General features: G+C 28.6%; 2 protein-coding genes, 1 non-coding gene and 1 pseudogene across 4 annotated transcripts; 1 reads left to right on the forward strand and 3 right to left on the reverse strand.

The window, feature by feature from the left end:
* Nucleotides 1-5,123: 5,123 nt before the first annotated feature.
* On the reverse strand, nucleotides 5,124-5,230 carry LOC149518495 (small nucleolar RNA R71). The gene has a single exon (XR_016343410.1). It is a non-coding gene; the product is annotated as a small nucleolar RNA R71 (small nucleolar RNA).
* Nucleotides 5,231-22,786: 17,556 nt separating this feature from the next.
* On the forward strand, nucleotides 22,787-29,435 carry LOC111284364 (uncharacterized; annotated as a pseudogene). Its single transcript, XR_016342899.1, has 4 exons — nucleotides 22,787-25,500; nucleotides 26,062-26,273; nucleotides 27,200-27,423; nucleotides 28,392-29,435. The product of XR_016342899.1 is annotated as an uncharacterized LOC111284364 (transcript).
* Nucleotides 29,436-29,854: 419 nt separating this feature from the next.
* On the reverse strand, nucleotides 29,855-34,403 carry LOC111285524 (mitochondrial outer membrane import complex protein METAXIN-like). Its single transcript, XM_022875008.2, has 6 exons — nucleotides 33,931-34,403; nucleotides 32,621-32,955; nucleotides 32,338-32,414; nucleotides 32,142-32,202; nucleotides 30,900-31,062; nucleotides 29,855-30,357 (listed from the first exon to the last, which is right to left on the reverse strand). Exons 1-6 carry the CDS (start codon nucleotides 34,088-34,090, stop codon nucleotides 30,161-30,163), a joined length of 993 nt encoding a protein of 330 aa, XP_022730743.2. The 5' UTR covers nucleotides 34,091-34,403; the 3' UTR covers nucleotides 29,855-30,160.
* Nucleotides 34,404-42,979: 8,576 nt separating this feature from the next.
* On the reverse strand, nucleotides 42,980-53,639 carry CYP59 (cyclophilin 59). The gene is made up of 14 exons (XM_022874403.2): nucleotides 53,352-53,639; nucleotides 53,153-53,257; nucleotides 52,839-52,956; nucleotides 52,646-52,696; nucleotides 51,620-51,711; nucleotides 51,380-51,479; nucleotides 49,698-49,820; nucleotides 49,530-49,607; nucleotides 49,285-49,331; nucleotides 49,149-49,204; nucleotides 47,232-47,272; nucleotides 45,568-45,673; nucleotides 43,973-44,105; nucleotides 42,980-43,868 (listed from the first exon to the last, which is right to left on the reverse strand). Exons 1-14 carry the CDS (start codon nucleotides 53,447-53,449, stop codon nucleotides 43,232-43,234), a joined length of 1,785 nt encoding a protein of 594 aa, XP_022730138.2. The 5' UTR covers nucleotides 53,450-53,639; the 3' UTR covers nucleotides 42,980-43,231.
* Between the last annotated feature and the right edge of the window lie 18,450 nt (nucleotides 53,640-72,089).

Here is a 72,089-nt window from a genome sequence, read left to right on the forward strand (position 1 = left end):
ACTAAGATCATTTTTAGGTGAAAATGAAACAACGAAAATTTAAACAAAACTTTTTCAGAAAAAAGGGTAAAAAAGAGTCTTTGCATTTGTATTGCTTACATCTGCATCACAAGAAAGACATTCGTATTTGCATCACTTACATTGGCATTTGTATAAGACATTTGCATTCACACCATAAGAAGAATTTGCATTTGCATCATGGCATCTACATCCTAAAAAATGGTATTTGTAGAAGCATCTACATGAAAAGGACATTGGCATTTGCATTGTGAAAAAGTCAAATGTATCAAGCATTTGCATTCTTACGTTGGCATTGACATTTCCATTAGCATCATTTGATGAGAATAGATATTTGTATCATGTTTACATTTATCAACTTCGAAAAAAAGAGGGCATGTTTTTAAAGTTTTAAAGTCTCTGTTTAAGAGGAACCAATTTCAATCAAGATTTCAAAACCTCTGTTTAGAGGGAACCTTCCTCAGAAAAGACCTTTAGAGTCTCAAAAGTCTCTGATCAGGCAAAAGTCATGTTTTAAAAGATTTTTAAATTTTTAAAGTTTTATTGCCTCGGATTATGAGGAGCATTCAAAGATTTTGAGATTCTGTAAGATCTCCGGACATGATTCTGTAAGACCTTTTCGGCATGATTTTTAAGACCTTCGAGCATAAATTTGATTCGTGGTGTTATCCCGATCAATTCTATAATTTTGACTTGTATTTCAGGATTTTTGGTGCTTTAAAATCATAAAATTGAAAAAATAGAGCATTAGTTTTCAAGAAAATAGCCTAAAAATTGAAAACTTTCTAATGAAGAGATAGATTATTCTTTTCACATGGTTCCTCCAACATTTGGTCATAGATGTTCTAAACCGTGGAATGATTTTGAGTGGCTCGTTCCAATGGTGAAAGGCGGCTGCTTATAAAACAACACAATAGAGAAAGACTAGCCTTTAGATGAAAATTTGATCCAAAGGCTTGCATGGCTTGTGTATGATTTTTTTTTTCTTCACGAAGGGGCTAGATGAGAAAATGAGACAACTAGGAATTCACATAAAAAATAATGGAGAAAAAATAGAAAAAAAAAATTCTTGGAGAGCTTTGTGGAGGTATATTTCTTACAAGTATTTTCCTTTGCATTTCATATTCTTTTCATATTGTTTATCTTTCCATTTTTCTATTTTTTGCGAAGAAAATCCATAGTTTCCATCTCTTTTAATCCAAGCTTAAATCAAGTTCTCATCCAACTAAATAGTAGTTTGGATTGAAACCACAAAGATCAAGCAACAACAACAAAAAAAATCCACCATTTATAAGCATTGGAGGTTCAACCAAGCATCATCCCACCATATCTGAATCTCCTCTAGGTCTTCCTTTGATGATTTATTTGCTTCAAATAATGTTTATGATGATTAGATTGTAATTTTACTTGTTATTTGCATGACTTTTATTAGTTTAATAGTGTATGTTTGGAGATTGGCAATATGTGTTTGCTTTCATAGTTTCTTCATTTATTAGTTTGTTACATGTCTGAAAAAATTTCTCTCATGATATAAAATCCTTTATATGATGATTTTATAAATTATTGATACAATGTTTTGATCGAATGAATGGTTCTAAAATTGTGAATATGCCAAGAGGTGATTCGGCCAATCCATTCCCATGCTTGGTCAAAACCTCCTAGGTTGTTGGCAGCTAAATGTTGGTTTATTCTTCTTTGCTTACTTGTGTTCTTGCATAATTCTTTAAGTTTTCAATGTGTTAGCTTAAATTTTCCATGAATAAAATGTTAATTTTGTATATTTTTGGTGATTTTTTTCTTATTTGTATGATTTCAAAACAAAAAAAATTGCCAGAACATGTGTTGAAAATTTTAAATATCTTAGTGTTTAATCTATTTTATCATGTTTTTTCATACACATTTAGTTTATAATATAATTTCAAGAATGCCAAGATTTGTAATAAGTTTGTTTCATAGTCATGCTTTTTTTATGCATCAATGTTGATAATTTTACCAATGATATTTTCGTTATTTATTTTTGTCGCATGCATTTTTCATGAAACCCTAAAAATACCCATCAAACCCTATACCACCCTTCAATATTGATAGTTTGGTGATTGGCAATATGTTTTTGTTTTCATAGTTTCTTCATTTATTAGTTTGTTACATGTCTGAAAAAATTTCTCTCATGATATAAAATCCTTTATATGATGATTTTATAAATGATTGATACAATGTTTTGATCCAATTATGGGTTCTAAAATTGTGAATATGCCATGAGGTGATTCGGCCAAGCCATTCCCATGCTTGGTCAAAACCTCCTAGGTTATTGGCAGCTAAATGTTGGTTTATTCTTCTTTGCTTACTTATGTTCTTGCATAATTCTTTAAGTTTTCAATGTGTTAGCTTAAATTTTCCATGAATAAAATGTTAATTTAGTATTTTTTTGGTGATTTTTTTCTTATTTGTATGATTTCAAAACAAAAACAAAATGCCAAAACATGTATTGAAAATTTAAATATCTTAGTGTTTGATCTATTTTTATCATGTTTTTTCATACATATTTAGTTTATAATATAATTTGAAGAATGCCAAGATTTGTAATAAGTTTGTTTCATAGTCATGCTTTTTTTATGCATCAATATTGATAATTTTACCAATGATATTTTCGTTATTTATTTTTGTCACATGCATTTTTCATGAAACCCTAAAAATACCCATCAAACCCTATACCACCCTTCAAATTCTAAAACCTAACCAAGTCCTAAACCCTAAACTTAACACTAAACCTTAACCAAACCTTAAAACCCAACTTAAATCCTAAACTAACCCTAACCCCTAAACCAAACCCTAAAGCTCAGCCTAGACCTCAAACTAACTCTAAAGCCTAAACAAATCTCCAAACCCTAAACCTAAACCCTAAACCAACCCAAGCCCTAAGTTAACTCCCAAACACCAATCAAGACCCTAAACCTACCCCAAACCTTAAAAACCCAAACTAACCTTCAAACTCTAAAATTAACCCTTGACCCATTAATGCATTTGCATTTCATTTTACTTTGTTATATGTATTCTTAAATTATCATGCTGATAACACCAAAATATATAGAGTTTTTACAAGTCAAAATGGTGTTAAATTTTAAAATTTTGGATGATTTTTAGTGCTTTTCATGTTGTTTTAATGGCTTTAGGTTTTTCAAGCTCAAGACTTCATTTTCATGCAAGCATGCAATGAGCATATTCAACCCAATTATGAAAGTTCAATGCCAACCATCTTGATCCATATTCATGCAATTTCAAGCACAGTTGGATTTTAACATATTCGACCATGCAAGGAAGAAGGAGAAGTTGCAAGACCATAGACTCTACAAGCTCAATCCATTTGGCCAAAAAAGATTTTATCCAAGAATGAATCTTCTGTTTAGCATTGAAGAATTTTAAGACACCAAGAGCTCTCTTCTATTCAGCCAAGATTGGTTATGCTCATGATGGACTCTTTAACTCATCCAATGAAGATTTTTTATAAAGCAAGAAATGTGTAAGATAATTATCAAGATAATTTATGAAAAATCAAATTATTCTTGAAATCCCAAGCCTTAACCAAATCCAAAAGTTGAGATTTGATCAAAATTGCTTTAAAATATTATGAAGGGCTAAGATTGCATCATCAAGACCCCATTTTGCTAAGCATGCTCCAGCTTGAAGAAGTTCTATTCGACTATGACTTTTAAGAGGATGTACATAAGCTTATCACTTAGAGTTTGAATTTGAAAATACAATTTGTGATTCTCACCCCTTTGGCCAAATCCCATTCTATAAATGAGGAAGCCATTCACCTTATTCCATCATCTCACTCCTCACTTCTCTTCTTTTTTTTAGTTTTTAGTTCTTAGTTCTTTTATTTCTTTAGTTGCGTTATTAGCATAAGTGACAGATTTGCCGATAACAAAGCTTTGTTCATTAAATTTTTTTTTAATCAAGAAGTATTTTCTTTAAGATCTTTCTTTTCTTGTTTTTAAGATTCAAATATTGTTCTTTTTTTCTTTAAATTCGACAAAAGCAATTTTTATTTTTCAAGAACCAAGTTCTTTTTTTCTTTTGCAAGATTTAGCCATTAAGCATTTCTTATTCTTTAAATTCTTTCATGTAATCTTTTTTCTCCTTAAACCAATTCGACATTCTAAAGATTTATTTATTTTACAATCTTTTAATTTTTGCTTTATTAGATCTAGTTTTGGCATTATTTTTTTACTTTCCTAGTAACAATAAGTGAAGTTAAAAACTTTGCCTACATATCGCCTTTAATCTTTACTTGATCTTTATAACCTTAAAACCTTAATTTTTCATCTGTTTAAATATAAGCTATTAGGTTTTCACCTTTGGTAATTGTGAGCAACCCAACATTCTATTCTATAATCTTTGAGGTGACGATATTAGAATACTCTACTTTATTACTTGATCTGTGCATTTGCAAGCTTTATAAGAAAAGCAATAATCAAGTTTTTGGCGTTGTTGCCAAGGATTATAGCAGTGTTTGCAATATCAATAAAGAATTCCCAAACTCTTATAATCTAAATTTTTTTTATTTATTTATTTTTATTTTGCTTTTCTTTAATATTTTCCTGTTTACATATACAAATCCAAAAGTGATGACTTAGCCCCTGTTGATCAAGAAACAGAGAAAACATTTAGAAGAAGAAGAAAAGAGAAATCAGCACCACCTACACTTACTTTAATGGCAAATGCAAATAACAAAAGGCAAAGAACTTTGAGGGACTATACAATTCGCAATGCAGATGGTTTTCAACTATCCATTAGAAGGCTAGCTATTCATGCCAACAACTTCGAGATATAGCCTTCAATTATACAAATGGTCTAAACTTTTGTATAATTTTGAAGATTACCAAGTGATGATCCAACTCTCCACTTTTCTAATTTTCTTGAATTATGTGACACTTTTCAGTATAATGGTATTCTGATGAAGCTATAAGACTAAAATTATGTCTTTTTTCTCTCAAAGACAAGGAAAAAGTTAGTTATCTTCTTTACCTCTTGGTTCAATTATAGCTTGGGATGCTCTAGTTTAGAAGTTCTTTGTGAAATTTTTCCCATTAGCAAAGACTGCAAAACTAAAGAATGAGATCATCACTTTTTTACAAGCTGATAGTTAAACTCTATATGATGAATGTGAGAGATGTAAAGCATTGTTAATAAAATGCCCATATCATGGACTATCTCAGTGGCTCCAAATTTAGATATTTTACAATTATCTCACACCACCTATAAGAACCACTTTAGATTTAGCTGCTAGAGGGGTTATCATAAGCAAAACTCCTAAGAAAGCAAATGAGCTCATAAAAAAAATGGCTGCTAATTATTACCAATGAGGCATGAAAAGAAAGGTTAGTAAAAAAATCTGTTGGCTTATTTAAAGTTGATACTATTACTTCTATTAACTTTCAATTAGCTACCTTTACAAAAAAATTGAAGCCTTAGGAAATCAATCCCAAGTCAACCCTGTAAATGCCATACAAAGTCCTTTTATATCCTATGGCATATGTGAAGAACCCCATTCCTCAAAAAGATGCTAGTATAGGGTATAATTAGTCTAATACATCCAACAAAGCCAAACCAAATAACAATCCTTATAGTAATATCTACATTCTTGGATAGTGAAATCACCTAAACATTTCTTGGAACTAATTAAACTACTAAGCTACCAATAACGAAAACAATAACTGCCATCCCAATCCACCAAACCATAACCCATCCTAAGAAAAGATACCAATATTTTAGGATATGTTGACCTAATTGATTCAAGCAAACAATGCCAACATATAAAGTTAAGACACATCAATCAAAAATTTTAAAAATCGAATAGGTTAACTTGCCCAAACCATAGCAAATTGCCCGTAGGTACCCAGCCTAACAACAATGAAAGTAATCCAAAAAGGCAAGGCAATGAGGAATGTAATGCAATCTATTCTTTAGGAGATGTTAGGATAGATGATTTTGATAAATAAGATGATAAACCTATAATAGTAAACCTACCTAGCTTTGTAAGATAACCTGAAGTAGATTTCATAAGAAATATAGATATTTTGGAAAATGAAGAGATTTTAAAACTTGGTAGAGAAATTTTGGAAGCTTTTGACCTCATGGCATTAAAGGCTCATTAGAGGAGGAGAATAATGAAATGGGTTATGAAGAGGAATCGAAAAAGTATATTGAAAGGTCTTCTAAATAAAGGTAAATACTACTGTAAATAGGGAAAGCACTATTAGAAAGCATTCAACTTGAACATGAAGAGATAGTCCAAGGTGAGCCTGTCTATAATGACCAAAGCCAGAAGAAAATCCCTAAAAAAAAGATCTTAAAAAAAAAAAGGCTTAAGAGGAAGTTCAGCTAAGGCCTAGGATGACTGCCAGAATGAATAGACAGTGTTTTAACATAAAACCACTTATCCTAAGGCCTATTCAAAAGAAGCTGCTCAAATAATTAAAAGAAGCCATATTTATAAAACTGAACATTTGTTTATTATAATGAATAATGATAAGTCATCTCTTGAATTGACAAATATATATTTTATTTTATTTTGCATTATATTGTTCCAATCAAATCCATTGTAAAGAATTGTAAAAATAAAAATCAACAAAAAAAAGTAAGTGGATCTAACCCGTTGAATCATGACTATATCCATTATTCTGATATTAAAATTTGATAAAGATGAAATTGGAATAGTAGATTTCTTTTTTTCTCATATTTATTTGGATTCAACAAGAATTTATTGATATTTTTGATTCAATCTTCTTACAACCCTAAACTTTAATAACTTCTGCCCAAAAAACAAAAAGATCCAAAGAATTTCACTATATCTTACAAAATTGAAAACTTAAAATTCTTTGATAGTCTTTGTGATCTTGGTTCAAGTATAAATCTAATGCCTATGAATGTTTTCATACAGTTAGGTTGTGAAGAATTGAAGCCTCCCTAATTCAATATTAAATTCACTGATTAATCTGCTAAGTTACAATGAAGGATGTTGAAGAATGTCATGAAAGTTGGAAAATATACCTTTCTTTTGGATTTTGTTGTATTAGACATAGAGGATGATGAGGCTTTACTACTATTAGGAAGATCTTTTTTATTTACTACTAATGCCTTAATAGTTGTTTCTGATGCTAGCCTTACCCTTAGATTTAGAAACAAGAAGTTACAGTTTGTAACTGTAGGGTATAATGCGATAAAAGATGAAAAAGGTGTTAGTATAGCTAAAGTGAAAGAAACCCTAAATGAATCTAACCTATTAGATAAGCCTCTTGATCCTCTAAAACACTTAACAACCCTTAGCTCTAGTCATGTCAACCCTTTCAAAAATTTAAGTTTAGCTTATGTGCTCCTTACAAAGAAAGCTAGTCCACCACCTCAAACTAAGTTTATTTATATCATACCATAAAGAAGGATGCAACAAGGTAAGCTCCCTCCTAAGGGGTAAGATAATTCTATATAGATTTAGGAATGGCCAAGCTTGACTAAAACTAACACTGCTTGAAAGGTAACCCAAGTTCTACTTTAATGGTTATGATTTTTTATTTCTTTTATTTTTTTAGGAAAAATATGTTTTTAATATTTTTCTTTGAGTGTTTTTGTTTTTAGGGATGAAAAGAAGCAAGAAGGATTCTTTATGATATTTAGCCTTAAGAAATTTGGGGAGTATTTTTTTTTCTTTTGAGTTTTTTATACATGATTCTATCTAAGTGTAGGGGAAAAGAATACTTCTTGATTTTTTTGAAATTTTAACTCATCTTTGCTTTTAAACCAAATTTACTTGCTAAATATCATTATGATATTCACTTAGGTGAAAGTTGCACATATTCTCTTAAAGTGACTAAAGTATGATAAAGAGTTTAAGTATGAATATAGTGAAACTTGAAAAGAATTCTTAAGCATGCTTTACCTTGGATATGATTTCCATGCATACATCTTTATTCTTTTTATATGAAATGCTATGATTTTTGTGAAAGATTATAAGATATAGATTTGCATAAGATTTGATATATGAATAAGTTCTCTAGAATTTACCTACTCAACCATTAAGGCAAAATCTTAGATTGTATTTGACTTAAGATATGATCTAGGTAGGTTTTTGGATTGTTTGAGCCTTTATCAAGCCACCTTGTGATAATGCATCCCTAGTACCTATACTTTGAGCCTAATATATTTTTTTCTTTTCCTTGTTTATTTTAGCCACATTACAACTTAATAAGCTTTTTCTTTGATTATTATTACGCTTTTCTTTTGTTATACCTAATCCATTATGCTTACTTGTGTATTATGAATACATTCTTGTATTTAGGAAGAAGGGAGGCATAAGGAAAGAATGAACGAAAAGAAAGAAAATGGCAAAAGCATGAAAGGCAAAGCCTAATCAAGCCAAAAAATGGCTATATTAAAAAAAATACCAAAAATACAAAAAAGCACTAAATTGATGCCTCACAAGTCAAGTTTAAAAAAAAGCCTCCCTTTGTTCAAAGTCCAAGAAATTCAAAGGAAGTAAGCTTAGGGTCTTTTAGCCTAAAAATTTTTTTTTTTCTACCTTGACCCAAATTGTACATTATAAGCCTAAAAAAAATTTTGATCTTGAGTTGAATATATAGATCTAATGTTAAAGGAAAGGGATAAGGAATGTGAAGATATAAAGTCTATTCTCTCTTTTAATTAAAATGTGATGAAGTATTTTACATTTTATTTACTTGAGTTATATGCATGAATTAAAAATATAGTAGATTTGTATGTATGAACAATATAAAATATTGAAAGCATGTTTTTGAAAAAAATTATTGTAACTCTATGTTTATTCTTAACTTTGTTTTATGCAATACTGTGTGATAGAAGTTTAGTATAATTTTTTACTTTACTTTAAGCATATTTATAGTGTTCTTTAGCTTTGTTAATTTGATGTTTTACTTGAGGACAAGCAAAGATTTAAGTGTGGGAGTGTGAGAGCACTAAAATATATAAAGTTTTTATATGTCAAAATAGTGCTAAAATTTAAATTTTTGGATGATTTTTAATGTTTTTCATGTTTTTTTATGGCTTTAGGTTTTTTAAGCTCAAGATTTCATTTCCATGCAAGCCATGCATGTAAGCATGTAAAAAGCATATTCGGCCCAATAATGGAAGCTCAATACTGTTGATCTTGATCCATATTTGTACAATTTCAAGCTCACTTAGACTCTAGCATATTTGACCATGCAAGGGAAAAGAAAAGTTGCAAGACTGTGGACTCTACAAGCTCAATCCATTTGGCCAAAGAAGATTTTAGCCAATAAAGACCTTTTGCTTAGCATTAAAGAATTTCAAGGCACCAAGAACTCTTTTCTATTAGGCCAAGAGTAGTTATGCTCATAATGGACTCTTTAGCTCATCCAATAAAGAGTATTTATAAAGCAAGAGAAGTGCAAGATAATTATCAAGATAATTGATAAAAAAATAAAATGCTTGAAATCCCAAGCCTTAGCCAAATTCAAGAGTGAAGATTTGATCAAGTTTGCTTTAAGACATGATAAAGAGCCAAGATTGCGCCATCAAGCCTAATATATTTTTAAGATGAAGTAAATGAACTTATCACCTAAAGTTTGAATTTAAAAATATAACTTATAATTTTCACCCCTTTGGCCGAATCCCACTCCATAAATAGGAAGGCCATTTATCTCATTCCATCATCCCACTCCACATTTCTCTTTTTTCTTTTAGTCTTTAGTTCTTTTATTTCTTTAGTAAAATTATTAGCTTAGGTGACAGATTTGCCAATAATCGAGTTTTGTTCTTTAAATTCTTTTTCAATCAAGAAGTATTTCATTCAAGATCTTTCTTTTCTTGTTTTTAAGATTCAAATCTTGTTCTTGTTTTCTTTAAATTCGGCAAAAGCAATTTTTATTTTTCGAGATCTAAGTTTTTTTATTTTTTGTGCAAGATTTAGCCATTAAGCATTTTCTTGTTCTTTAAATTCGTTCATGTAATATTTATTCTCTTCAAAACAATTTGGCATTCTTAAGAATTATTTGTTTTGTAATCTTTTAATTCTTTGCTTTATTAGATCTAGTTTTTGGCATAAGTCATTTACTTCCCTAATGACAATAGGTGAAGTTAAAAACTTTACCTATACATCGCCTTTAATCTTTACATAATCCTTGTAACCCTAAAACCCTAATTTTTTATTTTTTAGATATAAGTTATTAAGCTTTCACCTTTGGTAATTGTGAGCAACCCAACATTCTGTTATTTAATTTTTGAGGAGACGATATTGGAATATTTCACTTTATTACTTAATCTATGTACTTCAAGCTCTATACGAAAAGTAGCAATCACATGTAGTCATACTTTGTCATTCATATTTAATTATCATGCATTCATCATATTATCATTATGTTACAAGGTGCGTATCTTTAAGCCAATCCATGATTTCTTTCAATTCTGATAATTGGTTTGTTCTTGCTACAACCCATAAAGCATTCTCTAGAGCCTTCCCTCTGTAGCTATTATTTTTTAAGTTGTTATATAAATGTCTTACATAACATCTATGCTCTAATTCGAGGAATGACCTTTTTAGTGAAGCTTTTAAACCTTATAATAAAAAATAGTTGATTAGATACTAGAATTGTTTTTTAACATAATAAATATATAAGTTGAACAGAAGCATAAAATTTACATTTTATTTGCTAGACATCCAAGTTCAACTGTATAAATTTCTTATATTCAAATCCTCCATCGACATTTCAATGAACCAACCTCATATTTCATTGTTTTGAATTTCTAGTTTTCTACCACAACATATGCAATAAAGTATATGTAGTCATTAGCATCAATCCCAATAATAGCAAGCAAATGGCCTTCATACTTTCCTTTCAGTTAATGATCATCAACACTAATAATTGGCCCACAATTATCAATTTTAACAACCTATACTTTCAAACAAACATACATTTTTTGAAAGAGCCTACCATCCAACTTACACAACACACTGGACTCTAAATTAGTTCTTCTAATTTTTTTTTCATAGCTTTTAATCTTGAAATATTGATTCATATAACTACTATTAAACTTTTTCAAAGCCAACTATTTTTCCCTTCATAACTTTGACCTAAGCACAATCAACACATAATTTTTATATAATTGCCTCTCAAACAAAAGTAAAGTAAAATTTGGATCAACAAGAAAACAATTTAAATACCTACTCTTAATCATCTGTAATCCATATTCCTATTCATGTATTTTTGCAACAAGAATAACTAGACTTGAAAGTTTTAAGTTAAAAAGTAGGATCCCTCAGTTTTTTGCTAAACTACTTACTATATAATATCCATTCATAGCCTTTTTTGTGTATAACCCTAAGTCTCAATTTTCGAGAATGTTTACCCTATCATTGATGCTAGCATTCTTCACAACATATTTTTATTACTTCTTATCCCTAAACAACATTCTAACAAAAGCAAAGAGTCATCCATGTTAATGTTTTCAAATTTAGGTTATCTCTTATCCCTATAATCATCATCATCAACAAATCCATCAATACTATAACGATCATCATATGAATTTACTCTCAAATCTTTTATCTCCTTATAACCACTATTATCATTGACAGAGCTATTCTTTCATTTTCAATGTTAAGATCCATGTAATTCTCAAATATTACATCTTTTCACCATTATCATCCATCTCATCTCATTGTCCCTATAGATAGAGTCCTCACATTCAGTTCCATCTTCATTTTGATCCTCCTTATCCTCATCCATCTTCATTTGATCAATTTTATTTTCATACTTTTTCTACATTAAGCCATTTTACACTGTACCAGGCTTTTATGTATTCCACCTAAAATTTACCTTATACTCTCGATAAATAACTTGTACTTACTTGGAGGCATATGATTACACATCTCTATCACATTAGCATTAGTGATAATTTCTAATAATTCATAATCTCTATAAAGCATTTTCCAAAATGCACCTTAAGTCCAACATGACTTATCATTTTTGACATGCTATAAAGTTTGAATAAATACATTTTGTCAACATCACATAAGTCAAAATTAGCAACTTTTGCTTCTATATATAACTTAAAATATAGCTCTTATGATATGTAGTAATAGTGAAGTAAATGGATGATTCCTCTTTCATATATAAAAAGAAAATACAATATTATTAAAAAAATAATAATCAAAGACATAACCAAAATGGAAAGTTACCTATTATGATACAAAGAAAAAAGAGAATATAAAATTAAGAACAGGATACAAACCCTAAACTTGTAAGTTTAGCAAGCAAGCATTTTTAATACAAACATATTATTGAAAAACTATTAGCTACTCTATACTTGACAATGTAGCTTCTTTCAAGTATATTGGCATTGCAAAAATGCTTGACCTTTTATTTATTTTAAGAAAGATAATCTTTATCAATGTTTTTTTTTTCTTTTTTACATGTTTATAGTTATTAAAAGTTAAGCATATGCTAAACACCAAATCTAAAATTCGACATACTATGTGGTCTATGATCATATATGCTCTTTAGGAATTTGCTTATAGGTGTGTTCCCCTTAAACTTGTAAAATTTTTTTTCGAGACATGTACGAGCTTTATCATTGATAGTGAAGTTATTCTCCAAACCTAAACCCAACAAACCCTAAAATGTCAAATCCTAAAGCAAATGCATTTTTAATACATTTTTTTTTAATTTTTTAACCTTAAACCTAATGTCAACAAACACCATGCAACAAACAATCGAATATATTATTTTTTTAATGTCAGATATTATTTTCATAAACCAAATACAGCCCCAAACAACAAAGTAAGGACATGAAATTTTAATATAGTATAAATTAATATGAAAAATAAAATATGTAATAATCAATAAAAAAATTTACAAAGAAATGAATTTAATTATAGTTGCCTACACCTAAATCAAAGCAAAAATAGCAAAACCTTAAAATAATCCCTAAATTTAAACAAAATTCATAATCAACTAAATTTTTGTTTCAAATAAAAAACTCATAAAAACCTAACCATAAACAAGGTCATTAAACTTCTAACCTATGATATTCCTTTTCTCAAGCCCTAACACCATACAGTCCCCTTTTGATCAATCTCTTCTTTAACAGGCGATCCCTCTTTTGACCAGTCCTCTATTCAACATCAACATAAGTCCCCTTTGGTTGGTTTCCTTTTCAAGAACTTTTTTCTCTCTCACACAAGTTCCACTCGACAGAGATTGAAATATTTGAAGATTTGTTTTGGGATTTTCTCCCTCACATAGACATTTTTTCAGCTTTTTGTTTTTATTAGGATAAAAAAAGGTTTTATAAATTATATGTATTTTTTAATTCAATATATTTAAATTTATTATTTTCTTAATTCAATTTATTAAACATGTAATGAGAAAAGAACTTTTTTCTATCAATTTAAACATCACATGTGATGTATGGACTACATTGGTAGAAGTTTGGGAAATTTGAGAACTTAATTAAAACTTTTGAAGTTCAAAAACCAAATTAAAATCAAGTTCAAAGTTTGACGACCACAAGTGCATTATTTACTCTTATTTTAAACTTTGAAAATTAAATGTGTTATAATATCTAATTTTATGTGATGTTCATTTTTAGTTTAAAAAAAATGATAATGCTTGGGCAGGTTTGGACTAGCCTTAACTCCTTTATTATATGTAAAAATGAAATCAGACAAAAAATAAGGCTTGAAAAGTTGGGTCCACTCAAGTTTAGGCCCACTTGCAATCATTTGATACCATAATTAGGCTTGGCTTGAATCTAGCCTAATCCATCCATGATCAAGTCTATGTAATCGTTTCTTTATGTTTTTTAAAGATATTTTCTTTCGATTTTATTTTTTATGGCAATTGCTTTTTTTGCAAAAATAATAAGTTTTATACTTTTATTAAAATTAAGACAACTTCTCTTTTTGAGATCTATATAATTTTTAAACAAAAAATTAATAAATACTAAAAAAGTTCGATAAAAATAGTATATGATGCAATAGTTCAATCTCATTAAAAGTCTTGAAAAATTAAAAGCTTTTATTAAATATTAAGAGTTTTTAATGATTCAATCTCATTAATAATCTTGAAAAATTACAAAAAAGAATAACTATCTGTTCTTGTCAAAACACCAAAATTACTCATTTAAATTTGATAATTATTGAATATTAAGAAAGTTTGATAGAAAATAATATATAAAGCAATAGTTAGATCTTATTATCCATCTCAAAAATTTAAAAACTCTTAGAAATTATTAAGAACTTTTAACAATTGAATCCCATTAGCAAGCTTGAAAAATTACAAAAAAAAAATCTATTTTAAAAGAAGTTAATATATAATGCAATAATTTAATCCATTAACAATCTTGAAAACAAAAAGCTCTTTGTAAATATTAATAGCTTTTAGTCATTTACAAAATTACAATACAAATTATAATTATAATCAATATTGCACCTATATATAAGAAATCAAGGAATAACCTAAAAAAATAAAAAATAAAAACAAACCAACAAACTAAGACATAACTAGACAAATTCAACATAAAGTTGAACCAAAACCACACAACAAAACCTAAAACTAGGACTTCAGGATTCTAAGATCGCTTTCTTACCATTAAGCCAAAACCTCATTGGCAAGCTTTTATTAATTAAATTTCATTGATAATTTTAAAAAATTACAAAACAAAAATTATCTATTCTTGGCAAAATATCAAAATTGTTAACATAAATTTTCACAAATCTATGTACATCTGAAATATGCTTATCAACAAAAGAAACTTTGGAGTGAAGTCCCATTTATGGTTTAAGATAAGATTGATAGATAAGATTTTGTTAGCAACAAGGGGTGTTGTCCTTCACTCTTACGAGATTCGATCTATAAAGTCATTACTTGATACATTTATTACTAAGATCAATACTAATTTTCAAGACACAAGTCTTTTGTAAAAAAATTTGGTTAAAAAATTTACGTATAAAAAATAAAAAAAATCACTACTTTTAATCTTATATCAGATAGCTTAATCTTTAAGATAAACTTAGTTGGATAATAGGATTATTAGGGACATCCTTCCCTTAATGATCATGAAGCAATTATTAATGGTATATCTCATTGCTATTATGCATTTATCAATCATTAAACATGATACAAGCAATACATATACATTATTTCAACTATAGAACATAACTATTTAAAAAGCAACAATTCAATTTTAAAATAAAATATTTAGTTACATATATTTTAATTGGTGATAATCATAGACTTTTTCATATGAATGCCCTTAAATCTAAGTGGCATAGTATCTAATGTCTATATATTTTTGTTTGCAAATAATTACCTGTACTATACTTGTATTCTTAAGGAAACAAAGGGTAAATATTTAGTTTGTTAAAGTTATGTATGAGTTTTTACACTCGAGATAAAATTCATACAATAAAAGTTTTAGAATTTTAAGTAAATGGAGACTATCTACATGGTAGCTTAGTTTTTCCTTTTCTTTATTTTTTTCCCTAACTTTTTTATTTTTTTATATATTTTTACCATTTAAATTTTTATAAAAAAAAAAAGATACAAGAACCATCTATTATCATGAAGGATTACTTTCTCTATTATCATAATAGATGACATTTTTGTCATATAAACATCAATTTATTTTAAATTGATAAAAAAAATTTCAATCAGTAGACAACATTTATCGTTTAGTTACAAAATAGATGACTTTTGAGAAAGTTAACATCGTCTATTATCATAATGTATGACATTTAAATAATAGATGAAGTTTTAAAAAGTAAATGTTATATGTTATTATAATAAATGACGCTTGAGATCAATAAACATTATTTATTATTATTTTTTATTCTTTCATCCAATTGTTTATTTTTATTTTTTTTATTACTTTCAATATATAGAATCATTTTTCTTAATAGTTTTTTGAATATTTTTGCCTACAATTTTATATCAGCTTACTTAAAAAGGTTGAAAAAGATCATTAGAAAATAAAAGAGAATAACATAGATTGAAAATACAAATTCATGTAAAAAATAAAAAAATGAAATGACATCTATATATTTTTTTTACAGAAAAACTACCTATACGACACCTGCCCTTAAAGAAACAAAGGGAAATATTTAGTTTGTTAAAGTTATTTATGAGTTTTTACACTTAAGAGATAAAATTCATACATTAAAAGTTTTACACATTTAACCAAAGAAAACTAAACATATGATAGCTCAATTTGTCCTCTCTTATTTTTTTTCCTAACTTTTCTCTTATATATATATATATATATATATATATATTTACCTTTTGGATTTAAAAAAAAAAAGAAAAAGAAAGAACCATCTATTTCATATGGGATTACTTTTTTTATTCTCGTAATAGATGACATTTGCATTATATAAATGTTATTTTATTTTCAATTGTTAAAACAGTTTGGTTAGTAGACAACATTTCGTTTAGTTACAAAACAGGTAATATTTAAGAAAGTAAATGTCATCTATTCTCATTATAAATGATGTTTAAAAAAATAAACATCATTTGCTATCATAATAGATGATGTTTGAGATCAATAAACATCATCTATTTTTTTTTTGTTTGATTTTTTACTTTTATTTTTTTCTATTACTATTAATATGTAGATAACCATTGTTCTGAATATATTTCTTGAATATTTCTATCCAAAATATTATATTAGCTTACTTAGGAAAGTTGAAGAAGATCATTAAAAAACAAAGGAGAATAATCTAGATTGAAAGTACAGGTTCATGTAAAAAATTAAAAAAATGATATAGAAGATTTTTACTTAAAGTAAATGTTTACTCAATGTAGACACCTCATTTTGTCTAAGAATTTTTTCAAAATCTATACTCAATGTAGACACCTCATTTTTTCCAAGAATTTTTTCAAAATCTAAAACGGGCCTTCGATCGTAAAGTGGGCCTGATTGAGAAATTTGGGTCTAACGAAATAAAAGCCCAAAATTTTAATTTTAATTTAATTTTGATTTTGATTTTGGTTTTATTTTAATTTGATTTTATTTGGGGTCTAATTTGGTCAAAAGTTTAAAAAAAAGTAAAAAAATAAAAAGAAATAAGATAAACAAAAATGTGGGACTCAATCCCAGAAATCAAGCTCAAGTAAAAAAGGAAACTAAATCACAGGATGTGTTGATGGTAGTCAAAATAAACTTTAAAGACAAGAAAATCAAGTCATAAACAAGATCGAATCTGTTTGTGACAGATTCAATCTTTGCTATTCAATGAAACCCTAAAATTGCTAATAAAAATCCTATAAATCCTATTCCAACAAACAGAAATGATACAGAGAAAAGCACACATAAAAACAGGAAAAAATCATTCACGCAAATTCTAGGATTATAGCATTTTTTTTCTTATTCTAGTTTTATGATTTTATTTTATTTTTGGATTGATTTGATTTGTTTTTGGGTTTTTTGAATTTGGGCTTTAATTTTTTAGTTTGATTCATTTTCTGCTAGGTTTTTAGGATTTCTGTTAGGATTTTTTGTTGGTTTTTTATTCTGGGAATTCTGTTAGGATTTTTTTGTTGATTTTTGGTTCAATGATTTCTATTAGGTTTTCAAGGTTCTTGAAGCTTTTTTGGGTTTTCTAAAAATTTCTTTCAATTTTCTGATGAAGATTTGAAGTTCATGGTGATTGGCAGCTAGTATCTTGCCATTTGTGGGTTTTCTACTATTTCTGGGATTATTCAAATTAGTCAGTTGAATGTTTAAAATAAGGAAATAGAAAAAAAAAGTCTAGAGAGAGAGTGATCAGAAGGATTTTGAAACAAAAGAATTTTTTTTAGCTTTATATACTTATCAGTAAACGGCAGCTTTTTGGTAATAAAGGTGCCCAAATTCTTACCAATTTGAAACAAAATTTAATGTTTACCAGTTTGAATAAATATCAAATTCTTACCAACAAATAATAGCCTTTTAATAAATGAAACATGCTTTATTTTTAATTTAAAGATCTCTTAAATAATTACAGATGAAATTTAGATTTAGCTAACAGATCTTACTGATAAAATTAATCATATTATCAACAAACTTTCCTTTTTTACTGATAGAAATCATCCTTTACCAATGGATGTTGTGTATTTTTAATTTGAGTTTTTGACATTTTTACTAATTGATGAAATATAGCCTTTTTTGATAAGTTACTAACAGATTATAAAAGGTTTAACGATGGATAATTGATGGATTATTGACAGAATTTCATCCTTTTCAATTTAATTTTATGCATTTATTTAATTATATTTACCCAACAAAATAATTATATTACAGATGGAATTTTACATTAGCAATTACCAATGAAATTTTGGAATTTTTGACGGAATGTTATTATCAACTCCTTTACTACCGACGAAAATTTTTATTTGTAAATTATGTTGGTAAATGTTTTACTGAGAACAATTTTTTTGATAATATCTTAATTTCTAGTAGTGTAATATAACCCATGAAAGCTTAGGATATGGCCCAATACAGCACATGGCTTGTAACCATTATAGGTCATGTCGAGCTAGACATAACACTATTTTTCATGTTGACCATGCCAAGTATGGTCCATTAATAGTTTTTTGAAATTTTTATTATTTTAAAAAAAATTTCATTTATTGTTAAAAATAACATTAAAGATAAATTAAAGTCAAATGAAATAAAAAAGGTCATATAATTTACATTGAATGCCTACATCTACAATAACGATAATAAAATCCAACAAATAAAGATATTGAAATTTATAATCCTAATATTTTAAAAAACGCACACAAAAAAGAGATTATAAGACACAATATTCTTATTCCATTTCTCATTTTTATCATTTGATGATTTATTTATATAATGTGCTTTATCTTTTATTAAGGTTTCTCCATCTAATCAATATTTAAGTAATATACATATTTCCATAGTTTTTGCTCTCATTTTGGTCCTTCCAAAAATATCTTAGCTATTTTTACTACTACTATCTAAGTGTCAACTTTTTTGCCTTAATTTCTTAGTTAGTTTTAATTTACTAGTAGTATAGTTTCAATTAAAAGCTTTTTTTTTTTTTTTATAAAAGTGGCATATTATATATTTTGTAGTCAAAAGGAAAAATTATAAATTTATTTATCAATAAATTTAAATATTTTATAAATATATTTATTTAATATAATTTTACTTTTATAAATAACAAAATATCAAAAGCAAGTACAATTTTATTAAAATATAAATAATAACATGAATACAATTTATTTTGGGCCTATGTATCATGTCATGTTATCTACACTTGACAATTCATATTTTTGTATCGTGTCTTGTGTCATGTTTGATACATATAATGACACGAATTATTAAAACATGAACATGAAATAAATTATAAAACGTGTTTAAATTCTAAACATGAATACAACACGTTTATTATACCTATTATATGCGATGCGACACGATTAATATATGTACAATTAATCTATTTAAACATGACATGAATAAACACGAATAACAAAACATACATAAATAGACATGACAAACATAAATATATACAAAAAAACACGGCTAATCTAATAAATAACTATAAATTATCCATCATTTACAATTTAATAAACTTGATATATTAATAATATAAAAAAATACTTGCATATTAAAAAGAATAAAAAAATTTTGATACCCATTTAATATGTTTTTAATATATATTTAAATATTAATATATATTACATGACTATATTAGTTTTTAATATCAAATTCAAAATAATGAACTATTAAAGATTAAAGAATAAAATAATGATGTATAGGACTAGTATTAATATTTATATTGTATTTATATTATTAATATACAAATAATTTTATAATAATTATTAAATGAGTATTATAATTAAATGTTTAAAATAATTTTTATATGATATTAAATAGTTAATTAAGTATAATAATTAAAAAAATTAAAATTAAAATAATCTTTATATATTTATATTAAATTAAAATAAAAATAAAAAGCATATCAAATGTATTAGGGGTGAGCAAATAGTCGGTTCGGTTAATTTGATTGTAAAAATCTGAAAATCAATTTAACCGACTTAATTTATAGACAAATTGAACTGACCGATTAAATAATTAAAAACCAATATAAACCGAACCGATTTAAATCGGTTAGTTTTTTTTGGTTTGCAAATGAAAACCCATAAGACAAAATGAGAACCTAATTCAGTAAAAAAAGAGTAAAAATTTTTGGAAAATTGGTTTTTAGTTCATATTGAGATTGGCAATGACTACAACAATGAAAACATTATTTTTAAAATACAAATCAATTCCTTATCATTTCCTCCACTTTCTCAGCTACCAAACAAATTATTCTTAATGAAAAGACAAAAAAATAATTTGCTTCCTAAACCCACAATTCCAAATCTTACTTCTTGCCGGCATTAAAATTTTCAATGTGACACCTATCCAAATTCTAAAAAATAAGGAACAACTTACTGAAATGGCTAAACTTGAACTTAAAAAAAAAAAAAAAAAACTATTTTCTAGGTTGCTATTGAACTCGTCCATCAGCTTTTCCCTGACCTTAGAGATGTGTTTTTTTTCTTCTTGTTGAGCTACTCTTTCTTAGCCTTAACTCGTTGAGCTTCTGCAAAAATATATATAAATTATTTTAACAATTTTAATATAAAAAAAATAAATAAATAGTTTATTAGAGGAGATTTAAGGTAAAGGAGTTAGGGGATTTCAAGAATTTGATTTGGAGATGATGAAACTAATGAAGGTGATTAGGAAATTACTAAAAAATGAGGTTGAAAAAGGGCAATTTAAGGGAAGAAAGAGGCTAAATCACATGGTTTTTGAATTGATCTATGTTAGTTTCGATTCAAAAAAAAGATGAGATATTTCGGTAGTCAAATGGCATTGGGCAATAGTTGAAGCAAGTCGAATAGGGGTGGGTGAGACTTCTAAGGTGTTGTCAGGGAAAGAAGAGAGAAAATGAAAAATTAGGGAAAGAATGAGAGAAAATGGCAATGGGTATTTAAAAAGAAAAGATATTCTCTAAGGGTATATATGTATTTTACTAAATATTTAATTATTACAAGTTAATTTTTTTAATCGGTTCTATTCATAAGATTTAAAACTAAAAACCGATATATTAAATTGCCTAAACCAACTTTTAAACTGACTAAACCATTTAAACCAAAAAAACTAAATCGATTTACATAAATGTTCAATTTTTATTAATTTTTTCAATTTAAACCGATGAATGCTCTCTCTTAAAATATGTTAAACATGTTAAATATGGACTCATATAACAAAATTAAATTAAATATATTTTTCATGTCATGTCATATATTAAATATATATTTATATGACACATTTAATTTAAATGCATTTTTTGTATCTTACATATGTTTAAACGTATCAACATGTATAAGACACGAATTGTCTTATGTCGAAATTCGTGTTAACAAAAATAAATATATTTTTTTAAAATACATATATTATTGTTTACATCTTTTTTATGTTATATCATCATGTTATATTTAAAATTATCATATTTAATATCATCTTACATATCATTTAAGTTTATTTGTCTTGTTGTACTAACTCATCTATCGTGTGTAATTATTTACACTTAACAAATTGTGCCATATCAACTCATAAATTTAAAATTCTTTAATTCAACACAAAACATATATGTATTGTACTTAATCTAACTTTATTACTTTACAATAAATCATAATATGATTTATATTGCTTTAAATTGTATCTTAGTGGTCCGACCATTCGACTCCTCTAATTACAATTTTGCTGACAAGTCACAAGTCAAAAACAATCCAATGGAATTTTCGATAATTGGTTTTAAATTGGTGGGCAATATTTGAGAGGAGGCATCGATTCCCGTCCCTAGTCTTTCTATAGGCAGTGGTACCAAGGGTGTGCATTTTTTCCTTTTTCGATTTTTCAAAAATCAAAACTCTCTACAGAAATTTTGTTTGTCCAAATTTCTCCTTGAAGTGGACTTGAATTAACCAAAACATCCTCCAATTCTGGTAAAATTATTTCATGAATGCAAATGATTAAAGGCGCGTGTCCAAATAGTAATGGGGTCCAACATTAAGTTCTCAAAACAAATTTTGTCTTTTAGATTAGAATTAATGCATTTGATTTTTGGAAGTGATGTGAAAATTTTCAGTACAATCCTTGTCTCAAAGTATTTTTGGGCTTTGGCTTTGGCTTTTGCTTTGGCAGCAAACGATAAAAGTAGGAGAAGCTTCTTGGTTTGACATGAAAACGCTCTCATGTTGTGAAGATTCCAAAGCATATTAAAAATTTAAAATTTTTTAAGTGTAACCATAAGATAGTAATATTTTACTCTAATTAAACAAATAAACAGAACATCTTTGACAATTTAACTCTTTTGCTCAAAATTTCAAAAAAAAAAAAAAAAAACCCTCTTTTTTAGTGACGATCATCAATCATGCTTGTGATTAAAATCTTTTGTTTTTAGTTCCAACCGTTTAAAACGAAAATGACTTGATTTGATTTCATTTAAACTACTCCATCTTAAAACAAACTAACTAACAAATCACATCAAGAATCCAATAAATAAATAAATAAATAAAAATATAACCTAAAGAAATTCCAAAAGGAGATGGGTAGAAATTACGTCTTAACGTTTGGGTGGCATTAGTGAAATAAAGTGAAGCATGAAGGGTACATATTTGACAAGTTCATTTCCTTATCCCCTAATCTTTTTTCCCAGTTAGTTCGGCAACCCGATACTTTAATTTTTGTTTTGTTATGTTTTTTTTTTTTAATTTTATTTTCCCACTTTCTCTTTCACTTATATTTTGACCGTTGCTTTTCTCTCTCTCTCTCTCGATCAAAGCCCAAGCAACCAACAGCATCTTATTCCGCCTACATTTATTCGCTGGCATGAATTTTTTTTCTTAATTTTTTTTTTGTAATAACAGTCTTCGTATAACAATGAAATTTCTTTTCTTTTCTTTTCTTTTCTTTTTTGCTTCGTTAAGCTCCATCTTTTCGGTAGTTGGCACTTGCCTCTCTGTTTCCCTACCTTAAATGACTTTGTTTTGCAGAATACTCAAATTGGGTTTAATGTAGAGTTATGGAATTAAATTCGAGTTCTTTTGTTTTTCTTTTAGTTCATCTGGGTTTTTTCATGATTTTTTTATTATTATTACCATCTTGAATTTTGTTGTTAATTTTTTTATGATAGCTAATTAATTTAGATTTATATTTGTATACTACAAAAGTGGGTTTGTTGTTTTCATTAAGTTTGGAATGGTTTTTCTATTATTTTTCCACACCATTTTACAACGTCCTAAGGTGGGTTCTGAGGTTCTTTTTTTCTTTCTCTTTTTTTTTTCCGTTTTCCTTCTCCTTTAAGAAAAAAAAAAATCTAATGTTTGAGATGATTTTTCTTTTGATTTCTTTTCTAATGAACAACTCATTTGAATTTTCATCTTATGTTTCTGTTCTAAGTACATTAAACCATTGAGAATTTCAACATTTGATTACTACAATTAATTAATGTTTTTCTTTTCTTTCCATTTCTTCTTCTTATATTTTAAACCTTTGTCTGATTTTGTTGTGTCCTTTTCTGGCTGCCTTGTAATTTAAAATAGTAATTCTGCAAATCAGCATTTGTTTCATCTTCTTTATTGAGGTGATCCTATGCATTTTTCTTCTTATGTTATTACCACTTTCTTTTCAAACAGCTTATGTTTTTACTATTAAAAGGCTGTTATATTTTCATCCTTAGCCTTTGGTCATCTGTGTTAAACAGTAAATTCTTTATTCTAAACTACTTCAAATTCTTTATTCTTCTAAATCTCAAAGATTTATTCCAAATTTACTCACCTTTTTCTTAGGTTTAGTAGGTTGTTCTGTAAATAATTTCTTAGTAAGATTTTATACTATCTTTTACAGTTTCCCATGTTTCTGAATATTATTTGCTTGGAATTTGGGAGAGTTCATGGAGAAAGCTTAAAAGGATGTTCCAGTTCTATGTTTTGGTGCACAAGTTTGATATGTTCTAAGACTTGAAATATAAGGAAAGCACAAAAACTTTTTAATGTATCAGGCTATTAGCTACAGAATCTGTTGATATTTTAATCTACATGTCCTTAACTTCATTTCTCAGGAAATCTTTTCCTGCTTGATAATGTCTCATCAAAATGGTTCAAGTTATTGAACTCATTTGCTTTTGCTGAACAGCCTGGGGAAAATCCATATGAATCTGGTGAGAAATACTCAGGAACACTATTTGGATTTCTGCTTTGGTTCAAGTCTGAAAAATTTGCTGTGTGTATGATAAGTAAATTGGAAGAGGATCATGGGATGTTGTGCATCAAAACTGGATGATGAAGAGGCACTTCAGCTTTGTAAAGATCGAAAGAATTTCATTAAGCAGGCTCTAGAGCAAAGAACCCGATTTGCTTTGGGGCATGTAGCCTATATTCAATCCTTAAAAAGAGTTTCTGCTGCTCTTCGAGACGATATTGAAGGAGATGAGGCCCGTGAGTTCTTATTAGATTCATTTATAACCGCCTTTCACACCCCTCAAGAAAGCAAGTCCCATTTTCATATCGGTGTCTCTCTCATCCTTTTCACCTTCGGCAATTCAATCTAATCCCAAGTCCACGTTGAAAGTAAATTACCTGAGATCAGGTGGTAACCCTGCAGTTGCAGTTGAGGAAAGACCTCAATCACCAGAACTGTCCGAATTGAAACTTACTCCCGAGTACACCATTTTAGGATTGATGGTATTTTTGCAATGCAATCCTCACCAATGAATTCTTCATTCTTTTCTTATTCTCCCAATAATAGACCCAATATAGCTCCCCCTTCACCTCAAACATCACAATGGGACGTTTTCTGGAATTCATTTTCATCATTAGACTACTATGGCTATAACAACTGAAGCATTCTTGATCAGTTAGCCATGGATGATTATATCAGAGGACTAAGGCCGGTCAGGGAGGAAGAAGGAATTCCTGATCTAGGAGAAGATGAAACTGAACAAGAAGAACCTGGGAGTAAGGTGAATTTGATAGAAGAAAAAGCTAAAAAAACATTAAAACTATACTAGAGAAGTTACTGTTGAAGATGTTGATGAGGAAGTAGAGGATGAGGAGGAAATGGATAGTGGAACTGAAACTGAGCATGAAGTAAAAGGTTTACAATCACAAGGGAAACTGAGAATAGAAGTGGTACAACAACAAACTGCAGGACAATTTGAAGTCAGTAACAAAGAAATGGCACTTGGTGGTAATGAAGCTAAAGAAGAAACATCTGGTTTTACTGTTTATATAAACCAAAGGCCGACAAGCGTGGCAGAAGTTATCAATGATCTTGAAGCTCAATTCATGGTAGTATTTGATGCAGCGAATGAAGTCTCAGCAATGTTAGAGGCTAGTGGAGCTCAGTGCTCATCAACCTCAAATGAGCTTACAGGTTGAAACTTACCAATGTGTGCTTTTTTTCTTTTTCTTCTTTTTTTTTTTTTTTTTTGCCTCTCAATCTGTGCATTGGTTCAATTCCTTAGCCATTTGTTTATCCATAGTTGGTTCCTGCAATCTCAACCATGAATTAAGATCTAGTTAAATGTGGTAAGGCTTGTTATGATCTGAATAAAATATTGTTTGAATGCAATTGTTATAGGGGATGTCTCTAAATTTGGACCACATCAAGAAAATAAGAAGTTCAAAATTAGATTGTTATATGTCCAACTACAAATGGCTATGTTTTTGCTACTGTCAGCAATTTTACCTGCATAGGCTGGTAGTACCTTTACTTAGAAATGCTAAAGTCAAAACTCAACTTTGAGTTTGTATATCTGAAATTATGCAAAGGATTAGAGAAGGATGCCATTATCATTGTACTCAAACATTTATGCTACATGCCAAACATTGGCAATGATGGTAGATTGACTCATCATGAAAAAATACCTGATTTTTTATTACTTGTTTTTGATCACTCAAGTGTCAGCATATTGATTTGAAATACTCCTTACAGCCATGAAGATTTTGAATCCGGTGGCTCGATTGCACTCAGCTTCATCACACTCATCCTCATCAAGATTCTTAATCAATTCTTCAAGTTCCAAGAAGGCAGGTTATGAAAGCAGTAGTGACTTCTCAGAAGAATCCTGCATGTTTCATGGTAGCCACCAATCAACATTGAATAGATTGTATGCCTGGGAGAAGAAACTTTATGAGGAAGTCAAGGTATACTTCAACTCATATGGCATAGTTATTGCTTGGGTTGATTTCAGTAACCACTTTTCAAATAATTTTAAAAAAAATTGAAAAGTAGTGATGACTAAAGGAAAAGCTTGAAACAAAAAAATGAAAATAAAACTTCATCTTCTACATTCAAATCAGTGTTGGCAAGTTCTTAAGGGGAATTGTTTTCTTGAAAGAAAAAAAAAGGGGCAAAAAAAAACGGAACTGTAAGATAACAGATATTTGTTGCTTCCTTGAGTTTGAGTGGTGAATATGGCTGCAATTACTCAAATTTAATTTACTCAATTAGGTTGCTTGCTAGTTGTGGGTAATTTCACTGTTCTTTCATTCATGTTTGTTCTGACAAAGAGATTGATGCTTTAAGTTCAACCTCACAGATCTTAAAAATAGATTATGCTGCAAAGTAAGCTCTAGGAAGAATGATTCTAGCAGGCACCTTTAGTGATAATAATTCAATTAAGGAGCATAATTCCTTCTAGGGCTTTGATGGGAAACATTGACTTTGCTAATATTTTCAAATTCGGCTTCAATCTTTCTTCCAATGGGAAACAGCTCCTCCTTGTTTATAATTTTACTGCCATTGATTCTTAAATTTATATTCATGAGAAATACTACTTCATCTTTTTTTACAGCATCACTCCTTGAATTTGTCGGGAATAGGGACTTTGTTGGGGAAGTGTCTTGAGGGAGTTTGCTTTTATTATCTTTTCTTCCTATAGGAGATATATGCTCCTTGTCTTTAAAAATTTACTGCCATTGATTCTTAAAATCATATTCATGAGAAATACTACTTTTTGCCCTGAAAAGAAGTATTACTCCTTGGATTTTCCATGCCTTGTTAGATTTTATTAGCATAACGACTGTTTTCCACTTAATAGAGGAAACTAATTGCTTTCCTTTCTGAACAGTCTAGAGAAAAGGTTTGAATTGCTTTTGAGAAGAAAAGCAGGCAACTCAGAAACCAAGATGTTAAGGGAGATAACCCGTATGCAGTAGATAAAACGAGGGCAGCAATTAGAGATCTGCACACCCAGATAAAGGTTTCAATTCATTCAGTTGAAGCTATTTCGAAGAGAATTGAAACTCTAAGGGATGAGGAGTTGCAGCCTCAACTTCTGGAATTGGTACAAGGGTATGTCAATTTCACAACATTGTATTTATGTTCACTGTTAGGCTAATGTTCTATTTTGCCTATACCGACAACCATAGTCTACAACTGTCATTATCTGTGGAAAGTTATTATAATTACTGGAGCCATCAATGAAAATGCCTGCCTTTACCACTTAAGCTGGTAAAAGTTTGAAGTACACCACAAATATGTCTTCCTTTATGGTGATGGTTTCCATTTCTATAATGGCACCTTTATCGTAACTGATGAATCCCATCTAATGCTAGGAAAAGAACAAAGAAGAAGAGGGTTGTCATCGTATAATGGCATCAAGATTTGGTCGTTGCCATTCTCCAAACATTATTAAGCTGGATCAATGTAGTAATCAAAAGATTGTTTCCAGTGCACATCATGATCATATCACTGTCTTATATAGATATCTTTCTGAATTAATATGTAATTATATGTTTTCTTAAAAACATGCACCATTAGCAACATACTAATCTTCCATCCGATCTTTAATCAAGAATGGTCAATTTCAATTTTTTACTCATTATCTTTTTGTTAAAGAAGAAATGAAGAACTTGATATGCTCTCATTGTCTGATGTTAAATATTCCTCCCTTTTAGTCTTACAATGAAGTTAAATTTTTTTATTTCACTTTCATCGGGTATGGTGCTACTTTTATTATTATTTGATTGTTATTTTGCAAAGCCAAATGGTTCAGCATTCACGCCCTTATCACCAAACATATATTATTGTCCACAGTGTTATGCTCCTTGTACCACTACGAACCCCTGATGCATGAAAATGTAGTTTGGCTAGAAGTCAACATCTCAAACATATCTTGCATACTTGAAATTGAGCTCTTTGCCAGAACCATGCTACCTTTAACCTCAAAAATAGTACCTTGTTTATTAATCATTGCAGGCATAGTCAATTTAAATATATCCATTTCATTTCAAACTAAAATTTCAATTCATAAACTACAGGTTAGCCAGGATGTGGAAAGTGATGGCAGACTGTCACCAGGCACAGAAGCGAACCTTAGATGAAGCTAAGCTTTTGCTAGCAGGTGCACCTTCAAAACTAGAAGCAAAAAGGCAGTCTTCCATCTCAACCGCTGACCCTAACCGTTTAGCCCGATCAGCTGCAAATCTTGAAGCTGAGCTCAGGAACTGGAGAGCCTGTTTTGAGTTATGGATTGCTTCTCAGCGATCCTATTTGCATGCTGTAAGGGGTTGGCTCCTCCGCTGCTTGAGGTCAGACCCTGATACATCCAAGCTGTCATTTTCTCCTTGTTGGTCCCGTGGGACACTTGCAATATTTGGACTTTGCATCCAATGGTCAAGATTCCTTGATGATATTCATTAGATGTCAGTCCTCGATGGGCTAGATTTTTTGGCAGCTGGAATGGGGTCACTCTATACTCAGCAGCTAAGAGAGGATTCTCGCTTTATACCGGTTGGGTCTAAGAGGTTTGGAACTTTGTATCTGAGTCTGGCGAAAATATGGACTTGGTAAAGGTTCATGAAGTGGAAGAACTTATGACAGCAGAGAAACTGGCTGATGTTGCCATGAGGGTACTTTGTGCTGGACTGTCTGTTGCAATGAGTTCACATAGTGAGTTTGCCATTGCTTCAGCTGATGGCTATGCACAACTCATTAACCAATGGGCAAGCGCCAAGTTGCCACAGAATTGAAGTGCTACTGGGATGTCATTATTGATTTTATGCTAGGTAGTCTGGTTATGAGTCTGTCATTACAAATGTTATTTTAACCATCACAAGGTAGCTAGGTTAGACTTAGTCTTCTAGAAGTTTAGCTATATTGGGCAAGAGAAAAGTGAAAACTCATCAAAGCCTTATAAATACAAGGGATAGGGAAGACGCTTCTTAAAAAAATGTTGAAAGGATTTTTACTTTGGAGTAACTAAACAGAAATGCAAACAGGCACGAAGTTAGTCTATGCCAGAAAAAAAAAAAAATGAACGTTAAAGCACCAAGTATGGTTAACAAATATGCCTTGCCATATTTTGTAGATTCAAATTCATGTAAAACCATTCTCTTGCTAGTAATTCAACGACCTATTGCGTTGGATTAGTTTTGCCCAATTCCCCCAAAGTTGTTCATCGAAGAGCCAAATGTGAAATGTGATTAATAAAATCTAATCAATGAACAAAGTCTCTCAAAAATTAAATCGTTTTTACATCATATTTAAATCATTCATAAATCCGATAATTCATATATCTATTTCATATCCATATCAAATTTATCGTATCACAACTCGTATATCAAATACGAATTTTTTTTATTTTAAATTTATATTTTATTTTTATTAAAATTTTAAATTTATCACTTTCTATTTTCATATCATATTTAAATTCATTATATCTAATCATACCACAGATGATGCAACATATGATAAAAGTGCTTAGCTTAAAAATAACCAACCAGAATCAAATGCAAAATTGCACCACTGATGTTTATATAGTCTATAAACAAGTCAACTCCTGAATCCTCTAATACATAATCGTACTTATACCCCTCACGCTTTTATCCTGAAGCAAAAAATACAACACATCAACGTACAAAGATTCCAACCCGACCAAAATATGCCACCTATTGTAAATTCATACTTATTTTCCACAAAGACAATGCAATGTTACAAGTTCAACCTCAACAGATTACTAGCCTTGTCAATAATCATGGGAAAATGTTAGTAATAAGGACCCAAGTCTGTAGGTAAAAGAGAGATTGTCTCAATCAAAAGCAAAGCCTTCATCAGCATCAGCATCATCATCGTCAAGCTCCAGGCCAGCAGAATCATTTCCACCCATTACAGAGAGAAAAAGTAGAACTGCGACTAGCTGAGCTGCTAAAAAATATTTTGCCCTCCTCTTGAAAATTTTCTCCTCCTCTGTTTTCTCCCTCTTGGGCTTGCTCCTTGGCTTTGAACCTGGTGGGTGATAAAAGGAAGGAAATAATGTTTACTGGTGCTCAAAATTGTCTGATAAAATGAGTTAGTTGACAACAACATCCAGCAAGCATATATGAATAAACTAAAATTACAAAAAGACATCACACATTGCATATCTCAACATAGCAGCATCATCACAAACAGCTTTAAAACAACATAAACATGTCAATACTAAAATTCAATGCTCATGAAATCAACATATCCAAATATATTTCTGTTTCCCAAAATTAATAATCTGAATCATTTTTCATATTACCAGCACAATGTCCAAAAAGCCGATAGCAGTTAATTCATCACAATTCTTTTCATTGAAAATGGCAAGAAAGGGATAAGTTTTATAACTATAAATTGTAGGACAAAATAAAACCTTGAAATCAGAAAGCAAAGTAAAATATCAGTGTAATAAAAATGATTAAAGCAAGAAGATGATGAAGGCCATGACCAGACATCGATCCATAAACCAAAGTAATATTAACTAATTAACAAAAGGAAAAAAGTGACTTTCAGATGCAGTAACTTACTCCAATTTGAGGCACCTTTTCTTGGTGCTGATGATGAAGGGACCGAACGAAATTGTGGGCCAGAAGATGATGAACCAGACTCAATCAACTCCATTTTAAGCTTTTCGGCACATCTGACAATATTATCATGCTCCAAGAGCTTGCTTCGAAGCACTGAAGTTTCCTATAATGCAGAATTGCAAGGAACATGCTTCAGACAAGTCCAAAAGGTACAAGTATAAATGCATTTGGGCTTTGCTTGGTAGGGAGGATGGAAATGGAGAATGAATATCTTTTAGTTAAGTTTCATCATTACCCTTCTTCTCTACCAAGCAAAACTTATTATATGGTCTAGATTGAGTGTCTGGTATTGCACATTCTATAACCCTATCAAGAACATCTCAAATTGCAAATAAATACATCACTTTTGCATACAGTATTTTCCATGAACAGATAAGCAAATCCCTTAACACTTCAAAGGGGGAGAGTTTTGTATTGTAGAGCTGTAATACTGGAATCTTCTATTCATTCATGCATAGGATTTTCTCTATTCTTATTTGAATTCTTTCTTGATTACTACTTATATTTATTTCTTTTCAAGAGGGAATATCTCTAGCAGAAACTACCACCCTTTTCTTTTAGAGGCCTGGACACTCAGAATCATGTATTTCATGTTTGCCTATGATGGCAGTTTACCAATGCATCACAAAAGCCGTCCTAAACTCATAATTTCCCCCTTTAGGTTAAAGCAGCCACAATCTAATATACACCATCAGGCATCAGGCATCAGGCATCGGGTATACATCTTATAAGAACCTATCAAATTGTTCATAATTGCTATAAAAGATATCAAACAACACTGATATTTGACATAAAAGAACATTTGAAGAATATTTGTCATGCAAGTGAAGGAATTCATAATATAAACACACCACTTATCAGTGGAAGCTATAAAGATTATTGCAGAAAAATAATCAGTGGGAATGTTTCCCTTAACTACAGTATACAGCTATGCAAATTTACGTAGTGTTGCTCCCACAACAGCCCAGTTTTAGCAATTATTCATCTTCCCCCTAACTCAAGTTTTTTCAGCTTATTGAATGTTTTACATAAACAAAAAGTCCTCCTCAGCATAATGCACATAAGATGCTTGAATCCAAGTTGAAGAATTTATAATGATTTAAATCAACCATATAATTACCCAAAATCATCTCCCAGAGATAACAGCTAGAATACAATAGCATAGGTTCTGAAATAACTCACAGGTAATGCATGAAGGGTGACAAGAGCATGTCCAAGAAAGGCTGCATCCAAACTTGATGGCCTGCAAACATTTAATAATGCAGCTGCCTGCATCATCATGAGGTTTAACTAAAATACTACTCCATTAGAGAAACTATTCAAAAATTCTATAGCTAACAAATTTTAATATCTACATCAGCACATCAATAGGAATTACCTATCATCAAAGAGGAAGTTCTGTTCTCCTAACCTAGTAGACAGAGCACCATAAGCAATTTTTGCTCTCTTGTAAATCTGCCCCACATGGAGAATTTTATTAAGTACAATTTAGAAAATCTAGCACTGATCCCCAAAACATCAGTACATGAAAGTACACCTGTACAGTTTCTTAATAGTACAAATGTAAGCATTGCATGGCTTCATGTTTGCATACATGCAGACCAATGAATGAGAGAGAGAGAGAAAGGAGGACATGGAAAAATCAAAGGTAAAAGTGGGACCTCATCTTCTCTCTGTTTGGCATTGTCTTTAGTTATTCCAAGACGCTGTTTTACAATATATACTTGCTTTAGGAATAGAACTTTTCCTATTGGCCACGGTAGATCAGAATAATAAATCTTGCAGGCCGATCTTCCATCAGACCCCACCCATAGTTCATACATGATTGCATCAGCTAGCCAAGAGCTAATCATTGCTTTTGTTGATATCCAATCAGGGACAGATTGGAACTCAGAGTCCAGATCAACAATACCATCTTGCTTTAAACACTCAATAACCCCACCATTCTCATTATTGTGGGCAACATAAGCACCAGATTCAACATAAGGAATTTGGTCTGAAATAGAAATAAAAACGCATTACGATGAATGTCTACTTGCCTAAATGATTTGCAAGTGATGAACAGAATTAACATGCAGATGTTCATGATACAGCAATAGGTCAGTAAAACATAATAGTCATAAGCAGGCCATAGGATATTGCTCACTACTGATATCTCCACAAAAGGGACTTCAACGAATTATTTAAGCAGTTAAAACAACGACAACTAAACCTTTTCCCATGGTGTGAGATTGAATATATGGATCAGATTCCACCACTGTGGCCCCATATCTAACATTAACAATCAAGTGAAACTAAGACCGTTGTCTGGTTCATAGAAAACATAAACTGGTGCTAAACATCAATTTCAAGCATTTTGGTGTCTCAAATAAGCATGCTTATGGACAAGTGAAAAAAGACCGTTTAACAGAAAAAAGGCATCACCAGGATCACGTCTGCATCCAATTGAAAATTTACAGCTGCAATGAATCAATGCACCCAATGTATCCTCTCCAAACCCCAAATCTAGATTACAAGAGCAAACCCCAAGCAACGTCCTTTAGAATTTAATGTTTTAAGTTAAGCGATCAAGTTTAGCAAACGAGCATTTGGCTCAACCGTAGATCAAAGAGCTAGGTTGTAATCCCCCCTTTCCCAAATCAACAAGTCAAATTCTCACTTGAATCTCAAACTTACTTCAAGAAATAAAGGATTATAGAAAAATGTTCCCTTGTTAACATTGTAAAACCAGGAAGAAGAACGCTAAGGGAATCAAACTACCCAATATAATAGGCTAGCTGATGCACCCGAGCATTTAGCTCAATTGTAGGTGCCTCCGGTCAAAGAATTGGATTATAAGAAACAAAAAACGCTTTCATTGACTTCAGCTCTGCGTCCAATCTTAATCTAACTAACAATATAAGAAAACAAGTTAAGAATAAAAATTAAATGAAAGAAACCTAATTGAATGAGGAAAAAGACAAAAGAAGACCTGAATCAGGGAAGATAGAGTTGAAATCCAAACGAAAGGGAAAGTGGGCAAGCTTGAGATAAATGAAAACGGGCAAACAAAGAGGGCAAGCCGTTGGGAGATCAAAGTAAGGCTTTCTTGTGACCAGCGTCAACTCTTCTTCTGCCACCACTTGCTCCATTTTCTATCTTACTTTCTTTTCTCTTCACTTCAACTATCTCTCTCTATAATTTACTCTTAACAAATAACAACCCACACTATAACCAAAGCAACCAAAGCACTTTTTTTATGTAGTTTGAGTTGGGTCACCAAAGAGTTCGAGAAGAAGGAGAAGAAGAAGAAAATAAGCACAGAGCGAGCCTTCCCTTTGATGGATTTTTGTTATTTGAGGTTGTAGGGTTTCTCAACAGATTTTGAGGGCTTTTGTCTTCAGTAATCCTCGCGTAAGTTTTTCATTTCTGCCGGTGGGTTTTTTTGCTCTTTTATAAAAGGCCTCGTTAAATCGGTAACAAAAAGACATTACTTCCCTTATTATTATTTTAAATTTTCAAATTATATCCGTACCATTACACTTGATAATTTGAGACGCAATATAAAAATATATAAAAAATCATATATTTATTTTTAAAATAATTTTTTAGATATATTTATGTCGAAATAAACTTTAATACGATACAATTCATATTTTATACGTATTAACACATCTAAATATGTGTTGATTGTCTAAATATATATAATACACGAAAAATATATTTAAATAAAAAGTATCACATGAATATACGTTTAACATGTGATATGATATAAAAAACATATTTAATTTAATCTTGTCATACAAATATACGTTTAACATGTTTAACACGCATAACATATTTTTTATATTTATTTTAATTTAATATAAACATATAAAAATTATTTTAATTTTTAATTTTTAATTTTTTAATTATAATATTTAATTAGCTATTCAGTACCATAAAGATTATTTTAAATATTTAATTATGATACTCATTTAATAATTATTATAAAATTATTTTTTATATTAATAATATAAATACAATATAAATATTAATACTAGTGCTATAATCATTATTTTATTATTTAATTTTTAGTAGTTAATCATTTTGAATTTGATACTAAAAATTAATATAATTATGTAATATATATTAAAATTTACATATATCTTGAATGCATATTAAATGGGTATCAAATTTTTTTATTCTTTTTAATATACAAGTACTTTTTTATATTATTAATATATAAGTTTATTAATTGTAAATGATTGATAGTTTATGATTATTTATTATTTTAGTCATATTTTTGTATATATTTATATTAGTCATGTCTATTTATATATATTCATGTTAGTCGTATCTATTTGTATAGATTTGTATTATTCGTATTTATTTGTATTGTGTTTAAATGAATTAATTGTACATGTGTTAATCGTATTGTGTCATATTCGTATTTAGGATTTAAATATATTTTATAAATCGTGTCATGTTAGCATTTTAATAATTCGTATCATTATACGTGTCAAACATGACACAAAACATTATACAAAAACATTAATTGCCAGGTCTACATGCTATAAAAGATTTTTAAAAAAGCAAAACAAAACTCTCTGAGTTGTAATAAGGATTTGAATCTACTAACTGTTGCCATCTCCACCACCTATGCCTAAAAGCTTCTCTAATTCTATCAAATGGGTTATCAACCAAATCATCTCAATTCACACCTTCATTTAACAATAATCCTAGCCCTTTCTAAAGAGTAAGACTCAAATTCAAATCAAAGTTCATTCAACAATAATCCTAGCACTTTCTAAGTGCTTATTTGTAAGCATCAATATCACTATTGGTAATAGCATCTTTAACCCCTTGATAAACTTCATATCTAAACTAGTTTTGATTTTCTAGTATCCATTGTAAATGCATTCGTTCAACACATAAATAAGCACCCACAATAAACTGCTGAAATAATTTTTCACCTTTAAGCATAGTACTTCTTGTATCTAAATGTTGTTGAATCAAGCATGCAAAATATTCCATCATGGTAATAAATTTTCTCACTTTATCATTAGCCTGATTATTCTTAAATTTATGTTTTTGATACGAAAACCCAATGAAAATCCATCTTTGCCATAACGGAATAGTAAAAGTTACTGCATTGCCATAAACAAAGGATACAACTCACTTATTCATTTCAAACCATCAGTGAGATAATCGACAATGATATCACATCCATCAATAGCATCTTCATCATTTCCCACTAATAAATCTACAATTTCATAAGCCGAAAGTTGCATATGTTGCCTGTCTACTTCATTCATTCTTACGAATAATCCCAATTTAACAGGTCAAAGATCAAACCCAAAGAATCTATCCCACACCCTCTTAAAAGCCTTAACAACTTGATTATTGTCATTCAACATGTTGATCAAGCCTTCAATGATATTGACATCAATCGACCTTGAATCCGAAATAGAATAAAAACCATTATCCTATTAGAAATTTCATTGGTTATATCATAAATATGTAGCTGTATAAATTTTGGAGTTGAATCTGGTAGAAAAAGTAAAGATCTAATATAATTATACATTTGACCACTTATTCTAAAGATATATAGATGAGGCATCCTATTAATTACTACATCAATCTTTCCACCAATTGATGTAAACTAGAGTATCATGTTATACATTCTTATATTATCTCTAAATTTAGTAGCTTTTTGACCATTTTTATAATCAAAAAACAAATTCAAATAAGGAAGTGCACGCTTAAAAAATAGTAGTTTAACACTTCTTTTTTTACAATGAAAATTAAAACCAAGAACACCTTTTCTACTAATAGTTTGATCATTCTCTTCAAACCACATTCTCTCACCATAATGGAAATAAATTTCATTTAAACCACCTAGATTAAAAGGTTTAAAGTACTTTCTTGAAAACATACAATGACAACAACATCATAATAAAGGAATAAAAGCAACAAAATATATGCATTCAAGAAAATGAATGTTGATAAGTATAATAGCATTTAAACAAACATAAAAAAGTTAATTATAAAATAGAAATTAAAAAAAAGGCTCAAGAAAAAAGGAAAAATGAACTTACTATTAACAAGTACTTAAGTTCTAAGCGAATCAGTGTAACCAGCACTATTTTCATTTTCACCATCATCATCAACAAATAAGATAATGAAAAGCAATATTTGACAATGAATTTTGATAGCCATCTTCAACAGACATATAATTAAGAGATTGAGGATCAGAGAGACCAAAACTTAAAGCAAGATTTGATCCAACACAATGCAGATAAAAAATCATACCGAAAACTTGTCAAACAATAGTTGAATCTCAGCACAAGAAATGAAAACAATTTCAAGTTGAACTTGATTGTTGATTGATGAATGCACACTTATGTGCTGGACTGTCCTATAGATTTTAGACACAAGTGAAACATCTAATCAACAATTATTTTTAAATCAACTCAAGGAAAATTATTTGAATAATCTATTGATTGAACACTATTAGGTAAAATGAAAAACGAAACATCCAAATTGACATCTTAATAACGGTGACCTCAACGATACCTAAGAATGTTTAACCTTCTAAACTTATTATTTTTAAAAACCTAAACATTATCTATAAGTAAAGACAATACAATAAAATCAATGATAACCAGTCATCAAACCAAAGACTAAAACTTAAGTAGAAACAAAACTAAACACTATGGAGAAAAACAATATAATCATAAAAACAACAACAAAAATAAAGATAAATCTCAAAATAAAGAATGTAACCATAATTAAAGATATAAAAATAGACTGCATACATAATCGAAAGACAAACAACACAATTAATACAAAAACATCAAAAAGCAAGCCTAGCAACGCATAAAACGCAACAAAGAAAGACTATAAGCCAAATAAACTTTGAATGCAACCTACAAAAAAAAAACAAAAATAAGTGGAACCTTTTCATAATATATTTGTAATGAAATTTTATTTGCAATTCAACGTCAAAAAAGCTGGTGATTCATAAATACAAAATGAGAAAACATTATATAACAGCAGTACAATTACAATAAAAAAAAGTAAAAATATAAACACAAAAAAGAAAAATAATACTATAATAAATCAAACAAATCAATAGATAACATAACTTTATAACAAAACATCCAGATCAACATATGATTGCATAATCTAAGAATGAAACATAATATAAAAATAAAATCTAACAATACTTAAAAAACAGTTACATGCATCATAAATTTTAAGATTTTAATAACATTGAGCTTCTATATAACTTAAAACAATAATTAAAATGAGTAAAAAGAAAATAGACAACATAGATAATTGAACAAAAAATATATATATTTATAATAACAAACTTTTTATCAATTCATATTCATTAAGGCAACAATCGCCATATTAAAAATGAAAAAAAGATTGCATAACACTGTTATCAATATAAACCCCCAAAAAATAACATTAACATAACTATAGGTAAACAAAAAGCAAAAAGCAAGAATGACCAAAAAAGAAATAGCATTACCAAAAACACAAAATAAACTACATCAACTAAAAGATAATGTTTCAAAAATAATATCTTGCATATTAGTAGTCGAATGTTTGAAAATTGTATGTAAAGTATTTCAAAAAATTATAAAATCTTTCATGTGAGCATACTCCCATAATCATACCATTTAAAACCCTAAAAAAACAACATAAAAAATATATACCATTGATAACAGCCTGATAAAATAATAAAAGTTGTAACATTTACAAATCTATAGTTAAAAACATATAATGAATGCAAAAAGTCCCAAGAAACAACAAATAGTGAAAGCAAAAAAATGCAATACATCCACCAAAATAATTTTTGAATACGTTTTATAAAAAAAAACATAAGGTAAAAAAAAATAAGAATAATATCCAATACTTTTGCAATAACATATTTGTAATACGTTGATATCCATATCGACCAAATTCACAAAAGAAAAGAAACAATCATATAATAACAAGAACACAACTATCTAAATTCACAAAGTAATCATAACCCCAAACAAAAACGACTAATAACAAACATAAACAATAAGATGTATGCGTGAAATAATATAAATTTAATATAACTAAGAAAACATCCCCAAAATACCATTGTTTTCTTAAAAGGGAACAAAGATCCAATCGCAAAAATAAGCATTAAACAAAAAGCATGACAAACATGAACCATAGGACTGTAAATGAATCGAACATGAATGAACGAACATATGTTTATGATTTGTTCATTTATTTTTAAAAATATTCATGTTCGGCTCGTGTTTGTTCGTTTAAATAATAGGTTATTCATGTTCAATTCATGTTCATTCAATTAAGTTAAATGAGCTCGTTTATGAACATTAAACGAATATGTTCACGAATATATATAAACAAACGTATTCATGAACAATAAAAAAATAATAACCAAACAAATATAAACAAACGAACCCAAACAAAAATAAATGAATCTTAAAATAGAATTAAGATAAAAGATAAAAATGTAATTTTAATAGTATTATTATAAGCAAACAACAAACGAATAATAAACAAATAAGTGCAATTGGAGAAATTATGTCTATATTAATGGAACTTGTTAAACTTGTAAAAAAATATTTATACAAGTTTACAATTAATTTTATTTACTAAAACATATTTAGATTTTTGAATTATCTCACTAAAATTAATTTTGAAAAAAAATATAATTATAAAGAAATAATTCTAAACCTATATATTTTATGAATTGATAACAATTCATCTTTTTTATTGAATTTTTTTACTTAAAACAATTAATTTCTAAATTATTCACATGATAAATGAAATATTTCAGGATTTAATTAAAAAAATATTATAATAAACAAAGACCTAAAATTTAATTGGAAAAAAATGTTATAACAAACAAAGACGTAAGTTAATGCATTAAAAGTTCGAATTGAATGAATTTGTTGACATTAGGTACTGTTTTGTTTATTTTATACAAAATTTTCATTAGAAGTTACAAGTTACTCTTTTGAAAAAATATTTATTATTTGTTCAAACTGATAACAAAGTTTTTATGCATTTTTATTATTTAAATTATTATTTATTCTATAAAAATGTTTTGTAAGTGGTAAGCAAGATTTTATTTAAGCAGTCGAATTGAATTTGACCAATTTTATATTTTTATTATTTAAATTATTATTTATACTATAATAATATTTTCTAAGTGATAAGATTTGAATTGTTAACCTTTTAAGTTTTATTGAAGTACTATGCATCGAGTCCAATGTATTTTTTAATTAAATATCTATCATATTTAACATATATTTATAACAAATATTGCATTTAAAGTATAAGTAATGCTCAAAATTGAATTGATCGACTGAATTGACTGGATCGAAGTGGGAACCAGACATCCAACTGATTCACCTTTTGGTCCATTATTTCAAGTTAACAACTATTAATATACATCCTAAAGTCACTCGGATTGGTAAAAAATATATTGTTATTAATACATATTTATCACTTATATTTAGGTAATAAAAAAGTTTTCTTTTATCATTGATATGAGAACAAATAGTTATTGGGTGAAAAAGTTGTTAAATGCTATTTGGATGAAGATAATGGAACACAAAGGTTTTGCAAAATAATTATAAAAGGGTAATAATTATGAGATTTTATACATTAAAATAATGTTTTAAAGCTATTTCCTATTATTATATTGTAGAGATAGAGCATAGGTTGAAGTAAGTAATCGATTTCATAAATTGAAGTATAGAGATATTTAGAAATAATATATAAATGCTTGTCAGATGAATAGATTCATTGAACATGGTACATTATTAGAATTTCATTTGATATTTCACTCGGATACTTATAAAAATGTTTGCATGTATCAATTTTATAATTAATCCTTAAACTTGTGACACCAAGTCATATTGCGTGGGAATTACCATATTTTTAATTTCATTTGCATGGATCTAAGTTTCAAATGCTTAAAAAGAGTTATTTTGGCCGTGAGATGAAGCACATGAAGATAGATGAGTAGTCTAAAGAGGATTTATCACCCTAAGTAATATGACTAGATATATCTCATTTGTTCTTGGTATAACTTAACTTGATGACGTCTTTGGCCAAAGCATGATGAATTTAGTAGAAAGAGTTTATCTAGATTCTTAAAGATAACAAAAAGTTGCAAGAATTAGTATGGCATAATGAGTAGACATTTTATCATGCTCATTTTCTTTCTAAGTTATTTGGTGAAAGAATTGAATTACACTCTAATTGGTTATATAAATATTATATTGACTTTAACATTTGAGAAGTCATGATGTATTGCTAGATGCTGCTCATGATTTATGGATATAAGTTAATTATCCTTCTTAAACTTTGAATTATGATGAAAAGTGATTCATTAATGGTCATTTCCAAATAGCAAAATTAATCAGATTTCTGTGGGATGATTTGGGTTTTGATAACTTATAATTTTTTTCATAGCCAATGTTTTAGCTCGTAAGTTAGCAACATTGGATTGTGGAATAGGTAGGCAAACATGGTGGGAGGGTTACTCCCTGCATTGCTTTGTAACCCTATTTCTTCATAATAATTTTAATGATTTTCATTAAAGGTGTAACTAAATTGAATGTTAAATAAATATGTTCAGTTTTTATTCATTTATATTTGTTTATTAAGCTTAACAAATGATTATAAATAATATTTTAAGATTTGTTAATTAAACGAAAAGATCACTAACATAATAAATTTATTTATATTCGATTCGTTTATATCCAATAGTGTAAACAAATAGAGCATTTGATAATAATTTATAAATAGACTCGATTTTCATTTGTTTATTAAATTTAACAAAAGATTACGAATAACATTTGAAGGTTATTTAAATAAATGAATAGATCACGAATACAGTAAAATTTATTCATATTCAATTCATTTGTATCTTTAATTTTCATACAAATTTTATTAAACATAAAAATTTATTGATTTATACTTTTAAAAATAAAAAATAAAAAATACTTCATGTAACAAAGAAAAAGGAGATATTAGTGGTTTATTGGAAACGCTATAAACATGTAATTATCACATGTCACTTGCATGAAATATGATATGGTGCATAAAGATATAAATAATTAATTAATATTTATAAGTTATTCGGATTCAGTTTAAATAAAATTCGAATTCAATTCGATTATTGTTGAGTCGAGCTTGAATAGCTTAATTTATCGAACGAATTGAATTTGAATATCGTAATGTCTAATTCAAATAGTTCACAAGTGTAATCTAATTTTTAATTTTAATATATTTTTATTATTTTAATTAAAATTACTATTTCACCTTTATATACATCCATTTAAACTCGAATGTGAATTCAAACATATAATTGAACTTGAAATTAAACATAAAAGTTAAGATTATTTTTATTAAATGACTCTAATTAAATAAATTTGAGTAGTTTAATTTTTATTTTGAATCAAATTTGAATTTGAAAATTAAAATTTAATTCAGTTTTAATCAAATTTTGAATAATGAATTTTAAGTTAAGCTATAAATCAAACTTTTTTATTATATCAACTGATTTGATTCGATTACATCGATAACGATTAGAATATCCGTATTACAAAGACTTTCTGTTTTGTCTACAGCCAACAAAAAATGGACTTACTGTTTTGTCCGTTTTACAATCATACCCAATAGCCTTTTGTCTTTGTTTATAGTAACATCTCATTTTAATTTTCTTTTTCTTTTTTTTTTTAAAGAAATAGACAAACTAATTTTGTTATTTTAGAACCAACTCTATCACATTCTCTCTTTCAACAATTCCTCTCTATTTCTCTCAAAGACTTTCTTTCTGTGTTTGGTAACTGTAAAGAAGGAATCTATGGTTTTTGAACAATGAACCTTTGCTCCAACAGAGTTTTACCGGGTAAGAGAGTCTTCAACTGTTTTTTTCAGTCTTTCTTTTTCACTTTTTTGAGCTCACTTAGGGCAAATGCTGGCTCTAATTTACAGACTGAAGTCCCAGTTTTTAAATGTAAAACGAAGAGTAGCAGAATAAAAAGGTAATGGAGATATAATACCAGTCAGAGGCCACCTTGGCAAATGTCACAAGTTCAAGCCATTAGCATTCAAACACAGATCACATCCCAAGAGGTTTGAGTTGATTCACATGAAAATGGTAATTGATTGGTCACTTTCTCACAAATGATACCAAGCCTACTTGGTTTGGTACATTTATATAAACCAGGAAATTTGCTTTCATTTCTACATTAGGAAAATAAGGTATATCATGCATCATTCTATCTCTTCCTATCACCTCGGTGTCTTCTATCTCTATCATGATCATCATCAGTTTCTGTTCGACGGTGCCTATCTGTTCGTTCTTCCCTCCTATCTTTATAGCCGTGGTCATTTGCACCACTTTTTCTGTGACTAGACTCATTCTTTGTGTCTCGTCTATTGCTATCTGCATTTTTCTTCCAATAATCTCTTTCAACCCTCTTGTCTGCATAGATATCACCATCACCACTCCTCTTTCTGTGATCATCGTGTCTTCTATTTGGAGGACTATTGTTGTCAGCATATTTCTTTCTGTGATCTGCATCATCTCTCTGGTCATTACCACGAATATCTGAACTATTCTTTCTGTGATTGTGCCCATCTCTCTCTCTTTGTCCGTCTTTATACCTTTCCACACCTGTTCGGTCTTTAAGATGCTTTTCGTCTCTCCTCCCACCAGATCGACTGACATCCGCTCTGTAATCTCTACTTCTGTCTCTCTGCTTATCCTTATCATTGATGTCTTTCCCCTCCATAGCATCAGATCTATTCCTGTTCATTTTGTAACTGCGTTCATTGGCATCAAAATCATGGGGTCGATGTCTTTTTGCTTGTCTGGGACTATCTGGAGCATCTCCATCAAATACCATCTCATACCTATTACAATCATCACAATGTCAAGAGAAAGAAAGAAAGAAAGAAAGAAAGAAAGAAAAGAGGGTCTGGAAGGAATGCACATAAATGCATCCAACTTTACAAACCTTGAGCTATTGTCACCGCCATGCTGTACATTTTCATCCTTTAAAATGTATTTAGAAGGCTGCAGCTTGGTGGCAGGTCCCCCAGCACAATCCTTAGCAATGTGATCAAGAGCACCACATTTGAAACAACCTCCTACAACCAAAATATACAAACAAGTTTAATAAGGTAAGTTCAGCTATTGTGAAAATTACCTGTATGAAGCTACAAGATGTTCAGGACAAAAAAAGATTAAGAGAAAGGAATTAGATAACATGAAAAAAAGCAATGAACTTATAAGAAATATGCATTCTTACAGATGTTTATTAATTTACCAAATATCAATTATCATTGAACGAATACTGGAAGTAATATTTACTCCAATCTTTTGAGGTTTTCTCAAAAGAAAAGAGCAGGACTACACATGTGGCAGAAAAACACCCTTAACCAGCTTGTTTTTTACAAGTTCCCTATACTTCCATATTCATCACTACAAGATTCCTTTTTGCTAAGGTTTTCTCGTTTAGTTTAAAGCCCAAATGATTCTCTTCAACAAGTGGCAAGTCCACATACGGTCACCTTAGGCCAACCAAAAATAATTCAGACTGAAAATTCTCACAACACACATGACGTGTAGATATTTAAGCTCTTTTATGTTAGCATACAGGTTAAAAGATTTTGGCTCCTTTCGTAACGTGCCAGGTTTACCGAGTTTGCCAAAAAATAATTCAGACTGATTATAAATCTCATCCTACAATTATTCAGAATAATTAAAAAAAAGATAACATATTAATCTAGCTAATATATAGAAGAAAATAAAACCAAAACCTTATATAAACCCAACAAACATAATAGAAAATAAAACCCAAACCCTTGAAATCTTTCTCATCCTCCCAACCTCTGCTATTGCAACCACCTTCCTCCCACCCTCTCTCATTTTAAGATACCTAGGCTGGTTCCAACAGGTTTCCCAAATATTAATACGTTGTGAAATTAGCCTGGATTCCGCAATCAAAATAAACTATTTGGTAAGTGAAAAAGAAAATAACAACAAGAAGAAAAATAATGCACACATCGATTTACGTGGTTCGGCTTAAAAGCATACGTCCATGGGTCAAGACAATCAACAAATATTTCACTATGAAAGTAGGAGATTTACAAATGAGCTAAAAATTAACTCTCTACCCAGAATTCCCAAAACCTCAGTAGAGCATTGTTTTGCAGCTCGCTCCTCTTTCTATACACTGCTTTGCTCTCCAATTTTCTGATGCGTCAAACCTTACCAAGGTGCCAGGTGCATAAAACAAATTGGCCGATGTGCACTGAAATAACTTTTTAACTAAGCACCAAAATAACTTTTTGCCAGGTCCATATATTGACTCTAAACAATCTAAGTGCTCAGGCGTATACTTTGCTCTAGAGTCATTCTAAACAGGTTTACTAACTAATTGAACAGACAAATGTTTAAGCAACTTGACTGTTTCTATTTTTTTTGTAACAGATATAATTATCTATGCATCTAACTATGTGCAGGATAGTTAGAACGGTATGCCTAGGGTCTCAAGCATGTAACCTTAAACCACTGCAAGCAATATGTCTACTCTGGCGGTAGATTTACCTTTACCCTTTTGTTGATCCTTGCGCCTGTATTGGGACCAAAGTTTTGCAACACTTTGACTAAAATCAACATGTATCCTTCTATCATCAATCAAGGCATTATCCATCTACAATGAAAAATTAGGTCAAAAAATGTCCATGCCCAAAGAAAGAAGAATTGCAGAAAAAATAAATATTTGATTCACAAAAACACATGGTCTCTATTTGAAAGTGCAGCAGCTTTTCTAGAAGCTAGATTTCTAAAAAGAACTTGTTTGCAAGTTTTCCAAAGAGCTAGTTGTTAGAAGGACCAGTGGCATCATTTTTATGTCCATACAAATGATATTGCACTGATTATTTCCAACGACAAGAATCACGCCAATTGAAGTGTTTAATTACTTAGGAATGTGTTTCATTTACATTGTATATTTTATGTGCTTAATTGTAAATTATATATATTTAGGGCATTTTATGTTATATTCATATTAGTTTTGCTTGTTTAGCACGTCCTAGATTTAGAAAGAAAGCAATAAACACTTGGATATGACTATTTCCACATAGGTTTTTTTCACCATCAATCAAAACATCAAGAGTCAAGACTTTGTGTCGATGGAGAAAAAACCTGCATGGAAACAAACCTACTCTAACCACATTATTTTCAATTGCAGCCCCTTACGTTTGATGAATTAAGAAACTAGATCAGAGTATTGAGATTTTCCCCTTTGTTTTCTCTTTTCCCTTCCTCTATTTCTTGTATTTTCCCTCCATGTCCATCTTTCCCTTTGATGTCTCTCTATTGTCTATTTTCTCCCATCCCTTATCTACTGCCTCATCAGCACATAAATAAGGCTAAGGTCATGTGTTCTTGTTAACAAAGCAGTCCTTTTAGTCCAAGAGAAAGTGTCATTGATAGTTAATCTCATTAGAGTAATAATTTATTTATAATTTAAGTGAGAGTTGAACGTTATTTTGGTAAATCTAAGATTTGTTAGAATAAGCCTTATGGTTAATTAGATTAAACTTTTGGTCTAGTTAAGTCATCAGGGTTTTTAATCTTTAATTTCCATAAAACAAGTTTTATACGTAAGTCTAATGATTTTTAAGAAAAGTAATTTTCACCAGATGTAACTAATCTTTATACTCAATTCTCACCTGGGTCATCAAGTTTAACTCATACCAAGTAACATAATGATGTAACCCACACCAAGCATCATCATCCTAATGCTAAGGGTTAAAATTGTTGACAAAATGCTGACAGGACAGCCATGTCAACATCCACTTCAGTATTATGGAAGAGCTACATGACAGTAGGTTGCCCCATCCCACCCCCAAAAAAACTCCATCCCTTCTCCCCAAGATTCAAATTTGAGACCTTTGAATTGAAGTCTCAAGTTGCAACCATGGGCATGTTCCCTTGAGGACAACTTAAATCCTCATTGACAAATCAGGTAGTTGAAACAAAGGAACAATAGTTTTTCTTCCCAATTAATTTCAAGAAACCTGAGATTTTAAAAAGAAAAACAACAATAATAATTATATTTCCTTGGAAAACCCATGCATTCTATAGAAACTAAATTGAACAACAAAAGGTGAAAAATTACTTGTGTCATCAATTCACATAATCTTCAAATATCCAGTAAGAAAGAAGCAATACTAAAGAAAAGAAAGGACATTTTTGTATTATACCTTGAAATACGCTTGTTCACATGCCTCAGTGGTCTCAAATTCTGAAATGATAAAATATTATTGATAATATTATGTATCCAAGAGAACGAAACATGAGTAATAATCAGGTTATAAGTGCTGATCAAAACAAGATTGAAGAAACCTTAATGGACTGACCAAGGTTGACAAATTAATTCCACAAGTACATATCACAGCTCATAGTTATCAAAAAACAACTAATTCTACAAGAGCATCTTCGACCTTCAACGTTCTTTTAGATACCTTTCTTGAACTATTTTACCCAAACTCAGGAGAGAATGTTTGATCTAAGTACATGTCTGACATGTCATTTTTTTTTTTATATTTTCACTATATTTGGGGGGTTGGACCTCAACACTCATGTATGTTTTAGATAGGGTACTTCAGGGAAATGAATAGTCAGAGCAACATGGTTCTTGAACTTTAACTTATGTACTAATTTGTTAACCCAACAAAACCAAACTTAGATTTAGGTGCAGTTTGATAAATTGAAAATTTAAATGCCGAATTTTCAGTTATGAAAATTTAAAGCACTAGACCTATACAAAAATATGTTTGATATGCCATTGACGATTATATATTTAGTTGCTAGTTTATTTATTTTTATTTTTGTAATAGAGATGTATGATTTTATTAGGTTTTCATTCATAAAATACAAAAAAGAAAAGAACACATAGTTAAAAGGCAAAGAACATAGTATTAATGTAATTAAGTAATAAAATTTTCGTCAAATAAGATTGCTGAATACCTTAGGTAGGTTTTAACTGCAAAACATTTTCAATACTTTTTCAATGAAAATCTCCAATTAAGTGAATTTCCAAAGTAAGTTTTCAAATGCTTTGGAAAGAATTAAATCATCGAAAATTTAATTTTTGATGGTTTATCCATAGCACCTTGGTCAAACCATAATCATTTGAGCTAACATATGAAGACAATATAGGGTTGGTATTTACCATTCAATAGCTCATATTACTCACATTAAAAATCTTGCATAATTGCCTAACAAAGCAGGTACTAATCTATTAGCATAGACTCAAGTATGGAAATTGGGTGTCAGTATGTATCCAAGTTTCTGACTCATCAATTGTCTCAAGAAACAGCGTTAAGGTATAAAAGGGTCCAAAAGAAGAATATTACTGCCAAGTAGACACTTTCTAATAATTTTGGAACAATCTTATACACCTTAAGTGTATACCAAGTCTTAAACAGTCTTATTTATGCTTTCACTTTTCCCTTATACACCTTAAGCATATACCAAGTATGAAAACAATTTCATTTACTCTTTCACTTTTCCTACCTACATCTTTCAAAGAGTGCTAATCTTTAAAATTGAATCAAATAGAACACTTAAGCCTTTCTTTACTCTTTATGCTAGCATTTGTTCACTTGATCTCAATGGCAACCACACATAAAAAGACACAAGGCTTAGCAATGCCTCAATAATGAACTAGCAACAATTAACAATCAGTGATGTCCATAAAGATCAGCTCGATGTTTAATCAAGAAAGCTCACTGTGGCACCTAGGAGTTTGATTTAAAAACATTACTTGTCAAATGAAACATCCATGAGTCAAAAACTATTAAAACATTCAAAAAGACTAAATAACCAGAACCCAAACCAACTACTTGGATCAGGCTTACTGTACTCTATTTTCCCATGTTATTCTATCTAGGTTCATCTTCAGTGTTCAAAACAGTCATTGTTAATCAGAAACAATATCCAACTTTCACTCACGTTTAGGACTACAGGCTAGAAAATTAAGCTTCCAAAAACAATATGTAAGAATTTTCTACAACTATATTGTAAAGTTAGAGCTGTTGAGCTTCATATTCTATACTACAAATAACAGGTTATAGATGCTCTTGGATGAAAATAAATAAAATCAAGGTTCCACTCACCAATGAAAGCATAGCATAAGCTGTCTCCAGTCTTATAATCACGGATTACCTCAGCCCTGAATTTAATTGCAGTGAGAAACACATCGAAAGTCACAAGAATCCTAATATAAACAAATATTAAGAATATTATACTCACGATACTACAGTTCCAAAACGTGAAAATATGGTATGCAAGTCCTCATTCTGCAGTTAGAAAAAGGCAATCAAAATGCGTCTTTTTGGACCATGGGATCAAAATGGCTAAGTATAAGTGTTATAGATTTAATTTTAATCCAAAAGTAAAAAAAAAGCGTGTAACACTTACACTAGTGTAAGTGGATCCCTACTGAATACATATATTTATATATATAGCCCCCACTGAATACAAAAATAAGCACTCACTTCAGTAACTGGATTCAATTTACAAACAAATAGAACATTCTCAGGAGGCTTAATCTCAGCATCAGGAATATCCCCAATCTGCAATGGAAATAAGACAGTAAATAACTTTTAACAGATGTTCACATTCAAACAAAAAATAACACAATCATCATGGACATAGAAACTTACAGTTTCAAGTACAACTGCACTTGAATGGGCATCCTTTGAACGGAGAACCTCCTCAAGCTCTGCAGCACCTAATTGCTCGTCCATAGGAACCCAATCATCTTCAAGCCGAACATCATCATCAATCTAAATGCAAGTATTGAGAAACTAGTAGTGACTATTAATAGAAAATACATACAAAGGGCAGTCTATATTTGTTGACCTGACATAAAAATTACAAATATGACGTGAAATTTGACCATAGTTACTCATTCTTAATACATAACATCAGTTTGGAAACTCTTGTATCAGTTAGAGTTCAGCATCAAACCAAAGAGATCAGACATCCCCATCCCTCTAGAGAATCATAATCTAGACCCTCTTACAGGTGTATAATAAAGCAGCACCCATAAAGTACCAATTTCAATGTTCTCTTATTTTCTGCTACTCCACAGGTACATAAAACACACTCAAAATATTCGTGGGAAAAACAAGAATTTACATAATAAAAGAAAAAAGAAATTATTGCAAATTTTACATAATAGAAGGAAAAAAGAAAAAAGTCTAATAAATTGCAAATTTTAGTCAAGTGAGCATGCCAGTTTAAAGCATTTAACCGTATGTGAGTAAGCACGAGGAATTATTCAGACAAACACAGAATGAGCCTAGTCCAAGTCCCAGTAATTTTTAGGAATGCGAGGAAAAGGCATCATCAACTTCAACATACATCCGATAGACATATATTACTTTCCTGAATTTTACCTTGCTCATTTACATTCTCAAGCACTCATGTCCCAAACCCATCCCCTTCATTTCTATTTCTCTTTTGGTTTTTTTCTTTCATTTTTATATAGAGAAGAGAAGGGCTGCTCGAAGAGTTGAAAAGGATCAAAGAAAGAGGTCAGTTTTTCTGCCTTACTACAGCCAATGTTCAATAAGCCTACAGAATAGCTAGCATGATGCATGTGTAAGTATCAGATAAACTCAACCTGCCCAACCAATCAACTATTTTTTTAGATATTGACTTGAAGATACAAATTCAATGCTATAACAGTAAAAATCATTAATCCCACAACCATCTGAAGAAAAATTATGAAGGTGTATTCTAAAATCAAGAAAGGACTGTTCAGAGGCTGAGCACTCTAGGGACAAGCCAACTCTTAAAACTCAATGTCCTATAGAGTGTTTTATATCTTGGCACACCAGGGAGGTCCCTGCACTTTTAACAATTCTTAAAAGAGTTTGAACTGGAAACAAAAATGATGCCCCTAAAGCAACTTTAGGCTTAAATACTCACTATAAAGTTAGCAAATTCCTACATTTAAATTATTAAGTCAGAATCCTGTGATAGCCAAAATTGCACGTTAAGCAAAATGTAAAAAAATAAATATCAGCAAGATAAAAAATATAACTTTCTAGCCTTCAAAAACTAATGTTAGTCAATGTGAGACAGTTCAATTTCAGTTTATGAAGCATCCAAAATGCTTCTGATATTTTCCATAACATATAAAATTGGCCCTTTTTCCTTCTTCAAATTATTAAAGATAAGGACAATTCAAGAGACTACATAATTACCGTAGAAAATAGGTAAGCATCTCAGCTGAGGAACTCACAATTTCAAAAGTGATATGCAGGTCACTTGCCATTCATTCAACCATGCTGAACCTTTCAAAATACAAATAACTAACATCTGAAAGAGTCCTTACCTCATCCTTTGGTTTTCCTTCAGGGGAAGCGTCAGGAATCAACTCAGACAACTGGGAAGGATCATCAAAAGGATCCTCTAATATATATGTGTGTTTGATTCTGTTCAACATTTAATAGAGACAACTAATAAATTATGTTGTCAAAATAAATTCAAATGAACTAGCACCAGAGAACAAGACATATGGTCCACAGCCCACACTTTGCTAAAACAACATATACAGAATGGAACAAGGTTCAACCGGATGTTTTTATATGGCCTGTTCTTCTCATCTACATAAGCTTCATTAATCCTTGTCAAAGTTTCAATCCCTTCAGCAACCTCCCCAAAGACCTGAAATGATAATTCTCTTTTAGGAAATGTAGGATATTATCAAATAAAAGAATGAACATACAATATCCAAAGAAGAAACACTACAAAATAAAGGATAAAAATTAATGATCTTAGGCATTGCACCAAACAATTCCTTATCACTCATAACAATGGCTCACATATTTCCTTTGGCAATTCACTTTCAAGGAACAAATGATATATGTTGCTAAGAAACATGAGTGAGTGTCCATGGCACGTGTCTGAAACAGGTGTATTAAATTTTTTTTCCAAGTATTTCCTTATATTTGTAGGGTCTAGACCACATATCAATGTCCAATTTGAGGCATTGGATATGTGTTTGACAGAGGTACCTTAAGAATTAAAGCAACATAGCAAATAAGCACTCCAAAAGGAACCACCAGCAAGTCATAAAAAATCCAAAAACAGCTCTCAAATGTCAAAATCATTTCAGCACAACTCTTAGAAACACAAACATGGGGCATATGATGGAATATGCTAGCTAAACACCATAAAATATTCTAGTTGGGCATGCTGCACAAGCAAATGAATAGATGTGTCATATTCTTTTGGTTAATAAGAAATGCCATTTTAAGTTTCTAATAAACAAGCATCTTTTTGGACCAACACAGGAAGCAATAGGAAATACCACATTCAACTCTTTCAGCCACCTATCTCAATGCCTCATCTACAACTAAACCCAGCTGTAAATACACATTAAGAATTCATACCAGGCAGTCCACTGAAATTGTTAAAAAGCTTTGATCTAGATAACCAAGAAAACACCTTAAGCTGCAGTTTACAAGAGTAGTTCTTAATTTAATATTGAACCACAAGAAGTTAAGCCGATAGGGACATGATATCTAGAAAGTTATAATTTCTTTGGATCATAAATTCATAATATACTAAAAGAAAGTAGAAGGATCAAAAGACTTACAGTGTGCTTCCCGTCAAGATAGTCGAGATCATCACGAAGTGTGAAATAGAACTGGAAAGCAAAGAAGGTTTATAAGCATAAACATGAGTGGTTTCCCAAATGCCTAGAGCTACAAACAAAAAATTTCTCATCATAATAAACTGAAATAAAAGAAATTTTGAGTAATCATGAATCAAGCAAAAGAACCCCATACCTGGGAAGCATTAAGATTCTCCCCAGCGCTAGCCATTGCAACAATGCCTGTCTTGGAATGCTTTAAATCAAGATGAATCTCATCACTGAAAAACCGAGCCTGATCACCATATAGGAATCTGAAGAAAAAAGAAAAAACTCTCAGTAATCTTAATGGATACCACTGAACAAGAAACCTAAACAACTGACAGCCGTTGTAATCCAATATAAACTATCAAGAAACTAAACTAGAAAATTGCAGCATATTCCAGCTAAAATTGGAAAGAAAGAGCAAAATCAAAAACCAAAGAGGACATTGTTTTATCTGTTTCTTACTTATACACGGAGTCTCCACCTGAGCCTGTCCCAGTCGGGTCCCCTGTTTGGGCAGTAAAATCCTTCTGAACCGTGTGAAACAGACACCCATTATAATACTTAATCCTGCACCCAAAAGCATTTAAGTTAAATGGGCGAACCAAAGAGAATTATTACCAATGAAAATCTGGAGAATTGAATTTTGAGAAAAAGAATTTACTTGCAAAGCTTCAAGAAGTTTTTGCAGGTCAAGGGACATTTGTCTGTGTACAAATCCACCACAATATCGCCTAAGCTCGTCACTATTAGAACGGACATGGAATCTTAACACTGTGTTTAGTAGGGAGGAAGGAATATGGAGGAAAGGGGGAAAAGGAATGGAAGCAAAGGAGAAAGAGAGAGTGTGTCGGACAGTTGGGACTTGGGCAGGCTGCCGGCAGCCGAGAGAGCGAAAGATGAAGGAGGTTTGCGAACCCAGAAACCTTCGACTTTGACAAATGGAGGAGGCAAATGGGCAAAGGATCTACCTTGAAGGCTTGACTGCTGGTGTCTAGACTTAAGCCTGTAGGTTCGGCCCAACTTCAATCGGCTCGGGTTTGGACTTGTTTTTATGACCTACTTTAGCATGTTGAAAGTAGATTTTTACATTGACAACTGTTTTTTGCGCAATTTTAGTGCTAAACATAAATTTTTAGTTTTATTTTTTTGGCCGTTAGCATAATTTTTTAGTTTAAAAATCTGATTTTTAAATCCAAATTAAAAAAGTGCTATGACAATATGCATTTAAAATAGATTATATTATTTTTATTTCATATATATATAATATTATATTACAAAATATATAAAAATATGATAAAATATATCACATAGATATCTAAATATATATATATATCATATATATTTAGCATAAAGGAAGTTTATATTTGCACCTCATTAAATACTTTCTACAACTTTTATTATAAAATTATCCAAGTAAAATTATATAATTACTTTTTATTAAATTACTTTTTTGCCCTTTTCACCTATTTCTATTCTTTTTTCTTTTTTCCTTTTTTTTTCTTCTCTTATTCTTCTCTTTTTTGTGTTCTTTTTCGACAATTCGATCATAAAACCCTAATTCATTAAAACTACTTTTCTTATCTTCTATATTGTGAAAATGAATACCAAATGAGAAAGAAAACTAGTGGGCAAAAGGATGGTTGAATAAACGATAAAGTAAGTGTGTCTCGAATTTGAACTGTAAATTTGCATATCTAAATAAGTATATCTGAAATAATATTATATTTTCAAATATGCATATCTAATAATGTATAGTGACTTTTGAATATACATATCCAATAAGTATTTAAATTATTAAAAATGTATATCTTGAAACAATTATATATTACCAGATATTAAGGTTGGCAACGGGTAGAGTCAGGGTGGGTTTTTGCTCGCCCTGAACCTGACCCGACTTCATAAACATAAAACTCAAACTCGACTTGAATCGAAATTTTTTTTATTTTTTCATACCCGAACTCGACCTGATCCGATATTATATAAATCATATCCGACCCAACCTGACCTAAAATTAATAAAATATTATTTTTTAAATATAAAATATTATTTTTTAAAATATAAAATATTATTTTTTTAAAAATATAATATATAATTATATATAAATAAAAAATTTTAAAAAAAATAATTAAAAAATAAATTTTAATATAATATCGAGTCGGGTTTGCCTAAAACCTAACCCTAATTTTTTTTAATAATACCCGATCCGACCAGACCTGTAACCCGATTTAAAAAAAAAAATTAACCCTATAAGATTAGGTCGGGTAAGAACCCACTAGACTTGGGTTGGGCTACCAACCCTACCAGATATACAGATTTGATAATATAAAAAACTTATAGGATGTTTATATAAGGAAACATAAAAAATTTACTGGATATTTATATCCAAAAATATACAAAACCTATAGAGTTTGCATATCAGGTAATATGATCATTCTAATTTTTTAACTTCTTCCAATAAGAACAATTTTGAAATGGTGCTTGTAGAGTGAAATGAATCATCGTACAATTTGGATATAAGATACGATTATAATTTTTCATTTACTACAACAAAGGTATTTTGCTTTTTGAATTTAGATTATACAAAGGCCTATGTTAGTTTATATAGACATACAAAGTGATAAGTTTAATATATTGTGTAAGTATTTTGTAGTAGTGAAGCCTTAATTTCATTAGCTACACAAGTTGAAAAATATGATTTTATTATTGTTATTAAAAACCCTGATTTAGGAAGTCTAACAAGAAAGCCTAAAATAGGATTGGCATGTAAATAAAATGAAAAATACAAGCAGTAAAAAAATAAGGCAAATGTAAAAGAAATGTTTCATAAGCGATCAAAAATGAAAAAATGTGGTTGCACATTTGAGTTATATGGGATTAAATTGGCAATAGATGATGAGTTGGATGTGAAAGTAATCTGTGGGTTTCACAATTATCTACCAATAAAATATTTAAAAGAACATTCATTTGTGGATTGATTGTCTGATAAGAAAAAAAAAAACAATTGTGGCTGATATGTCAATAATATGGTTAGATTAACAAACAAACTATTAATCCTAAAACAACATAATGAAAAGAATATCAGCTCCATAAAGATTATATATTATGAAAGTCAAAGATATAGATTGATTGAGAAAGCTTGTAGATACAAATTCAACAATTGACAAAAAAATTGAATGATTATAAATACGTGGAGTGGTATAGGAGTAACAAGACAAGCAACTACGTTAGGGACTTGTTCTAAGGTCATCTTAATGCTATATATTTTCTACATGCCTTTCCAAGTGTCCTGATTATATATTGTACCTATAAAATCAATAAATATCATCTCCCATTACTTGAGATTGTTGGTGTAACCTCTATTGAGATAACATTTTGTATTATATTTGTGTTCATGAAAGCTAAGTGGTAGGACAACTATTATTGTGCACTATATACATTAAAAAGTTTGATACCTTTTGGTATATTTTCTAATGCCATTTTTACTAACAAAGACTTAGCATTAATGAATGCCATACAGAGTGTATTCCTAGTACAACAAATTTTTTTTACAAATTACATGTCTCAAGAAACGTACTTATGAATTATAAAAAAAATTTTTAGCATGAGTACCAAAGGCCTCTAAATTCACTAGAAACTGATTATCAGATTTATCAAGAGCAATCAAGTATGTGAAAAAGCAATGGTTAACAAAGTATAAAGACAAATTTGTTACTGTTTGGATAGACAAAATAATGCACTTTGATAATGTTACAACAAAAAGTTATGATTTTTTTTGTATTTTAAAAATTATTTTAATTTTCATAATTCATAACATAACATTCATATTAATATACCTTTTAAGTTTATTTAGAGTTGAGAGCGCATATGTGAAGTTGAAAAAGCATATTGGATCATCTTAAAAGGATTTTGAATCATCATGAAAGATAATCAACTCTCGTATTGAGGTTCAACATACAAAGATAAAGGCTTTATTTGAGAAAAGTCTTACAATTTTTAAACATAACTACGAGCTAACAATGTTTAAAAAGTTACGATGGCTAGTATCTAAGAACACACTCAATATGATTTTGATAGAAGCCAAACGAGCAAATTAAGTTAGGATTGACAAGCTGGCTTATGGTTATGTGATAAAAAAGGTGCATGACTTATCTTGTGCACATGAAATTACAAAGCATCTCAAGGTGAAAAGTCTAATTTTTTTTATCTAAAATGCATCCTCATTAGACGAAATTAAACTTAATAAAGAGTAAAGTTAATAAGGTATCCTTTAAGTTGACCATTGTATTTGAGGTTAAGTGAATCATAAAATACTTTAATGAATGTAATGAGATCGATAAATTAGCCATGAAAAGAAAATTGAAAGAATTAGATGACTCGTCAACAATTTTCCTTGTTCCACCACTAAATGGCTAAGATAAAAAATCGTAAAGCTATAAAAGCAAATATATCTTTACAACATGACCTTTTCAGACTAAGAGATTATGCTATCTACTCATAAATATACATCATCACCAACTATTGCCAATTCAGTGAAAATGACAACATAGATAAATATTATAAAAAAATACAATATTTGGATAATTTACTCATGAAGTTACATCCATATATAAATGCTATTATGGATGCTAAGATAGATGGACATTATGATTTTTGTTCTATTATTAAGGTGCTTGGAATGAGTTTAGATGGTTGGTTACAAATGTGACAAGATTTAATTGATGAGCTTAATCAATATTGAGGCGAATATGTGACATTCAATGGATCTATGGAGCTTGTTGAGGAATTGCTAGAAACTTTATCATGTTTTAAGATTTATGCCTTATACAATACATGGATAACCTTAACTGATATAGGTTATTTGATAGCTTCATAGTATGGTGTCGTGCTAATCTACATCAGTTTAAGATAATGTTTGATATATCTCTCATTTAGATTTTAGCACATGTACCATTAAAGCACAGAGTTTTTACAATTGTATTTGTTATTGATTGTCATTTTGTGCAAATACCAAGAATTATATTTAATATTTATCTTGTTTTAATTTAATAATTATAGACACAAAACATTTAACAAATATTTTTTTACAAATATTAATGAATCTGGTCTCACTAATACCTACAATTGCATACAACTGGCATAAGCATCGATATGATTATGCTTGAGGATGTGAGGTTTCATATGTAGCTCACATCAAGGAATTCAAATTATTGTTTACCAAAACCTTTGATGTGACCACTTAAAAAACTATTAACTTATATTGATGACTTTGATATATTATAATAATTATAGTTGTTATTGTATATTGTTTTTTCATTGATGCATGAGTTAAAATAATTGTATTTTTTATAATAATATTATTTATTAAATTCATTTATGACTTTTTAGTAGGTTTAATATTAAATTGATATGTTATATGTTAGTGGGTTATTTAGCATGTTTTAAAAGTTTATGTTACCAAAGTACGATGTTATATGTTATCAAATTCTCTAATAAGTGCTTAAATATGCATAAACAATTTTACAAATATATACATATGACCATTGGTTGTTATATTCAATATAAATTTATAAATGTTTTAAATAATAAAATCAATGTCTTTGTGCAAACATATACCAAAAAGAATTGCATAAAATTCTTAATCCGTGTTCATTTTCTTTCACAAATTAACAAGTTTAGCGAGACAGTTGTTAGTTAATAATATTATTCTAAAAAAACTTATAAAATTCCTAATCCTTATTCCATGTCCTTTTATCTAAAAAGTAGTTGGATGCCTCCATCTTATCAATATCAACTACTCTAGTTTGTGCCATATTTATAGTGACATAGAAGAACATATATATCAAACACTTAACTAATTCATTCAAAAAGAATTTAACAATTTAACTTTTGGGGTTTAGGTCATTGGTTTAAGGGTTTTTGGTTTAGGGAGTAGTTTTTAGGGTTTTAAGGTTTGGGTCTTTAGGTTTAAGAGTTTATGGTTTGTGATTTAGACTCCAAGATTTAAGGTTTTGGATTTATATTCCTAAATTTTTTTCAAGTTTTTAAGAATGCAAATCTAAAAACTTTACCAAAAGCTTTTACAAGTTTAACAAATTTGAAAGGTTTTAAAAGTTTCCCAATATGTGATTCCAAAATATATGAATACCAACAGAAATTTAACCCAATTTATATAATCAAAAGTAGCAAAACAAAATAAAACCAAAGGATTTTACTTCTAAATTGAAGCATTAACTCCGAATCTTAGTGATTTTAAGGTGATTTTTGGGTTAGGGATTTAAAGAAGGTGAATCGATTTTAGGGTATAGATTTAGGATGAATCGGTTGGAAGGAATTGAGGGTTTGAAAGAGTGTGAGGAGTTCAAAGCATGTTTTTAAGAATTGAAGTTTAAGTTAATGGGTGTTATGAGTAAAAATTTGTTATTAGTAATTGTATTTAGCATTTTAGGTGTTGAAAGTGATTATATGGGATGCAAATAAAAGCATTATTAGCATACAGAAATATTATTTTCCCACTATAGCTTTATTCCATTTTTCCCTTTTATTCTTTTTTTTTATTTTGTTACTTTTATAATTTTTAATTATTTAAGTGAAATAAATTTTTATTTTTTATTTATATTTGTTAATTTATTTTTCATTTTTTTACTTAAATGTTTTCAAATTATTTATTCTTATTAACTCTTTCATTTTTTTTTATTTTCATTTTATTACTTTACTTTTTTACTTTTTTAAATTTATTTAGTTATTTAATATATAATAAATAAATTTATATAATTATATATTAAATAAATATGTAACTACTTAAAATATTATTATCCTACACCACTTGAACTTTCCTTTTTAATTATTTCTTTTTATTTTTTTTGTATCATTTTTATTTTTTATTTAAAAATTTTCAAATAAATTTTAGTAATGTTCAATTCATTAACAAAAATATTATTTGATATAAAATAATTTTAGTCAATCAAATATATATTATAAATTTTATTAGACACAAAATTTAATCTAATATATTTAATAATAATTTTTTGTCACTCTTATGTTTACATTTAAAGATATATCTCATTATTTATTTTAATCCCACTGCTATAGTATCTCATTTCACTATTACTGTTGTTTTTATCTCACCGAACTAATCTCACCACCTATCCAAATGGACTTTATGTCATATTTCTTATCTTATTTCTACTCTAGGTTTTCTCTCTCCCAACTCCTTTGTGCAATGCTTGTATTCAATCTTTGCTCCAATTATTTTGTGTTCATAACAACTTGTGAACATATCAATTATAAAATTTTCGTTTCAATCAAATCATGAGGTTTTTAATTTTACGTTTTTCATTAGAGCTAATGTCGCAAATGACCTTTAAATTATAGTGAAATGTTTAAAATAATACTCGAACTTTTTAAATATCTAATGTAGTACCTGAATATGAATCTGTTAACTAATATAATACTCATCCCTAAGTGTCTACTTTCAAATGGCGATATGTGGTAGATAAATAACCCTTCAAGTACAATATTAATTAATGGATTAATAATTTAGATACTACATTATAAATTTTACAATTCAGTTATCACATTAAATATTTTACTATAATTTAAGAATCATTCATAATTTTAACCCATTACAAGAAGATTTTTTTTCTTCTCACAAACTTGGGTAGCCGTTTTTGGATAGAAGGCATAATGGAATTTGGTGTAGACTTGTCCATGAGTTGGGTTAGACTTAAATAAGGTATTAATAAGTTTTAAGCTTGTCTAGGCTCTGCTTGATTTGAAATATTAGCCTCATTTTGATGTCCAAAGCCAGCTCTATTTTCAAATAAGGCCCATCTAAAGTTTTTTTCAAATAAAAAAATAAAAATAATTTTTATAATAAAATACTGATTATAAAAAATAAATAATTAACAAAATGAAGCCTAAAAAATAGTTTATTATTTTAATTTGATGTTTAAATGGGATTGGTATATATAAACATAGGGTATTAATATATACACATATATTATTTAATTTATTTTTATAAGGAGGGATCAAGTTACATCATAAAAAAGTTTTACACATTTTTACATATGTTTTAATCATTAATTTTAATAGATTCAAGAGATGAGGTTAAGTCTTTTTTTATTTTCTTTTTCACTTGTCTCTCTCATTCATTTGATATATTGAAATCAATGATTAAAAAAATATATAAAACTTTTTAGTTTTATACTAATGTAAGTTGATCCCTTCCTCTTTTTATATAATATAATTATAAATATTAAAAATACATAATAATTATTCAAATCAAGCTTAAACCTTAAATATTATGCCCATGACCCAATTCGTTTATTTAAATGGACCTAAAATTTAGGTCCAAATTCATTTAATGGTCGTAAATTCATGTTCAAGGACGAATTGTTGCACTCGAATGAATAGCCTGACTTTGGACAGGTCTACGAAATTGGTGGTTTTAAGATTTTTTTGGTTTTTTTTTAGCTCTATTTTTATTTCTAAAAAAGCAACTCTTAGGACATTAACATATGGCAATGTTATTTCAATTTCATTTCTATAAAGATTTAATTAAGTGATAATAATTGTTGAAAGATAAAAATTGATTAGAGTAAAATAATAAGGATTTAGATTATCTTTAATTTTAATTAAAGAATTTTTTTTGGTATTTGAGCCCGTAATCTAATATATATATATATATATTATATTACAACATACAGAAAAACATGATTAAAATTATTTATGTGGATGTTTAGGTGGATAATTTCTTTTAATGGCACATACGATAATATTTATATTATTTTATTTATCAAATAAAATTTTTTAATAAATTATTTAAATGAAATATTTTAGATAATTATTTAAATTGAAATCAAAATCTAAGATTGAAATTTTTGCATAAAATTTGGATTTAAATATATTAAATCATAATTTATCTTTTCTTTTTAAATTTAATGACAGTTTCAAATATATATACTTAAAAAAATTTTATTTTCTATTAAATAATTCTATTTAATAAATTATTTAAATTTAATATTTTTGGATAATTATTTAAATTCAAATCAAAATCTATCAAAAATTAAAATTTTTTTAATAGATTATTTAAATTTAATACTTTTAGATAAGTTAATAAATTATTGACTAGAAAGCATATATTTTAAAGTAATAAAAGCTTATATCTTTATATGAAAATATTAAACATTTGAATGTTGACAAAAAAAATTAGATAATTTTACTTTGAAAACAAATATAATGTTTATTTATGTTCTAATTCAAATATTTTTATATTATATATTTGGTTAATTTATTCGTTTCTCTTTAGTCCATAACTTTTTTTTAATTTTGCTTAGATTAATTATAATTAACTTTTTGTATTATATATTTTTTAATTAATTCATTTCTTCAATGTTTTTATTTTCTATTAATTTATTAACATATTTACTTTTATTATTGTATATATTTAATCTTGACAAATTAATATGTAAATTTGTATTCTCTTTCTTTTTGCTGTACCTTTTATTATTAAATTTATTTATCTACAATGGATGATATGTGAAGAATGATGATTACTACCATATCTAACTCATAAAAAATATTATCAATTATGTTAAAAATGATTAAAAATAAAAAAAATTTTAAAAAATTTTTTTAAGCATAACATAAAGAATTATTGTTTCTTTTTTATCTAAAAAATAACTTTATTTTATTGACATATATAGAAATAATTGTTAGCTCAATATATTTGTGTAATAATTACTTAAAGTATGTAAAAAAAAAAAAAAACTAATAAAGAGGAAATGATTATGACAAAATTAACAATTGTAATTTGTTGTTCAATCAAACATATATATATATATATATATATAAATATACACCACCTAATCATCATTATGATAAAAACAATTATTAATCTTAACTATCTAAATATTGATTCTTGATTTTTATTAAACAAGAAAAGAGCAATATCAAAATTTTTAATATTTAGCAAATAATTTGAAGAAAAAAATTTTTAATGAAAAAAAGGATTTTTTACAAAAATTTAAACTTTTTTTAAATAAATAATATCATTTATAATATATTATATATAAATTATCATTTAATTATAACTTAATATTTATAAATATAAAATTATATATTAGATAAATAATTAAAAAATAAATTTAAAATTATAAAAAATTTAATAAAAAATTCCGTACATTATACGGATTAAAAAAGCTAGTTTACAATAATCTAAACTCGAGAAAAGTACAAGATTATACTTGATAATTACTAGTTTTAGACGCAGGTGTTCTATAGAAAACAAATTCTTCACTATAATGACGATTGTGATTACGATTGTGATAGAAAACAAATTCATTATAATTGCAACAGTAAGAACTTCTAAAATTGAGAATGAATTCAGTGCAATTGGGATTCTTACAAAAAAAATTATTTTATTTGGCATAATAGTTGTGTTTATATTCAACTATTGTGATCAAATGCAATTCCAATCATACTACCAAACGAGCTTGTAGAGAAAATCAAACTTAACAATGAAACCAAAAGAATCTACCCTGCTTTAATTTTTGTGTGATAGTAATTAGTATTCATAAAAACGTAGGTAACTGATGCCCAGTTATAATCTTGAGATTTTATAAGGATACAAAATCAACATGAAAATGACATGTTTTAAATTTTTTTATAAAAATTGTATATGACATTATCAAAAACAAAAAAAAAAAATTTATATTTATTGTATCAACATAAATTATAATATGATAATTTTTATATTTTACATATATTATATACGAAATAAACAGATACGAATATATGAATTATCAAATCCAATATACAGTAAAATGATACCTAAAGATTTATTAAATGGTGAAATGAAAGAAATTTTCAATATGTTTTCTCTCAAAAACATCACTTTTCATATGGGCAACCAAGTATCATAGACTTAATTAAAGAGAAAGTGTATTAGGTTGGATGGTTTGAATACCAAATCGTCTTTGAAGGCAAAAATTCAAGGACAAAGAACAAAATGTTCAAAGCTAAGCCTTCCACTAATTTTATATTTCATCTCAACGTGAAATTGAATCCAGAAGGAAATGGTGCATAATATCATCATATAACTCTATGCACTAGTGAGGTATAGAAAGGTAACAATCAATTACAAAGAAAAACAATGAATGCCATCAAATTATCATTCAACCGAGAGGTTATCCTTACTACCGTAGATGTTGCAATTCAGATTCCTTTCGTTCATTTTCTTTTTTGAAAAATTCAAATTCCAGGAGAAGTTTTGCCAGCTTTCTCGCATTCTTTCTTGAATATGAGATGGAACTTTTTTCTTGATAGCTGGACGCATTCATGATCTTCTTTAACTTCTCCTGCTGCCTGTTAAAAGAGAAAATTTTGATCCTGTAAGTCACTGACATATTACACCAGTATAGAAGTAAAAACCACTGGAACAGTAACTTCCAGCAACGCTCTTTCTATATTGACATCTATCAAAGATTGACCAAATATACGTGCAAATATCATTCATGAACAAATAGCACTTACTTTAGTATATCATCCATTTTGCTCTTGATCTTTTCCCATTCTGTTTCTGCATTTAGAATTCTATGAACCTTAAAATAAACTTTAAGGTTTTCATTGACATTCTCAAATGCACAACCAGCTGGAGCATAATCTACACCACTCAGTGGAACCTGCAAAATTTTCATTTGAAACAAAAAAATCAAACTTAAAACTGATGATCTCCATGTTCAATAAGCTGCAATAAATAACAAGCTTAAAAAAACCAATAAACCTGTAATAGAAAGTTTGTTTGAAATACCTTTAAAGATGATAACGTGGCAAGGTTAATATTTCTAATTCGCAAGATCTTATGATTTCTGCCACTTCATCATTTTGACAGAATGCAAAAGCAGGTAACCTATAATACATTAATTAATCCAATCCAGTTGTTAATGATCATGCGCCTTAAAAATAAAAGGACAAAGAGATGCTGTGACCAGGGATTTAAATTGTGGTAACGGTCACGTTTTCGGTTGTATCGCGTTTGTCACGGTTGCGGATATAACGGAGATTTTCGTGGTCATTACGGCTATTGCGGTCGTGAATTTTTTTAAATTTTGCTCAACTTGCTATAAAATATAATAATTTTAATTATTAATCATAAAACCTCTTATTTTATGATTTTTAAAGTAATTTATATCATATCATATGTTTTATTTATTTTTAAAAAAATATTTTTAGTAAAATATTCATATTTAAAAAATTATTTATATGATAATTAAAAAATAAAAAGAGATAAATAAATATGTGAAAAATAAATAATCATAACGAATAATATATTTAATTATTTAATTACCGTACTCATCAAATTATTACCGAACTATATTATGCATAAATTAAATAACAAGTGATTATGTATTCATAAATTAAATAAGAGCATTATTATTTATGAGTCAAAAGAATTGCTTTTTATGAACTTATAGTAAATCAAACTTGACAGCCTCCATGTTATGGTCGATTTTCAACAATAATAACCTCAAGTCTACTTTTCTTGTCTCTTGACTAAATTGCACAGACCCACACAACTTTTTATCCCTTCACCTTGCATTCAATAATTTTTTTTCTCCAAACCTTCATCTTCATCCCTATCTCTCAGTTCTCTTTTTATTTGGTGTGTGCTATTTGCTTGTTTCTGTAAACCTCAGGTTTCACTCTCATCTCTTATCTTTTATTTTAAGTCCCAGCAACTCTTGCCTCCTTCTATCAATGTAACATAGCCTAATCTAATCTCAAACACACAAAATCATGGCAAATTTGGAAATTAAAAAAAAAGATAATTTGAGTGTTGAATTAATTGTTTACTTTAAATTGCATATACTTGATTTTGATTGAAGTTGAACTTGAGAGAATTGATTTTTTTGAAAGTTTAAGTTTTGTGGGTTTTTTTTTTCTGAATTTATAAATTGATGTTTATTTTTTTCTTGTTGTTTTTATTTTAAATTTTTTTAAAAAATCAAATGAATTTTTTTTTTGAATTTTTGAATGAAAATAGGAATAACGGCAATAGCGGTAATAGCGGGCAATAGCGGACCGCTATTGTCGCTATTCACCGTTATACCGCAATTCACGGTCACGATTCATCCGTTACAGACAATATTCAAATTCTCTCCCGTTTTTTCTCTAATAGCGGTGGCGGATAGTGGCGCGACCGCGAAATAACGACCGCAACACCGCTATTTGAATCCTTGGCTGTGACATATGTCAAGACAATCAAAAGCCAGCTTCTTTGAAGATTTTTTTTTTTGGAAAAAAAAGAAAATGCTTCAAATATTAACCTTTCAATCTTCTGCTTAGCAAGCAGCTTTGCTCTAAATGACCTAAGAGACCATGCAGTGGACTCTACAAGGTCCATTTCATATTCCACCCTTTCATTTGTCCAGCTCTGTAAGGGGAAAAGAATAATAGCCATTGCACAATAACTGAAATTAAAAGCTGAACTAGCAGAAATTTTTTGTTCAAACAGTTGTCATTATTTTCAGTTTTCAAGATAACCAACGCCAAAAAAGATTAACCAAATGAAACTGGAACGTAACTCCATTGGTGATGGTATTCACATATCATTATAGATTCTTTCCTTGTGTGGCTCTTTATTCTTGGAAGGCGCTGCCACATTTCTTCGGTAAAAATGGCATAAATGGATGAAGCAAGTGGAGGCCACTTTCCAAACAAACCCAAAAAGCATCTCGTGGAAAATTCCTTTCTGAGGAAAAGGCCGGATTATCACCAGCAAAGTAAGGCCTGATTGTTTCAATGAAAATGTCGCAGAATTGATACTGCCACCAAGAATACACATTGGTTGCAGCATCTGAAAATTCATATGATTTAACGACAATACAGTCTTTGGTGCAGCCTTGTTCAACACTGAAAGTATCCATCGACAACTAAAAGGCATCATCTCAGGATTTATGGCTGGCCCAGGAGCATAGTTGTTATAATGTACCGGTCCATAGACGCAAACATTTAAAATAAAAAAAAAAAAAGGAGAAAGTGATCACAAATTTATTTTAAGATCTGATCGGTAATCCAAAAATTTTACTTTTTTAATAAAACAATAAAATAGATTTAAAATTTATTAAAAAGGATAATTTTAGTGTACAAAAATAACATTAGGTTCATGAGTTGATTATTCGTGAAAAATAATTAGTACCTTATAGTGCTCATAAATATTGGTACCAATTACCCTTTGCCATATATAGTTTTGGATAAAAATGATTTTTATTTAAGATGATTCTCCTTTTTTTAAGAAAGAAAATTAATTAAAAATCTTTATTTAGAAATATTATAAAAATCTTTAAATTAAAAAAATATTTTATAATTTTTCAATATCTAGACAAAATCCAAAGATAATTCTTTTCGTTTGAGATTCACTGCAAAATTCTCACATGGACTTTTTAACCTCTAAACAAAATTTGAGTACAACTATTTATATCTAAAATTCATTTTATCAATAATTGATCTAGGATTTTAAGTTAAAGGGCCCAAATTGAATAACTATAATTTGAAAAATTTTCACTTAGCATATAATATATTATTATTTTATCAAAAGTTATAAAAATTTTAAGCAAAATATGGCATTCCATAATTTAACCATAAATAAGATACATAAAAATTTTAAGTATTGAAATAAAAAATATATATAACTATTCAAAATAGAAGAAACTCAAATAATTTTATTTAAAATTATGCTCGATAATCTTTTATTAAAAGAAAATAATTAGATTGAAAAGTTTTTGTAAATTCTCTCTCAATGTGATTAACAAGATTAAGGTTTTCTTTCAATAACTATCGATAATTTTCTCATAATTAAAATTAAACTAAACTTATAATTTACTATTTATGGCTTTAAATTTAGAAGACAAAAATGTAGTGATCAACGGTCTTATCATGGAAGAAGTTTTAATCACCCTTTGTACTGTTATTGTAATTGACTTTCTAAGAAGACAAGAATACACCTTTTGCAATAACTATAACGATTTGGTGCTGGATTCAAGTTTTTAAGGAATAAGACTTATGGGTTCAAGCTTTTAGGGAATAAAATTTGTATCTCTTTATATTATATTAATTTCACTTTTTTAAAAATTTTTTGTTAAACTTTTTTGAATAGTTTTGACTTTTAATGTAGGTCATATTTAACAAATATATTTATTTTTTAATTTTTTAATGAGAACTAAATTGTAAATATTAATACTTTTTGCAAATTAATTGGAATTTGAAAACTGAATTTTTTTTTTTTTATCTTAAGGTGGCATTTAGTTCAAAGGAATTCACAAATTTTCTCTCGAAATTTTACTGGTGGCTATTTGATTTCAATGTCTGGTTTAAGATAATCTAATTACAGGGGAAAGTGACAGATTTTCAATAGTACCCAACGTCCCAGAATCAGAAATTCACCTCTCCCTATGGTATTCTAAGATTTCAGAAAAGAAAAGTAGTATTATTTCTAAATTTAGCCTGAATAAAAAAATTGTGAAGTAACCATTATCCTTTTTAAAAAGCATGTGTGGAAGTGACTGTAACTCAACTGTAGATTTTTGCTGCTATTTTTTTTTTATGATTACAATTAATGGCATTGGGCATAAAAAGAGTCTTAAATAATCCCTTTTAAAAATCATTAAAGAGCTAGAAGAAATATCAAACCTATGACCTTATAATTAATAGCCATATGTTCTAACCAACTAAGCTACTCCAATTTTTTTATATTTTATCTCTTAAATCTTATAAGTAATAAAATGGATTATTTAAAGTATTTTTGATTAGAAATTTCTTAAATAATCTCTTTCAAAAAAACATTAAAATGCTAAAGGAAATGGTCGAACTTAAGACCTTATGGTTAATAATCATATACTTTACTCAATTGACCTACTCTAATTTTTTTTTTGTATTTTATCTCTTAAATCTTATAAGCAATGAATGAGATTATTTAAAAAATTGAAAGGGATTATTTAAGGCGTTTTTGGATCAAAATGACTTAAATAATCCCCTGATACATTTTAAAAGGGATTATTTAAAGCCTTTTTTTGATAAAAAAATTCCTCAAATAATCTCCTCACGTTTTTTAAAAAGCATTATTTAAGACATTTTTGAACAAAAAATATCTTAAATAATCACTTTTAAAGAAATATTAAAGATTATTTAAGGTTTGACCAAAATCACCTTAAATAATCCACTCATATTTTTTAAATGGCATTTATTTAAAGTGTTTTTGGACTAAAAACGCCTTAAATAATTTATTTTAAAAAATAAAAGGGATTATTTAAGGTGTTTTTCAATTAAAAACATCTTAAATAATCTCTAATATTTTTAATAATGATATTTTGTAAATAAAAATAGCAATAAAATAAAATATTTGTCTTCTTTTGCTACTAAAGATATCATTTATCGTTTGAGTATTTATTATTAATAAAAGCTAATCAAAAGTTGTCATCATATATGTCAAGCAGATTATAGTAATTATTCAAGAATTAATATATGTAGATTCCCCTTAACCAAATGAGTAAATTTGAATATGAGTTGCTCTGAAAATGAAAGAAAACCTCAAGTATCACATTTTCTCGGGGATCACACATTCTCCTAAAATCAAAACGCCTCATAAATTTTTTTTTTTAAATTACAAGTATAAATTACAATTATAATTAAATATTATATAATTGAATAATCAAACAAATAAACTAATCAAGAAATTAGAGCATAATTAAATAAATCCAACATAAAATTGAAACTAACCCATGTATAATGAAATTTGGACCTAAAATCTCAAGATTCTAAATATTATAATCACAAAGAACAACTTTTTTATTTTTTTAAGGGGGTCATTTTTAATTTTTAAAAGAAACACTTATAAATTATATACATTATATCAATATGTATTAGAGGGCTTCAAAAATCTTTAAATGGGCCATCACCCCCTCTGGATTTCATGTGGCTTCGCCATTGCATTTTATTTATATTTTTTTATCTAATCTTATTATTGTTGTGATTAAGGAATTATATAAAAAATTTTAATAAAATAAAATTTCCTAAATATCCCATCTTTTAGGCAGCATTTTGAAACATATTACTTCAAAAAAAGTTTTCATACAAATCTATAAGAGTTTAGGACTTTTTTTTTAGCTTTGGGATTTTAGGGCTTAGGTTTTCATTTAAAGTTTGAATTAAGGCTTAAGGTTGTGCTTAGGGTTTAGGATTTTATTTAGGGTTTCAGGTTTCACTTAGGATTTAAGGTTTTCACTTATATTTTTAGGGTTCACCTAGGGTTTTGAGTTTTATTTTAGGGTTTTAGCATTTCACTTAAGGTTTTAAAAATTTACAAACCTTTTTAAAAATCTTCAATATCTAAGAAGATTTTTGAAGCAAATTCGTTTTTCTTATTGTTACAATTTCTCTAAAAAATTGAATTTTTATAATTTTATATATTTTTTATTAAAATTTTATTATTATTATTATTATTTATTTATATACCTTTATTATTATTTATTAGTTCCTTATTTTTAATTTTATATTTTTAATATTTTAAAATCTTTTTAAAATCAAATTTATTTTATTAAGATTTAACTCCCTAACAACTAGGTGAAATTAACCTTTTAAAATTCAATTTTGAATCCCTCCAACATTTAAACAGGGATTTAAATTTTTTATTATTTTTATTATTATAGATTTATTATTTTTAAGAAGTATGATGGAATTAATAAATTTAAAAAGCGTTAAGAATAACTTACATCTAAAGTAATTTACTACATGAAAATTAAATTACACTGTAGACAACTAATTTGGTCCAAGCCCGGATCAATTGGGCCTGGTCCAAATAGGTAAGTCTATTTTTTTTTTTATTTTACATTTTTATTTTATTATTATTATTATTATTATTATTATTATTATTATTATTGTTTATATATATATATATATTTTTCTTTTATTTTTATCTTATGTATTTATTAATATATATATCCTTATTATTTTTTTTCTGTTAATATTTATATGTATATTTATCAGATTATATGTTATAATTTATTTGTTATTTAATTTTAATTTATCTGTTAATTTTTTTATTTATTTGATTTATTTTCATTAATATTTTTATTTGATTTTTTTTATTTATTCGGCTGAAGATTGGATTGTGATTCAATCAGAAGAGTTCATGTTTGATTCAATGATTGAATCCCGATCCAAAGAGGAGTTGGGATTGATCAGAAACTCTTCTGATCAATCCCTATAAAAGGACCCTCAGAATCAAAGGAAACACACAGAAAAACATAGAAAAAGCTACTGGCTGAGAGAAAAAGGCAGACAGAAGATATTTGAAAGCTAAAAAGGGTTTGGAGATTTTTTTAAGAATTTTTTTTTTTGGAAAATTTTGGAAAAATTTCAGATTCCGGTGAATTTTTCGGTCAAAGTTGAATTTTTCGACGATAATTCTGACCAAGTTTGAAGTTTCTGGCCAGCTGTCCAGTTTTCGGTGAAGATTCTCAGAGACCGACCAACTTTTCGATGAACTTCTGACGAAAAACTAAAATTTCGGTGATTTTTCTAAAATTCGATGAATATTCAATCGTTCTTCAAAAATTTTAGAGAGAAGGGAGAGAAAAGAAAAGAAGAGAGAGAGAGGGAAGAAGGCTTTTGCTAAAAAAATGAAGGGATCAGCCTTATATACCTTTTCAAAACGACGTCGTTTTTTGCGTTAAGTAACCCAGAGGAACTGCGCGTTTTGTCAAGATCCGACCCGACCCGAGCGTCGACCCGTTTTTCGATCCGCGCGTGACTCACCCCTCCGAGTCGTTAGCTGAGTCGAGCCGACACCTCTGAGCTGCTGCTCTGAGCCGTTTTTCTTCCTCAAGCCAAGCCGAGCCAAGCCGCTTCAGGTTTTTTTTTCTTTTTTTTCATTTTTTAAATTATTTTTATTATTTTTATTTATTTATTTATTTATTATTATTATATTAGGGTTGTTTAATATATATTTATTTATTTATTTATTTTTATTTAATTTTTATTTATTTTATTTATTTCATTTTCTTTAAATAAAATTAAAAATATATATATATTTTTAGGGAAAAGTTAAAAGTATCAATTTTTCTTAAGAATAAATTTTCAAAAAAAGTTTTTTAAGAAAAAGTTGAAAGTATCAATTTTCTTCGAAATTAAAAATTCCAAAAAAAATATTTTTAGGGAAAAGTTGAAAGTATCAATTTTTCTCGAAATTAAGAATTTCAAAAAATATATATTTTTAGGGAAAAGTTGAAAATATCAATTTTCTTTAAGAATAAATTTTCAAAAAAAGTTTTTTTTGAGGAAAAGTTGAAAGTATCAATTTTTCCTTGTACAAAAGAAATCATTTTTTTTTATTTTTTTTGAATTT

Source organism: Durio zibethinus, chromosome 6 (assembly GCF_047325235.1).
Source record: "Durio zibethinus cultivar Kanyao isolate XHJ-2024 chromosome 6, ASM4732523v1, whole genome shotgun sequence".
Classification (NCBI taxonomy): domain Eukaryota; kingdom Viridiplantae; phylum Streptophyta; class Magnoliopsida; order Malvales; family Malvaceae; genus Durio; species Durio zibethinus.

What these genes read in the sequence shown, in the direction of transcription:
- LOC111285524 (XM_022875008.2), bottom strand. Translation starts at nt 34,090, where the DNA reads ATGGAGCAAGTGGTGGCAGAAGAAGAGTTGACGCTGGTCACAAGAAAG. An exon ending in CCAAACAGAGAGAAGATGAG is followed by an intron (nt 32,415 to 32,620) that starts GTCCCACTTTTA and finishes CATGTGGGGCAG; the next exon opens with ATTTACAAGAGAGCAAAAAT. An exon ending in TCACCCTTCATGCATTACCT is followed by an intron (nt 31,063 to 32,141) that starts GTGAGTTATTTC and finishes TCTGCATTATAG; the next exon opens with GAAACTTCAGTGCTTCGAAG.
- CYP59 (XM_022874403.2), bottom strand. Translation starts at nt 53,449, where the DNA reads ATGTCCGTTCTAATAGTGACGAGCTTAGGCGATATTGTGGTGGATTTG. An exon ending in AGAATCTTAATGCTTCCCAG is followed by an intron (nt 52,697 to 52,838) that starts GTATGGGGTTCT and finishes TTTGCTTTCCAG; the next exon opens with TTCTATTTCACACTTCGTGA. An exon ending in CGTTTTGGAACTGTAGTATC is followed by an intron (nt 49,205 to 49,284) that starts GTGAGTATAATA and finishes AATTAAATTCAG; the next exon opens with GGCTGAGGTAATCCGTGATT.